General features: G+C 34.5%; 5 protein-coding genes across 5 annotated transcripts; 1 reads left to right on the top strand and 4 right to left on the bottom strand.

The window, feature by feature from the left end:
* Positions 1 to 36: 36 nt before the first annotated feature.
* Positions 37 to 14,520, bottom strand: LOC127790105 (BAHD acyltransferase DCR-like). The gene is made up of 2 exons (XM_052319393.1): positions 13,890 to 14,520; positions 37 to 558 (listed from the first exon to the last, which is right to left on the bottom strand). The coding sequence occupies exons 1-2, from the start codon at positions 14,481 to 14,483 to the stop codon at positions 37 to 39; spliced, it is 1,116 nt and encodes a 371-aa protein (XP_052175353.1). The 5' UTR covers positions 14,484 to 14,520.
* Positions 14,521 to 16,998: 2,478 nt separating this feature from the next.
* Positions 16,999 to 18,777, bottom strand: LOC127789731 (phenolic glucoside malonyltransferase 2-like). Its single transcript, XM_052318684.1, has 2 exons — positions 17,951 to 18,777; positions 16,999 to 17,833 (listed from the first exon to the last, which is right to left on the bottom strand). The coding sequence occupies exons 1-2, from the start codon at positions 18,731 to 18,733 to the stop codon at positions 17,237 to 17,239; spliced, it is 1,380 nt and encodes a 459-aa protein (XP_052174644.1). The 5' UTR covers positions 18,734 to 18,777; the 3' UTR covers positions 16,999 to 17,236.
* A 22,872-nt stretch (positions 18,778 to 41,649) lies between these two features.
* On the bottom strand, positions 41,650 to 43,213 carry LOC127790627 (phenolic glucoside malonyltransferase 2-like). The gene is made up of 2 exons (XM_052320207.1): positions 42,392 to 43,213; positions 41,650 to 42,260 (listed from the first exon to the last, which is right to left on the bottom strand). The coding sequence occupies exons 1-2, from the start codon at positions 43,160 to 43,162 to the stop codon at positions 41,664 to 41,666; spliced, it is 1,368 nt and encodes a 455-aa protein (XP_052176167.1). The 5' UTR covers positions 43,163 to 43,213; the 3' UTR covers positions 41,650 to 41,663.
* A 3,014-nt stretch (positions 43,214 to 46,227) lies between these two features.
* On the top strand, positions 46,228 to 52,153 carry LOC127789518 (probable pectate lyase 4). The gene is made up of 5 exons (XM_052318401.1): positions 46,228 to 46,606; positions 48,210 to 48,561; positions 48,637 to 48,847; positions 48,968 to 49,036; positions 51,706 to 52,153. The coding sequence occupies exons 1-5, from the start codon at positions 46,324 to 46,326 to the stop codon at positions 51,925 to 51,927; spliced, it is 1,137 nt and encodes a 378-aa protein (XP_052174361.1). The 5' UTR covers positions 46,228 to 46,323; the 3' UTR covers positions 51,928 to 52,153.
* A 1,331-nt stretch (positions 52,154 to 53,484) lies between these two features.
* On the bottom strand, positions 53,485 to 56,130 carry LOC127789712 (exocyst complex component EXO70H1-like). Its single transcript, XM_052318667.1, has one exon. It carries the CDS (start codon positions 55,968 to 55,970, stop codon positions 54,117 to 54,119), a length of 1,854 nt encoding a protein of 617 aa, XP_052174627.1. The 5' UTR covers positions 55,971 to 56,130; the 3' UTR covers positions 53,485 to 54,116.
* Between the last annotated feature and the right edge of the window lie 8,770 nt (positions 56,131 to 64,900).

Below are 64,900 nucleotides of genomic sequence, written 5' to 3'. Positions count from 1 at the left end.
TTGTCAATTGATTTACGCTCGGAACTACTAACTTCATTAGATAGTAATGCAACTTCTATGGCCTTGCAAAAGCTTCAAGGCCACTAGCAAACAAAGAAGCAAAATCTGCAACTTTGTCTTTTTTCGGAGCGAATCCAATCTCAACAATGGCTGTGCCATCCCCGGAATCTGAAAGAGAGAAACTCCAGTTCTGTCAATGGATATCACCTCCACTTTCCTCGGTCTCCCCCACCCAAAATCGACCTTGTAGAACTCAAACCGAGGTGACCCTGCAATGGTGAAAACGTTATCTAGTGATGTCGGAGTTGATGCTCTACCAAATATAAGATCTTGGGCTGCTTTCAGATCTGCATGTTTCAGATCATCTATGGCTTCACCGATTACTTTGGCTGCCATGGCCACTCCATCTTCTCCCAGCAGGCCATCCACATCTGCGGTTGCACAGCAACCCACAACGGAGTTCCCGAAATATGTTGAAGGCTCAGGAGGGTCTAATCGAGCCCTGCAATCCGCAGCGAACATAAGCTGAGCTTTCTCACCTCCTCGCATTCCATGGAGCTTGATTAAACAAACCCATATGAAGATCAGATCCAGTTATTTTGCTTCGTGGTCTCATTCGTGAGCTGGTCGGGTTCACCAAGGAGCTAGAGTCATCGTCAGGAGCTCGTTTGTTACCGTGATCAGAGCTCGCGCTTTAGTAATTATGTGACCTTGCAGAGACGGTTTCGCCCTTGAGCCCATTGGGCTTCAAGAGGTTGGCCCTTATCATCGAACCATTTCCAATTCGCAGCAGTTCGTACAATAGCCCAAAGCGGTTCGAAAAATGCCCGTAACATAATATAACCACTCAAAGATTTTTGTTATTTTTTATTTATTATATTATAAATATAAATTAAAATTTTAAAGTGTGAATAAGAATAAGTTTTTCAATAATATTAAAATTTTAAAAATATGAATTTTGATTTCTTCCATAGTCTTAAAAATGTGATATCTTAAATATTAATTGGCATTGAAAAACCCAAGCATTTGACAATCTTAAATATTTTTTTATGAATTTGTTAAGATATCACATTTTTAAGACTATAATATAATTATTAAAGTATTAAATAAAATTGATAATTAATTAATCACTACTTTTGATTTAATGCAAGTTTTTGAGAACAAAATTTTGTCGTTGATTGACACTGGACAAAATATTTTGCCCGACTATCCTATTTTAATATTATATATATTTAGAATAAAGATATAAAGATAAGATTTTAAATAAATTGACAATTTTTTATGACTTAATTAATAGTTCAAATTGTCTATTAATATTTCTCAAAAAACTAATGAAGATTTAATATAAATTTTAGAGACAAAAACAGTTTAACAGATTTTTGGAGGGAAAAAAAAATTACAAACTATTTTACTTTAGTATAATATATTATATACCAGTGATGAACCCGTGTGATACACGGTAGAGTTTAATTTAAAAAAAAAAAATAAACTTGTTACTTTAAATAATTTTAACATAATTGATGATTATAATTTTTTTTAATCTTTAATTATTCATCGAAATTTAAGTTTAATTAATTATTCGTTATTCAATATACTAATGAATGACACTTTTAATTCAATATACTACCATTCAATGTGTTCAAGAATAAATAACACATTAAGTAGGTTATTTGACAAAATATTTATAAAATATTTATTTATTATATTATATTTATTTATAAATATATTATAAAATCTATAATATATCCCCTTAAAGATGTTCGTTATTTTTTATTTATTATATTATAATTATAAATATAAATTAAAACTTTTAAATATGAATAAGAATCAGTTTTTTCAATAATAACAAAATTTTAAAAATATGAATTTTGATTTCTTCCATAGTCTTAAAAATGTGATACCTTAAATATTAATTAGCATTGAAAACCCTAGCATTTGACAACCTTAAATAATTTTTTCTGAATTTGTTAAGATATCACATTTTTAAGACTATAATATAATTATTAAAGTAATTAATTATTAATTAATCACTACATTTAATTTAATGCAAGTTTTTGAGGAAAAAATTCACCATTGATTGACACTTGGCAAAATACTTTTTTTGACTATTATATTTTAATATTATATAAATATATATAGAATAAAGATATAAAGATAATATTTTAAATAAATAGACAATTTTCTATAACTTAATTAATAGTTTAAGTTGTCTATTAATATTTCTCATAAAATTCATGCAAATTTAATACAAATTTTAGAGGCAAAAATAGTTTGACATATTTTTTGAGGGAACAAAAATTTGCAAACTATTCTACTTTAATATAATATATTATATATTATTGTATTATACAAAAATAAAATCTTATTTAATGGATAATTCTCTGTGACTTAGTTAATACTTTAAGTGTCTATTCATATTTCTCATAAATAGTATTTATTTTTGATTGATTGACGGATTAATTGATGAGAAGATCTAACATAAAATATTTTTTTGATTAATTAATAGCATTGAAAAATTCATGCAAGTTTAATACAAATTTTAGATGTAAAAAATAGTTTGCCAGATTTTTGGAGAAAAGAAATATTTACATACTATTCTACTATATATTATATATAATATACAATATTTATATTATATTATATAAAGATAGAATTTTATATAAATGAACAATTTTATGTAATTTAATTAATAGTTTAAGTGTTTATTCATATTACTCATAAATAGTATTTATTTTTGATTGATTGATGGATTAATTAAATATTTAATATTCACATAATAATGTATTGAAAAATCTATGATTAACATTGAAAAACTCGTGTATTTAAAATTTATTATTAATTTTACAATAGTTAGTACATATTATTTCAAAACAATTGAAAGTTTTAAATTATTAATGCAAATTATAAAATATAAATTGTTAATGAAATAAATACTAAATGCAAATCATTGATGCAAGTTTTTAGGGAAAAATTTATTACTACTTATTATTTAAAAGCAATTGAAAGATTTCAATTATTAATGTAAATTACAAAATACAAATTACTAATACAATAAGTATTAATTGCAAATCATTAATGTAAATTTTGGAGGAATTTTTTTTTTAAACTATCCTACTTTTATATATATATATAAAGATTATTATATTATATAAAGATCATATTTTATTTAATAAATAATTTTTTATAATTTAATTAATACTTTAAGTATCTATTTATATTTCTCATAAATAGTATGTATTTTTGATTAATTGATGGATTAATTAAATATTTAATATTTACTTAATAATGTATTGAAAAACCTATGATTAGCGTTGAAAATTTTATGTATTTAAAATTTATTATTAATTTTATAGTAATTAGTACTTATTATTTTAAAATAATTAAAATTTTAAATTATTAATGTAATGGCCCAAAATTATCATTTTTAAATTCATTGATCTTACTTTGATAATTTGACGTATTAGCATTAATACCTGAAAATTTATCATGTGTTAGTGAATTTTTATTTAAGTTTTATATGCATACTATTATTGTTAATATCTTAATTATTATTATCTATATTGAAATTGTTACTATTTATTATTATTATTATTAGTTGATAGGTTCCATCAGCTTTTGTTGCCGACTTCCATTTGCTTCTAGATTTCCAAGCCATTAAGTTGCTCAAGTGACGCGGTGGTGTGGCTGAGCTTAAGGAGGGTTAGCCACGTATTTAGCGGGGTGATAAGTGGAATGGGAGAGAACAGAGTGATTGGCCTAGTGAGAAAAGGAATAAACGAAGAAGAAGTAGAGAAGGAAAGAAGGAATTGCAGAACAAAGGGGGACGTGCGTTGCTGCAACTTTTGATTCCACAAATAGGCAAGCTCTTCTCCTTCCTGTTACCTTTGGTTTCTAAGCTTCTTTGTTCTTCCTCTTCACAGCCTGCCTTCTCCCTCTTATCGTTACACGTTTTACATAGCAGTGGGTTTCGGTGGTTAAATACGTATGCATATACGGTCCCTGTGGCCTTCGTGCAAGTGTATATATGTGTATATATAAGTTGCAGAGGTGTTAGAGTTGTGTGTTTAACTACTGGAGGTAAGAAGATGGAAGCATGAAGTATATATATTAATATGTATGTGCTGGAACAGCAACGCGATGGTGGTGCGAGCTCGCTGAGTGTAGGTGGCCGTGAGTGTGTATCTCGCTGTGTGTGCGTGCGCGATCCATGAGTGAGTTCGCTGTGAGCTAATTAAGTGAGCTTGTTGTGTGTGTTCGGTGTGTATATATATATATGCGGGTGTGCTGGTCCAGCCGAGAGTGTGCAGCTTCTTCACTTCTTTTTGGTTCCCTTTCCAGCGTCCCCCCTAGCTTGTAGATCACTCGGTAATGGCTTGGATGTTGGGTTGCCGTGATTTTAATCATTTGAAGCTGTTTATATACGCATATATATATATATAAATAATTACTATAGCACGCAGGGGCTGTTTTGCACCGAGTTTTATTCCATTTAATTGTGTTTTGGGTATACCTTGGATTGGAGGATGGTTCTCTGTGTGTGTGATTGAGGGTTATGATGCAGAAATTGGCCATTGGGCGTGTTTACTGGGTGTGCACATCACCATGCGTAAGTTTATATATATATATATGTTCAGGTGCTTAGTGAGTGTTTGAGTATGTGTGTGAGGAAGACTAAGTGGCCTTTGGCCGTGAGTGCAATGAAATTAGGATAAAAGAAAAGAAAAGGAATGCCCTAGCCGTGTATGCATATTGGTGGAGATATGTGCATGATGTTTGTATAGTAGGATACATTAAGTTATATTATATTATTATATTAATTATATAATTTGAGGATATTAATGGCATGATTTAATTTAAAATAAATATAAATTTATTGGATTTTTATTTACGGTGCGCCCACATGGGATTTTAGATGGTTAAATTATTTATATTACACGGTCAAATTTAATTAATGTGTGCCAAGGTTTTATTAATCACTATTAAATGTCTTATTTCACAGCGGGAGTGGAGTGCAAGAAAGGCAAGAAACGGTCGTGTAAAGGCAAGCTCCTAACTCTCGCCTCATGATCTTTAATTCCCATAAAAGACCCCGTGATTTCATGTATTTTATCACTTCCTTTATTTTAATTCGGCACTTAGCCTTATTTGTTGAATTATTATTTATTTGTTTTAATTTAAATTAAATCCGAGACTTCTAGAATTTTATTCGTTGTGAGCCTATGGGGGTTTGTACTGCCCCCACTCTTTTTGGGAATGATGTTGAACCAGCCTGAGAATTAGGTTCCTAGACGTGTGGGTTTATTTACAATTTTATCGGGTTTATTTACAGTTTTTCTCGGATTTATTTATGGTTCGGTTAGAGCTATCGAGCAGTAGGGCAGGGGTCAGTTGTTGGTGACGTTGGGGTAGACTATTGTACGGTCTTGAAGTGGACCGTCGGGTGGACACTCCTAGTCACTGATCGTTGACCGGTGCCGGGCGCTACTGACTAGCTCTATCAGTATGTCATTTACTACACGTTTAGATTCGTTTTATTACTGTTCATAATTTGATATGCACATGGGTACGGGTTGCATATTGGGATATTCATTTATTGAGTATGTTTGGACACGGACATTCTAGCTTGGTTAGGTTGCATCCAGCATGGGCATGTGCATCGCGTGTGATTTACTATGTGGGCGAAGCATGGCCTGATGCTTGGATGTATGGGCACTAGTGTATTACGTTGATGCTCATTACACCATTGTATTTTTATGTGCATTGCATGGTTACTAGTAGTTATTAGTTCTCGGACGGGAGGACCGTTCCGAGAGAGCCTATGGCTCGGGTGTCGGGAGTACCGATATGGACGGGTGATGGGAGTACTGACCCGGGACAGCGCGTACAGGTTTATTGGAGATACATATTGCCTTTCAGGGCAGCAGCAGGTTGGTATGAGACTTGGGTGTCGTGTGTCTTGTGTGGGCCCCAAGGACCGGTATATACTTTTATTATGCCATGCTATTGTGTTGTAGCATCTCATGGTTTGTGTGTACCTGGGGGTTTATTCTGGGGAGAGTTTATTTGATTTATACAGCCTTTAGCCTTTTTTCCTTATGCTTGCTGAGTCTCTCGACTCACTTTGCTTTCCATCATTCCAGGTAGTGGCAGCGTGGGACATGGTAAGGGAGTCAGCTTATAGCAGTAGAGTCGGTATGGTGTACAGGCAGTTCCGTCAATCCCTGTTAACTCTGATGTCTTAGGAGGATCTACTCTATTATTTTGTACTGTGCCAAGTCGTTTCTCGATTTTCATATATGTCGACACAGGAATCTGTGTTTATTTATTTATCATGTGACCGCTGTATTAGCGGAGTACTCGTAGTGTATGCATGTGTTTAGCCTCGCTTTCGCTGTTCTTATTTTTGTGTATGCATACCAGGGTGGATCTTATCTTGTGTCTCATTCTTTTTCCTTTTGCAGGCACTCTCGTTCAAGTAGTTCGAATAATTAGGGATATCCGAGCGGGAGTGTTTACAATTAATATAAATCACTAAATGTAAATTATTAATCCAAGTTTTTGGAGAAAAAAAAAATTCAGACTTTTTTTTTATTCTTAATTACGAGCTATCAGTTTGATTTTTTTTTTTTTTTTGGTCTCTTTAACTCAATGAATCAACTGAAGCAATGGTCAATTCGGTCCGTCCTTCAGCTGCGCGCCTGCATCTCAAGTACCTTAGTCTAAACTTCACATTATTTAACTAGACATGATAGCTAGCAACTTGACGTTGCCAACTCTTATATGATATTATTATCTTTATTACAGTCCTTTCACTTGGCCGATAAGAAAAGAGCTGTTTATTATAATAAATCTTTTCCTACAGAATTGTTTGGTCAAGCCTCCAAATTGTCAGAGAGATGGAGAAGGGCTCTGAGGACGGGGACGTTCGCGCCTCACAATTTCTCCTCAATTTGGCTTTTCCAAGTAGCCTGCAGCCCTACTCTGCTCCCCTAAGCCTGCAGTGCAGCCCTGCTCCTCTCTCAATTGTACTTTTAATTTAATTTTTCAATTTTACTTCTTGAAGAGTTATTTGAATTGTATTTTTAATTTTCAATTATATTCCTAATCTCGAGACAAAGATGAAGAGTTGAAGATAAAGATAGATACAAAAGATCGGAGAGACGAAGATAAAGGATTGACTAGTCGAGCAAAGGTTCGTAGTCGAAGGGCTGGCTCTTTGTTTTTGTCTCTAATTGACTTGACTCTTCATCCCCAATCCTGTCTCCCTTTGAGGCCGACGTCGACACCGACCCGACATCTCACTCCCTCCGATTTGCCCATCAGCGAGTTTGTTACTTCATGAATTTTAATTATTCAGTTTAATTTTTTTAATATTATTAATTAAAACATCAAATTAAATGGACAATTCAACCCTCTTTTATTAAGTTCAATTCATTTTTTTTTGATAAAATTTTAATTCAGTTATTATGATTCAAAATTTAATTAATTTAGATAATTCGATCAATTTGATTAGATTATATACTTAAATTAATTTAATTTAATTAGTAATTTTCAACCAATCTATTTCGATTATAATCGATTAGACATTCACTGCGAACTTCTACTGTAGAAGCAAACGATGAGATTTTTTTGTCTGAAATGGTCAATTGGTGCTGCGTTCCGTCACAGGTTCCAGTGTCCTATTTTTATAATTTTTAATTTAATAAATATATAATTCATTAAAATTGAGAATAGCAACTCTATATACAAATAACATTTCCGTAAATGTTATAAATGAGACGCTCTGTTATTATTGCATATTTTATATTCTGGAAGGAAAAAAAATAAAATAAAAAATAAAATATTCAATAACACTCATTATGATGATATTGTGTGATGATGATGTATGTGCCGATATATATACTTGTGTGCATGTGTATATAGGCGTTAGGTCAGTTTTTACTAGTGTGTCCTCAGAATCAGTGCATGCATCTCATACAAAAGTATAGGGGATTTAGGTGGTTAGGAACAATTTATGGGGGTTGTATTTAGCCACCTATTTTTCTTACACTATATTTTTCTTTGAAATCTCAAATTATTTAAACTTATAGTTCATATTTTTGTTGTTTATATCGTTATTATATTATTGTACTCATGATGATCATTCTAGCATTTTTATTGTTTACTCTCCTAGTGGGCACATGACATATCTTATACTTGCAAGTCCACAAGATTCATCCATTTTTATTAAAAATATTTTCAGGAACTTCTCCTTTTTGATTATTGGTCTAACAGATCTTCTGGTATGATATCAGACATCTTTCTGATTCCGGATGTAATATAGGATGCTCTGTGGAGACATTCACGTATTGTAGAGTCTGATCTTTTGTCTCTTATTTTTGTGGCACATATTTGTGCCAAGGGCCCGGGATACGAGATCAGATATGTATTTATGTCAGCAGTGTGATTTTTGTACAGCTGCTGTATATGGAATATTGAAATGTTATTTAGAAGGTGAATTTATATTTTACTCCATGTTCTATATCTTGTCAGTAATATTATTGTTTTATTCAAATCGAGCTAGAAAAAAGGCTTACTAGTCCATTGTGGGGCTGTTGGGCCTAGGGATTAGTGTCGGTCATGACTTATCAGATTTCGGGTCGTGACAAATCCATTATGTATGGTTTTGTTAGATTATTAGATTACGATTATATTTTCTCTTATGATATAGGATTGTTGTGCCTTAGTGTTATTTTGAAAATTTTATCCTATTATGAGTATCGAGGATTTTCGATATGATGTAAAAAAAAAAATCCTACCATGTTTGAATGCCCTGTGGTTTCGGGTCGTTACATACAAATTTTGTGGACCCACTACAAGTATCACATCTTATTGGCAATTTTGATGGTCTAGTGGCATGCTATGAGGATGTATCAATCTCTTTAGAGAACATTTTCATCTCCCACAAAATTGAAAAATGAACTTCTAGTTAGGGATGGCAATTGCAACCGAAATCGTAGGAAATTGAATCGGTCAATGCGGTTAAAAACTGTTTGATTCGGTAATGGTTTGATTTAAACAAAAATCGAATACTATTTCAATGGATATAGTTTGATTATGGTTTTCATTATATTTAAACCAAAACTCGAACCGAATATATGGGTAACCGAATCAAACTGATATATATATAATAGATATTTATTTATTTAATATATTATATATACACATAATATATATTGATAATGCATTTAATATATAAAACATTTAACATTTTTAAGTATTAACAAATAAAAATAAACATAATCTTAAATTATTTTATTTTTATCAATCAAATAATTATATCTAAAAAGTTTGAAGTTAATTTGTAACTTTATACAAGAAGAATGTAATTTTATTAGAGCAACTCCAACGTTGGACACCAAATCCAACACTAATTTAATGTCCAAGAGTGTTTTACACCAAAATTTTTAACACCAAATTAGTATTGTCTCCAATATGTAATATCAAATTGGTGTAAAAGATAATCTTTAAAGAATATTTTATAAATAAATATTTAATTAATATTAATTAATTTATTTAACTTAGAATAATATAAGAATAGAAAACAGTTTATTTTTAAGCCATGTTATTGTTTTTATTTTAAACTTTTTTCAGTTTTCATCATGTATTTTTAATTTAAGTTCATGGAAATGTTATTATTTTTTATTATATTATTGAGTTTTTGCATTATGAATATTTTCTTTCTATTAAGTAATTATTAAATTAAAAAACTTTCATATAAACAAACAAAAGTAGTTCATTTTATATTAACATGGTATTTATAAAGTACATTAAATATTTTAAAATATATTCAATATTATATTCATTTTATAGATTTTAATAAAATATTTACATCTGTATATATTTTTTAAAATAATTTAATTTAAAATTTTAATTATTAATCAAAATATATAAATATAATAAAAATGATAAAGGATATAAAGGAAATAAGTTGTTTTGAAATTATACAAGGAGAGGTAAAATTAGAAATAAAAAAAAAAAAGAAATTTAGTGTTATATTATTTACTCAACACCAAATTTGGTGATTGAAAATTGTGCCTAACACCTAAATGGTATATTGGTTGGAGAGCTCTTCAACGCCAAATTAAAGTCGATGTGGGAAATTGTGTATTTCTTAGAGTTATTCTTAGAGTTTGTCTTTATTTATTGTGAAGTTATCAAAAATTTTTACGAATACTATTTGCAAAAGTTTGTTTTTGTTTGTCCGTACGGATCAAATTAAAAAAATCATAGTTAAAACCGAAACTGAATAGTTTGGTTATGATTTTAATTTTTAAAACCAATGAGTAATGGTTTGATTTTGATTTTAGTAGTTTAAGTTTAGTTTGGTTATGGTTTTGACAAAAATCGAAACCAAACCGAACCATTGCAACCTCTACTTCCAGCGTCACAATTTTTGGAGCCTTTTTCCAGACTTACTCTACCATATTTTTCAAAGTCTTTAGAAGTTGGTTTGACTTTCAACACCTTGTATAACTTGCATTAGATCAAAATATCCTTGACTTGTATTTGGCATAAGCCAAAATTGATCTTCTCATCGAATGTTTCAAAATCAAAACTTCATCATGCTTGGCATATCCTTTGTGTACTATTGATTGATAATCAAATATTTGATACCACTTGTTGAAGAAAAAAAAATAAGATGAGAAACAAAATATCCAATCATACTCAAATACAAGAGATTTTTACATAAAAAATTTTAGAAAATAAAAAATCACGGCCAACGGGATAACCGAGAAAAAATATCATTATATAATAAAATTTATAATTACAAAACTCAATATTTTCTCTCTAAAGCCAAATCTCAATTACACCAAATTCCTAACTCTCACAAGTGATTTGTTTATCTTGAATAACAAGCCAAACATCTTATTTGTAGATTAGTTTCCTTATTTGTTAATGTTAAAATTTTCTAACCTAACAATGTTTAATAATTAACTATAAAATAAGATTACAAAATAAATAAAAAAAATTAATATTAAGGATAAGAAATAATCTCTAAAATTAATTAAAATTTCTCATTAAAAATTTAATATATATATTTTTATTAAATACTATTTTAACTTTAGATAGTAATGCAACTTCTATGGCCTTCCAAAAGCTTTAAGGCCACTAGCAAACAAAGAAGCAAAACCTACAACTTTGTCTTCGATTGGAGCTAATCCAATCTCAACAAGTTCTGTCAATGGATATCACCTCTATTTTTCTCGGTCTCGCCCACCCCAAAATCGACCTTGTAGAACTCAAATCGAGATGACCCTGCAATGGTGAAAACTTTATCTACTGATATCGGGATGATGGTCTACCAAATATAAGATCTTGGGTCCCAGTAAGGGACGCGAGATCGAATAGTAGGTACGCGTGCGAGGGGGAAGGAATTTTCCTATAACGACCCGATCGAGCGATAGGAAGGACCGGAACAACTTACCCTGATGGGCCTACGCGAACTTCTCAGGGGGTCACCCATCCCTGGATTACCCCAGGTTAAGCACGCTTAACTTGGGAGTTCTTTGCCAACATTCAGCTCAAAGGTATCCAGCTGGTGTTGTTTCCTTTCTTACACTATCCTCGATATATTCTACTTCTCTGGGCTCTCGGGGTATTACATTCTCCCCCCCTTAAGCACATGACGTCCTCGTCATGCGACCTTACAACCGGTCCCAGATCTCCCCGTGCATGGCCGATGTGGGATTCGCCTAAGGTGTCTACACGCACCCCCATAGGGGCCTCACACTCTCTCGGGACTCAGTCCTCGCTGAGGTTTGCCACCACCGCGCTCAGAGGCTCGGGGGTTGGCTCTGATACCACCTGTAACATCCGCGTCGAGCGATAGGAAGGACCGGAACAACTTACCTGATGGGCCTAACGAACTTCCAGGGGGGTCACCCATCCTTGGATTGCCCCAGGTCAAGCACGCTTAATTGGGAGTTCTTTGCCAACATTCAGCCCAAAAGGTATCCAGCTGGTATTGTTTCCTTTCTTACACTATCCTCGATATATACTAACTTCTCTGGGCTCTCGGGGTATTCATTCTCCCTCCCTTAAGCACATGACGTCCTCGTCATACGACCTTACAACTGGTCTCAGACCTTCTCCCCTTGGGGGCTGCCATCCTAGAAGCCTGCAGAAGCCGCTCCTTGTACAGGCCCTCGAGCCCCGGCGCCACTCCCCGCCCTCATCGGACCGCTTTCGCCAAGGGTCGGCTCTGATACCATTTGTAACATCCAGTTCGAGCGATAGGAAGGACCGGAACAACTTACCATGATGGGCCTACGCGAACTTCCCAGGGGGGTCACCCATCCTTGGATTACCCCATGTCAAGCACGCTTAACTTGGGAGTTCTTGCCAACATTCAGCCAAAAGGTATCCAGCTGGTGTTGTTTCCTTTCTTACACTATCCTCGATATATACTAACTTCTCTGGGCTCTCGGGGTATTGCATTCTCCCCCTTGAGCACATGACGTCCTCGTCATGCGACCTTACAACTAGTCCCAGACCTTCTCCTCTTGGGGGCTGTCGTCCTAGAAGCTGCCAGAGTCGCTCCTTGTACAGGCCCTCAACCCCGGCGCCACTCCCCGCCCTCATCGGACCGCCTTCGCCAAGGGTCGACTCTGATACCATTTGTAACGACCCGATCGAGCGATAGAAAGGACCGGAACAACTTACCCTGATGGGCCTACGCGAACTTCCCGGGGGGTCACCCATCCCTGGATTACCCCAGGTTAAGCACGCTTAAGTTGGGAGTTCTTTGCCAATATTCAGCTCAAAAAATATTCAGCTGGTGTTGTTTCCTTTCTTACACTATCCTTAATATATTCTAACTTCTCTAGGCTCTCGGAGTATTACAGAAGTTTGACAAATGACAAATGAGCATGAGCCTGCTGATTCCTCTGCAGTCAGGCTTGCATCTGTTACAATGAATAGAGGGCTCAGAACAGAAACCAAGGAGGCTCTGATCCTTGAATATAAGTATAAAACGTTGAAATAGACGTGTGATTTGATACAATGAATATTTTATTGCTCAATTAATCCAAGTGTACCCAGTTCTTGGGGGTCTCAATGTTGGCACGTGTGAGTTGGGATGTGACAAAGGTGGCATCGCCCGGAGACTTCAGCATGAGCATGAGACTTTGGTTGTTTGGCCGTATTAATAATATATAAGTTGTTTAAAAAAATAAATTAATTAACTAAATATATTTAATATTGATGAAATTAAATAACTTAAATACTACTCTAACAGCATTTGAAAAAAAGTTATATGGGACAAGCTTTTGCAAAAGCTGAGTTAATCAACTCATTTACCAATTTAATCTTATAGGCTCTTCCTATTTCTAATCTATACCCATCTTCATTCACACCATTTTTCCTTTGTCGGACGCCATTTGATAGCCACATTCATGTCGTTCGACGCATGCAATTGCCCTTGTCATCACCTAATTGACCTTGTCCATCACCTTAGATGTCGTTGTCGTCCCAATTCGTCGTCCATTGTCCATCACCTCCTCTTGTCTTCGCCATTGCCCCCATCCGTCAATCTTAGTGCCTTTGTCGTTTTCTCTGAAATATATATGTATACATGTTAATACATATATAAATATTAATGTTTGTTATATTAATATTTTTAATTTTTTAATATTAAAAATTAATATTTTTTAAATTTTATTTTGTAGTATATCTATTTTTTTTTTGTCAAATTATGATAAGTTATCAATTTTTATAATCTAATCACATAAATATTCATTGATAACTTAAAAATATATTTATTCAAATACGTTATTAGTTTAAATACTTCTCAACTTAAATGCTGTTTTAAAAATGAAAAAAAAAAAAAAAAACTTAGCCAAACTAACGCTTAGCATAGCTCTTTCTTGATCGTCAGAGAGAAAGGCCCGGCCGTAGAGTGGCTGATCCGCCATGGAATTAGAAGACGAACAAATCGAAGCCCATGCCGTCATGAACGCGGTTAGGGTCTTCCCGCCCACCACAGCGTGGTGCGCACTGTGACCAACGGAAAACACCGAGTTCGGGAACCGAGTGACTTGCAAAGCCAGAACTGGAACTCTCGCGTGAGAAGATGGAAGATCTGGTAGATGAGAACGGTACTCTGTCGCTTCACGGAAGCTGGATTTGTCGGAGAGATGGTGGAAATCGGCTCCGGACTCGGCTACGGTAAGCGAGAGAGCATCGCCCTCGGAGTATTGGATTAGCGGTTTGTCGGAACTCTGAGGCCAAGCCAAATTTCTGGCGAGAAGAGTCCAGGTCTGGGGGGTAAGAGAGAGGGATTGCCTCAATTTTGGAAGAACAGTCTGGGAGAAAGCGGCGGTCGTGCCCAGATGAGGGGGTAATTCGTAGAAGAACAAGCGTTGGCTTGGAGAAAATCTCAACCAGAAAAGATCGAAAACGGTGAGAGGAAGTGAGCTGGGCGCAGATGAGGCCGGCGGCATTGGACGGACTCTGCATACCTCAAAAATCTTCAATGGATTTGGCGGTGCTTCCATGAGAGAGAAGAAGAATTTGTGAAGGAAAGGTGGTAATTGGTTTTGCTGAGATACGTAACCCACCTTCTCTTTTGTGGGGATAAGATTACGGTAAAATTAATAAACATTGATTGAATTTTAAAATTGTAATTATTCATTCATTAAATTTTAAATTATAATCAGTTATTCACTGAATTTTACTCAACGTCAATCATCCATCACTTGTTATAACTCCGTCAATTATTATAAACAAAAAATATTAATGGAATTTGACGTGACAAAAATTAATTTAACATATACTCACTGAACTTTAAAAATATAACTATTTACTCATTGATATTTGTATCACCGTCTGAACTTGAATCATATTGAAAAATTTTTGTATGCATTTGAGATCACTTACTTTTCAAATCAGAAGCCAAAAACCAAACTAATAATTTAAATTAAAAAAGTTACTTATGCAAACTAAAAGTAAAAAAAAATATTTGCTTAATAATGTGCCCAAGAGCAAAACATTGATTATAAAAATCGTATTTATTCTATGCCAAAAATCAACATTCTTTAAATTTATAGGGTAAATGTACATTTATTGTATCTTATTTTAATTTCGAAAATATTGTTATTAGTCAATAAAAAATGTATCGTGTTTTATTAACTACTAAAATTACTTTGAGACTAAAAATATGATAGAATAAATATGTATTGTCTAAAACGACTTTTGTAATCAGTTTTTGTTTCTTGGTCTTATTAGTAAACTCATTTTTTTGTGAATTTAGTTGTTCGTAATAGAGGTAAAAAAATTTAAGCAAACTTTTGTTTTGACTTTTGGTTTGGATCAAATAAGTAGGTTTTTTAATTTGAATAATTAGTTTAATTTAATTTTTGACTTTTAGTTTGAAAAGTAAGTGAATGCATACAAAAATCTTTTAATATATTTTAAGATTAAACAATGATATAATGAGTGTTTTAAGATCAGACGGTGATATAACGGGTGATGGAAAGTTGACGTTGATCAAAGTTCAGTAAGTAAATGTTACATTTTTAAAATTCAATAAGTATATATTAAATTAATTTTTATCACGTCAAATTTTGTTAGCCATATCAAATTCCGTTAGTATTTTTCATTCGTAATAGTTGGTAGATTTATAATGAGTGATGAATAGTTGACATTGAATAAAATTTAATGAGTAACTGATTATAATTTAAAATTTAATAAGTAAATAATTACAACTTTAAGATTCGATTAGTGTTTATTAATTTTACCTGATAAGATTATGAAAAATTCTATGCTAATCCGGTCCATGATCCCACTCGTGGATTGGGTCAATGAGCAAACACCAAAAAAAAGTAAATTAAATTTGCTTTAGTCAATGCCCGGTCTACGGCCCTCTAAATTTTTTGTCTTTGACAAATTAAACTTTCAAATTAGAGACAAATTATTTTTGTCTCTAATGATCAAATTAACCTTTCAAGCAGCTAATGATGAGAAAAGAAGTATTCCTTAAACATCGCGTTCCTTAACACAGCATCTTTACATATTATAAAGAATGTTTAATCATTCTAAAGGACAAAAACCAAAGGTCTAGATCGACTAAGTAAAGCAAGCTTTTCATATTACTATAATAATTCTATGATATGTAACTAATAACGACAAAAAAATTAAAACCTTAATCCCATCAAAGTTTGTGATGCATAATTATTTCCTTGCAAAACTCTGGATCCCCAAAATCAAAGGGATAGAAAAAAGGACTTTCTTGTCGCTCTTACATTTACGACTTTGTTAAGGGTCGAAATATGTTTTCTACGTTCCTTAATTTATCTCCCTATTAAAATTATAGGGTCAAAAATGAGGGCATTCATGATAGTACGTTAACAAAAATAAAAAAAAGGATTTCGGCCTAATCATCACGTGATTATAATCGATCTAAGGTAAATTAAAAATTAATTAAATTACTTCTAACTTGAAGAGAATATATCAAATAAATTAGCATTGGTTTTGTACAATAAAACAATGGAATTATTAACTTACTAAACAGCAATATAGTTAATTATACAACATGCCTCCATGATTGGACTCTGATAAATTTATTAACTAATGGAGACTATTAGGACCAGTTTAATTACAGAAAATATAATTTATCATTTTCTTTGAAAAAAAAAATTAAACAATGTCTGTTTTTCACGATTAAGCAATCCTTTTAAGTTTTTCAAATTCAATTGTACCATTTTTAACCATAGAATACTATTAAGTTCTTAAGAATGAATTATATAAAATGAATTCCAACATTTACTATATATTTTCCAAAGCTTATAACCATATTTCAATGATACGAAGCCAAAAATCTATCAGATTCTAAAATTTTTGCACAGTAAAACCAAACATAGATCTAGGATATGGATGTTTTTTATTATATCTAAAAAAATAATATTTGTTAACTAAGATATGAATTGAAAAAAATAAGATATAAAACGCATTAGGAAATCTATAAGAGAGGTGAATTAGGAAATCTAGCAAATAGGTTCCGACCCTAACACAACCGCAAATGTGAGGGCGGCAAGTATTTTTCATTTTTAAGATCGCTCCTTACCTGTTGAACAATCTCCTAATCAGGGTTCGAACACCAAACCAAAGCATTTCAAGAGCAACAACCCAATACACTCTTCCTTGCCAGTTTATCTACGCTCGGGACTACTAACTTCATTAGATAGTAATGCAACTTCTATGGCCTTGCAAAAGCTTCAAGGCCACTAGCAAACAAAGAAGCAAAATCTGCAACTTTGTCTTTCTTCGGAGCTAATCCAATCTCAACAATGGCTGTGCCATCCCCGGAATCTGAAAGAGAGAGAGCTCCAGTTCTGTCAATGGAGATCACCTCCACTTTCCTCGGTCTCCCCCACCCAAAATCGACCTTGTAGAACTCAAACCGAGGTGACCCCGCAATGGTGAAAACTTTATCTAGTGATGTCGGAGTTGAAGCTCTACCAAATATAAGATCTTGGGCTGCTTTCAGATCTGCATGTTTCAGATCATCTATGGCTTCACCGATTACTTTGGCTGCCATGGCCACTCCATCTTCTCCCAGCAGGCCATCCACATCTGCGGTTGCACAGCAACCCACAACGCAGTTCCCGAAATATGTTGAAGGCACAGGAGGGTCTAATCGACCCCTGCAATCCGCAGCGAACATAAGCTGAGCTTTCTCACCTCCTCGCATTCCATGGAGCTTGATTAAACAAACCCAAACGAAAGCACTGATTGCTGTGAAGTTTGACAAATGAACATCAGTCTGCTGATTCCTATCCAGTCTGGCTCGTACCTGTTAGAATGAATATAGGACTCAAAACAGAAACCAAGGAGGCTCTGATAATGTTTGAATAGACATGTGATCATTTGAAACAACGAATATTTTATGGCTTAATTGATTCAAGGGTACCCAGTTCTTGAGGGTCTCTATGTTGGCACGTGTGAGTTGGAATGTGACAAAGGCGGCATCGCCCGGAGATTTCAGGTCCATGAGCATGACACTCTTGTTGTTTGGTCCGCCTTGATCCAGGACCCTATTTAGCATAGCTCTTTCTTGATCCTCGGAGAGAAAGGCCCGGCCATAGAATGGCTGATCCGCCATGGAATTAGAAGACGAACAAATCGAAGCCCATGAATTCATGAACATGCTTAGGGTCTTCCCGTCCACTACAACGTGGTGCGCACTGTAACCAACGGAAAACCCCGAGTTCGGGAAAAGAGTGACTTGCAAAGCCAGAACTGGAACTCTCGCGTGAGAAGATGGAAGATCTGGTAGATGAGAATGGTACTCTGTCGCTTCACGGAAGCTGGATTTGTCGGAGAGACGGTGGAAATCGGCTCCGTACTCGGCTACGGTGAGCGAGACAGCATCGCCGTCGGAGTATTGGATTAGCGGTTTGTCGGAACTCTGAGGCCAAGCCAAATTTCCGGCGAGAAGAGTCCAGGTCTGGAGGGTAAGAGAGAGGGATTGCTTCAATTTTGGAAGAACGGTCTCGGAGAAAGCGGCGGCCGTGCCCAGATGAGGGGGTAATTCGTAGAAGAACAAGCGTTGGATAACTAGGGATGAAGGAAATCTCAACCACAGAAGATCGAAAATGGTGAGAGGAAGTGAGCCGGGCGCAGATAAGGCCGGCGGCATTGGACCGACTCTGCATTCCTCAACAATCTTCACTGGATTTGGCAGTGCTTCCATGAGAGAGAATAAGAATTTGTGAAGGAACGATGGAGATTGGTTTTGCTGAGATAAGTAAGCCAACTTCTGTTTTATAGGAAATTTGATATGGATAAGGATAAGGGAAAGCGAAATTCTATTCGCAACTAGCTTTTTACTCTTCGCAGTTATAATTAAAATAAATTTAATAAATACTCTTTACACCTACTATTATTACTTGTTGCAGCCACCTATATTTCAAAATTACCCTCATATATCTCATACATCGTGTCGTTCTTTTCTCTACAGCCACTCGCCGTCGTCCCCTTCTCTATAGACACGTCTCTCTGTTCTGCACTTGTTGATAACACTGGTAATTTTTACATGTTTGAACTTGGAGGCTAGAAAGAGAGAGGTTCGATAGGCAAATGTGGTGGCCGCCTGGGTTTCGGATTGGTCACTGCCATCGAATCGGAGGTAGCATGGACTTCGAACTAGGTTTGGAGGTGACCTACGCCTTCGAAACCTGGATTTCGGAGGCTTGGGCCGCTTCCGAAACCTAGGTTTCAGAAACGGCCCGCTCCTCCGAACTCCAGGTTTCGGAAGCGCTGGCCACCTCCGAACTCTAGAGTTCGGAGGTAGCTCATGCCTCCGAACCCTGGAGTTCGGAGGCGTTGGCTACCTCCGAACTTTGGAGTTCGGAGGTGTTGGGAGCCTCCGAAATCTAGAGTTCGGAGGCTCTCAATTTTTATTTCATATATTATATAATATAATATATTATATATTTTAATTTCTATTTTATATATTATATAATAAAATATATTACAGATTTCAATTTGCACGTACCCTCAACTATTTTAATTTGCAGTTAAGTTAATATAATGATATAATATGTATATAATACATATATATATACTATGATAATAATAATACTAATAATATTATTATTATTAAAATTACTACCTCCGAACTCTAGAGTTCGGAGGCTCCTAAAATATATAATATATTATATTATATATTTTTTTACACTTAATTTTGTATTTAAGTATTGTAGTAGAATAATTTAATTTTTAATACAAACAAATATATATTTTTTACTTAATTTTTTTAATTTAATAACGGATTTTCCGAACTCTAGGGTTCGGGGAACATATTTTTTATTTTTTTATATTTTATATTTTATATAATTATATTAACATATTTTTTATATAACATATTTTATATTAACATATTTTTTTATACTTAATTTTTTATTTAAGTATTAGATTCGAATAATTTATTTTTTTTAAAAAATAAATATATAATTTTTTGTTTAATTTTTTTTTATCTAACTATGATTTCTCGAATATGTGGGTTCAGGAAAATCCATAATTCCCCAAACTCATGGGTTCAGGGAACACATCTTTTATTTTTTTATATTTTATATTTTATGAAATTATATTAACATATTTTTTTAATATAATATATTTTATATTAACATTATCTTAACATATTTTTGTATACTTAATTTTTTTATATAAATATTGGACTTGAATAATTTATTTTTTTTAAAATAAATACATATTTCTTCCTAAATTTTATTTAATATCATGTTGCTGAACTCCAAAGTTCGGGAAACACCATGTCTCCCGAACTCCAGGGTTCGGGGGATTTGGAATTCCCCGAACTCTGGGATTCGAGAAATCCCAACTTCCCCGAACTTCAGCATTCGGGAAAGGCTAGCGTTCCCGAATGCCAGGTAGCCATTCACAAACATTCATCTCTTTAATATCTTTAAATCTTAACAATTTCGATTCACAAAAACAAGCTTCACAATACACAAAAAATAGATGAAAATAAATAATCGCACACTATATATATATATATACAAAGACGCAAATACATATATATATACGCACACACAGACACACAAACATATATTTATATATACTTACACAAACATATAAAGATATATATATAGGAAGGAGGCGGCCATGGCTGCCGAGCTTCATCAATCACGCCTAGATTCTCATATATATATATATATATATAAACACACATATACATATATATACACGCACACACATACACACAAATATATATATATATATACACACATGATGAGGGAATATTTACAGGGGGGCAATTTTACTGTACTACCCCTGGGAGGTTACCATTAACTCGGAGCCATGTGTGCCAGTAAAGACCAATATGCGATCGCCACGTGTCAAGACTTAGGAGCTCCGCTTATCTTTATAATATTTATTATGATTTTGAACTGGAAAGAGATAAAGAAGAAGATTAAGTCAACCAATGATATCTTTAAATATCCCAAGAATTATCTCTATTAGGGAAGATTATCTTTTCTCCCCATAGAAAGGGGATCAACCTCTTCTTTTGAAATATATCTTATCTCCTAAGGGAAATGCCACAGGACATCTATAAATAGAGGGCAACCTCTACAGGTATGGGGATCTGACTCCTAAGGGACTCATATATTATTTTTCCATTACTATTATACTCCTCAAAAATCCTATGAACTGACTTGAGCGTCGGAGGGATCACAGGGAGCAAGTCCCCACCCTTTCTGCAGGTACTTGGTTCAAGACAGAAGGAGGTGATCGGCTCCGCATCATCAACACACATACATATAGATATATATATATAGAGAGAGAGAGAGGAAGGAAGCTCGGCGGCCGAGCTTCCCCGAACCCTGGAGTTCGGGGGGAATGATTGATGAAGCTCGGCGGCCATGGCCGCCGAGCTTCCTTTCTATTTATATATATATCTATATATATATGTTTGTGTGCTTCCTTCTGTGTGCGTGTATATATATATATATGTTTGTTGTGTTAATGTATATATGTATATATATATGTGTGTGTGTATTTTTTGTTGTATTGATATTTTTTTTGTTGTATTATATACATTAGATATGATAGTTTTTTGTTATATTGTCTTCGTTTTGGAAGAGATAGATGGCGGTTTTGAAAGGAATGAGTGGCGGGTAATTGATTGAGGAAGAAAGTGAATGTAAGGGTAAAAATGAGTTTTCAAAATAGGGTATTTTAGGTATATTAAAATATAACTACGAAGAGTAAAACCCTCGCTGTGAATAGAATTTCCCTAAGGGAAATTTGATCCGCAGTCACACATTTCGCTTTTTGAATTTTTTTTTTTAATATACCTAAAATAACTTAAAACAAAAATTCAATTTTTAAACTCTATAATTCATTTTATTTCATGTCCACTATCATTATTTTCACCTATGTTCAGGTCACTGATTCACTCACACCATTACATTAATAAATATATAAATTTAAATACTCTATTAAAATATATAAATTTAAAATATATATAAACATTAATAAATATATAAATTTAAATAAAATTAACAATAACTATTTACCATTTAATTCTAAAACAAACTTAATAATTTCAATTCAATGATTCGCAAAACAAATACAAACTAATTCAATTTATTAATATTTAAATTTCAGCCAATTCAATACAATTTTAACCTTCCCAATATTCAAATATCATAAATTCAATACAAATTCATAATTAAATATCAACATTCAAAATATAAACTAAAATAATTACATAATATAAGTATGTACGTACTTCTAGCAGCTACTACACAAAAATTGATTTTTTATGGCGGTGTTTTTAAAATTTTGTGGTATTTTTAAAAATTGTCGTTGAATTCAAAAAATAATTTAATAATTAAAAATTAAAATTAAATTTTACGATAATTTTTGAAAAATTATCGCTAAATTTAGAAAAAAATAATTAAAAACAAAAAAAATAATATTTGTGGTAGTTTTACGAAATCGCACCAAAATTTGATAAAAAATTTAATTTTCAGTTATTTTTTTAAAATCTCTGCTAAATTAAAAAAATAATTTAATAATTAAAAATTGAAATTAAATAAGATTTGTGACCGTTTTGAAAAACTGCAGCAAAATTCATTAAGAACTTTAATTTTACGATGATTTTTAAAAAATAGTCGTTAAATTTTTAAAAAAATTAATAATTAAAAAAAATTAAATAACATTTGGGGTGATTTCAAATTTTAATAATTTTAAAAAGAAATTTTTAAAAAATATTAAATCCTCTTTTTAGTTATTAATCAATTAATTTATTTAGTGTCGATGTTCAGAAATGGTCGACGGTGATTCGTTGGCCCGTACTGGTGTGGTGGATTTGAGAGGGAGAAAAATGAGATATCTGGTCTGATTTATTAACCCGCCGACCCTTCCCTACAAGGTACTCCGAAACTCAAGTTAGTGAGCGAGTAGGTAAGTGTGCAAGGTATTAGTAAGTGGGTAGAAGAAAAAGCATATCATGGCTCAAAAAAGAGCTAGCTGATATATAGGAGGAGATATTCCCCTGCATGTGTAATACGTCTGCAAGATATGGGACAAAATACTTGGCGCCGATGAGAACGTCTATGCAAAAGTAAGGTGCTGACAGAACTTTCACTAATGTGGATGAGATCCATCATTAATAAGGATGTGATCTAAGGTGAACGCGTGAAAACTAAGACGCGGTTGTAATGATGTTATTGCAAAAGGCTAAGATGGGACTGACATGGGCCCATCAGATGGGCCGAGAGACCGGGGCTAGATTGGGCCTACCCCTAGCCTACTACTATTATCTAGCGTATGACTTTCTCGTTATACAAGTTGATCAGCTAGGGCGGCGAGCTGTAAGAGTCACTAGCAGCTCGCTCGAAACGTGGTTGGGAGCTCGTTCAAGGCATAGTTAAGAGCTCGCTCAAATAGGTTGATGACTTAGAGGAATCACCGGGAGCTCGCTTGGCCCCGCTATATGAGCTTGGGCTCCAACAATGTGCGAGCTCGCTTCAGTGAGCTCAGCTCGAGGCCTACTGGACCTCGTGTGATTGGGTCGGCGTACTGAATTAAGCCCAGCCCATAAAGAGTAGAGCGGAGAATACTAGTAACATTTAGTTTAATTGAATTAATTAATTTATAATTTATTTAATCATTCTTTTAAAAAATAATCAATTAATTTATATGGGCGAAAATATAATAATGAGGTTTCGCCGCTAATAATGGTGAATATATAATAACTGAGTTTTTAATATTTTGTAACATTTTTCTAAATTGTCGCTAAATTAAAAATAATTTAATAATTAAAAATTAAAATTAAATTTTGCCACAATTTTTGAGAAATCATCACTAAATTTAAAAAAAATAAATAATTAAAAATAAAAATAATTAAACATTTGGGGCAGTTTTTCCAAATCGCCACAAATTTTGATAAAAAATTTACTTTTGTTATTATTTTTTGAAAATCGCCTCTATATTCAAAAAAAAAATAATAATTAAAAATTAAAATTAAATAAGATTTGCGAATGTTTTGAAAAACTTCCAAAAATTCATTAACAAGTTTAATTTTACGATATTTTTAATAAATTGTCGCTAAATTTAAAAAAATTAAATAATTAAAAAAAAAATTGGGGCAATTTTGAAAAACTGGCACAATATTCATTAAAAAAATTAATTGAATAAAATGAAGAAAATTTTAATATATAAAATTTAAATAATTTTAAAAAGAAATTTTAAAAAAATATATAAAATCTTCTTTATAACTTTTAATCAATTAATTTATTTAGTTTAATTGAATTAATTTATTTGTAATTTATTCCATTATTCTTTTAAAAAATAATCAATTAATTTATATGAACGAATATATAATAACGAGGTTTCGCAGCTAAAAACAGTGAATATATAATAACAGTGATTTTAATATTTTGCGGCGTTTTTAAAAAATTATCGTTAAATTCTAAAAATAATTTAATAATTAAAAATTAAAATTAAAATTAATTTTTGAGAAATCGTCGCTAAATATAAAAAAAATAATTAAAAATAAAAATAATTTAACATTTGTGGCAGTTTTTCGAATTCACGGCAAAATTTGATAAAAAATTTAATTTTGCAGTTATTTTTTTGAAAAACGTCGCTAATTTTAAAAAATAATTTAACAATTAAAAATTAAAATTAAATAAGATTTACGACCATTTTGAAAAATTGCCACAAAATTTATTAAGAAATTTAATTTTACGACGATTTTTAAAAAATCATTGCTAAATATAAAAAAAGATTAAATAATTAAAAAAGAAAATTAAATAACATTTGGGGCAGTTTTGAAACACCGCCACAATATTCATTAAAAATTTAATTTTAAAAAATTAAAAATAAATTTAACAAAATTTTAATATATAAAATTTTAATAATTTTAAAAATAAATTTTAAAAAAATATATAAAATCTTCTTTTTAGTTTTTAATCAATTAATTTATTTAGTTTAATTGAATAAATTTATTTGTTATTTATTCCATTATTCTTTTAAAAAATAATCAATTAATTTATATGGGCGAATATATAATAATGAGATTTTGCAGATCAGGTGGTTTCGCGCGAGCAGGGGAGGAAGGATGCTTGAAATATGTTTCCAGCATTGCCACGTGCTACGCGTATGCGTGCTCGAGCCCACGCTCGCAGGCATCTGGGCGCGTGGCCTGGTCGAGCACGGGCACGCGGGCTTCTAAAAATTCAAAATTTTTTGAATTTTGAAATTTCAAAATTTTTTGAATTTTTGCGGTGATTCTGAAACCACTGTTAAAATTTAATATTTTAGAATTTTTTGCGGTAGTTCCTAAACTACCGCTAAATATATTAAAAACCATTGCTAAATGACTTATTTTGCGGCGGTTCTTAAATCGTTGCAAAAAATACGACTTAGTGACGGTTACTCTAGTGGTTGTTGAAAATCGTCACTAAATGATCTGTGACAACTGATTTAGCGGTGGTTTTCAAAACCGCAGTTAAATGCAAAAAAAAACTTTGCTAAATGCCTTTTTTTTTGTAGTGTATCGCCGTTACCACTACTGGTTGAAGATTCCCAAGATCAGAGCCTACAATTAGAAACATTAAGTGAAGAAAGTTAACATACAAAAAAATGAGCTAGATTTAACGGTTGGATTTTAGTAAATTTGATTTTTAATTTTTAGCTAAACTTAAAAATGCACTGCCAACCACCATTGGCCATCATGGTTGGTAATTTCTGGCAATCAGAGGTAACCACCTAACACCCAATAGCCCATCGACCAACATATCCAAAACCAACAAGATCCAACGACGAAAAACAAACTAAGCTTAAAACTTCGGTCAAACATAAATAGAGCCAAAAACGAACTGCCAATTGCCATCAGCCACTGTGGCCGGTCTTTTCTAGCGATCATAGGCAACCACCCAACACCCCTATCCCCATCGACTAACATAGCCAAAAATCAACAAGATCCAACGATCGAAATTTCGTAGATCTAAGCTTAAAGTTTCGGCCAGACCCAATAATGCATATATACATATATATTTTGAATGGGTGCAAGACTTACCTCCTTGTAGATTAGAGGAATGGAGACATACGATGGACATGAGAGACATAGAGAGGGCTGGAGCGAGCCCAAGGAACACTGGAGATGAAGTCACACAAGCGGGAGATCGTGAGAGAGACAACCAAACTCTAGAGGATAATGTTTGTGTTGGACCGACCCAAGGGCTGCCAGAAGGGAGGGAGAGCGACGGCTAGAATGCGAGAGAGGGGGGGAAAGGTTGTTGAGAGAGAAAGTGAGAGAGAGAAAGAAGAGAGTGAGAGAGAAGAGGCAAATTTTGAAATAATTGGTTTTGGGCCATTCTTTATATCGCGATATTTTTGAGTCAATAAAACTCAATATATCGTGATATCTTGAGGGTAGCACTGAAAGTGGCCGAATATCATTACTCAAATCTAATAACTAAGGAGAGAGAAAGTGAGCAAGCACAATGGGCAAAGAAGAACGGGGTTTATTGGAGACCGCACCTCCACTAAAAATCTAATAATGAACAAAAATTTAATAATTAATGATAAACAATGATATATGTATCTATATGTATTTATGTTTAAATAATATATTTATAAAAATATATTTAATATATATTATTTAATTGAAAAATAATGTATATAATTATGAATAAATTTATTAATATAATTATAAGCGATTTTGTTTTGATGAGTTAATTGCGAATTGTTAATCGGCTTCTTCGCGAGCCTCTAATTGAGACAACTCGCGAGTTAACGAGCTGAGTTCTATTAAATTCAAGTTTTCCTAATTTATAAATTGATATTCAAAAATAGAGTTAGATTTAATTTTTTACCTTAACAAACAAAATCGAATGAACTTTTATCAAGCTGAATACCAAACCACTTACAAACAACTCGACTAATTTATGACTTTTTTTTTTAGATTACACCCTATCATTGGTGCCCCCCCCTCTAAGGCGCCACTTCGAGGGGGGAGGTAAATCAGGACTTGACAGCCATTTGGTTCGATCCCGGGATCAATGCTATTGTGAAGGCAACACCCTTGGGAATCACCAAGAACCACCGGGCTAAACCCTAGGGGCGACTAATTTATGACTCTAGATACATGAAATGAGCAAGCCAAGGTTGCTATGCACATTAATATACATACATATATATATGTGTGTGTGTGCATGCACGCGCGCGTCTAGTGGAAGGAAGGAAGCTGCCAAACGTACATTTATATATGAGTCTTGTCGTTTTCACAATCGACCCACCTCCTTTTGGGGTCGATCCTTCTTTTCTTTTTATTTTTAGTTTTTACTTTTCTCTTGTCCCTTTACACATGGCTCGTCAATAAGCTTACAAAATTGATGCAATTGGGTACAATCAACGAATACGTCGGTCGAGAGATTCGATCTTCTTCTTCCCCAAGGACCTTTGAATGAGACGGCTCTGTACACACTGCTACCCCATGGATCTTGACTCACTTGGCTCACCCTGTACTTTAGCTTTACCCTTACCTGGAATGATGCAAGCAAACATGAGCCACAAGACCCAGCAAGTATAACTGGAAGAAAACGAGTATAAGAGTCATGGGTATCAAGAAGCAAAAAAGACATGAATGCCATTTAGGGTACTTTCACATGATAAAATGATGATATGCAGTTCTTTTTAGAACTATAAACATGGGACTGAAGTCCGAAACCTTGAGACCGAAGTCCAACTTTGAGCTCAACACTTTCTCTGCGGATATATCCTGCGAACTCGTCTGCTGCACGCATCTTAAGGCCTTTACATATTTTTTTAAAAAAACATTTTCATATATATGCTTCATGCATTATCATAACATGTATATTCGCAATAACTTCTCATATATATAGCTAGCATGCAATTAACGAGGTAATAGAACAACATTCATGCAAGACAATATCAAACCCTCGCATGTCCACAATAAAACATCATTCCCAAGAAAAGATAGGGTGATACAAAACCCTATTTGAGACTTAATAAGTGTAAATGTAAATCGTGGGATAATTTACTAGTAAAGAGGGAATAATGTGTAAAATAGGAAATGACTTGCAATTTTAGAAAATTAAGAAGTAGGATCTTGTAATAACAAGAGATAGATATAGAACTTGCAATTTAAAACATAAACTTGAGGAAAGATGAATTTAACTTGTAAACTAGGAGAAGAACTTGCAAAATAGTAATAGGAACTTGCCTTGGATATTCTTCTTTAATCTCTACTGCGAATCAAGGTTGCTTATGTCACAACCCAAACTTACACGGTAATAATTTCCCTTAATTTCACCAAAATTTTCTCAAAACCTTCCCCTAAAATCTCCCTAATTTCTCACAAAATTCCCCCCATTTCTCTAAAGCATTAATAGCCTATTTATAGGCTAAGGAGAAGGGACAATGTAGGGGTTACGTGGGGGCAAAGGGCATAAAAAAAATCTAGTGGAAAAGCATGTTTGGACACTTGGCAAGGGGCTAGACAAGTGGCACAAAATTTTGGACAAGTGGCAGTGACTGGAAGCCACTTGGCAGCAGCCAGCTGGCATGCAACAGGGCCATGCAGGGGCCCTACGTGGCGCACATAGGCGCGCGCGCATATGCACGCCTGGCGCGCCTACTAGGCCTACTGATTCTATTTTCTTTTTCTTTTTTTTTTAAAAAGAACAACTTTAATTGCTTGGCCGCAAGTTTGATCTTGCTACCTCTCCCTCCTCCTTGACACTTCCAACCATCTCACCTACAGCCCTCATTGGATAAAAATCATTATCATTTATTTTTAAGGTGGCATCTAGTTTATGAAAATTATCGTTTAACCCCAATAACTTTCAAAAATTAATCCTAATTAATTTATTTATTCTTTCCAGAAATACTTTCAAACCCAAATAATTAATTATCTATTTCCTCAAAATAGCATAAACTATTATTTTTCCTTAAATCTCCAAATATTCCATAACGACCTCAATAATTTTGAATAATTACCAAACCCTCTTAATAAATTTTAATTTTTCTCTAATTAATTTCTCACACCCAAATTCACATTAATTCATAAATAAACGGGTCATTACAATCTTTTCTAATGAACATTGGAGGATTAGAGGGGATTGAGACATCACTTAGGGATTGGCTAAAATAAGAGGCCATTATAAGATCTTATCCTAAGATTTGAAATTTGAAACACAAATATTTTAAGACCTGCTCTGATACCAATTGTTGGTCGCTTAGGGTATGGCCACTCAAGAGAGGGGGTGAATTGAGTGATTAAAATTTTTCTCAATTTTAATAAATATTCTTGATTAATGATTTTATTGAAAAATATATATTTGATAAATATAATAAATTATGTTTGAGATTAATAATAAATGTAAGCCACAATATATAACAAAAATAAATACAATGAGACACAAGACAATTTATAGTGGTTCGGTGTCTTCACACACACCTAGTCCACTCTTCCAAGGTCTAACCACTCTTGAGGTTCCACTAAATGAAAATTACCAAGGTTTCCACACTAGCTCACCTTGAAAACTAAATACACACATAGATTACAATAGGTTCTAAGCAACCACTACACCAAGGTTTTTTCCCTAGGTCACATTGGAAACTAGATTCACCTAGATTTTAACGGATCTAGGAAACCTATACAATTCTCAATAATAATTTAAATGTTACAAATAATTTGTCCACACTTGGACACAAATAGGCAATTAAGAACAAATTATATAAGGCAATAATATTTAAATAAATAAATAAATTTATAACCTTAAATGGAGAAATTCGGATTTGTCGTAGAAAACTTGAAGAACTTTTCTTCTCTTGTTTTGTGGCTTTTTGGTGGATGAACAATGAATCTTTGAGAGTCTTAGAATGCTTGAAAATTAGCTTGAGAACTTTTAGGAGCTTTGGATGTGCAATATGTGTAGTGGATACCCAAACAATGAGTTTGAGGGGTATTTATAAGCATTTTAACCACTAAAGAAATGGTTAATATGAAATTTGAAATTTAAAAAATGTTTAGACTTTTTTCAACAATAAGAAAACATGTCTTACATTTAATTCAAAATAAATTTACTTTTTGTATGAAAAATCAAGATTTGAAAATTCAAATATAAGTTTTTGAGACATAAATGATTAAAACAAGAAAACATATCTAAAAGCAATCTCCTTTAATTCAAAATAAATTTACTTTTTGCATGAGTAAAGAAAATATGTCTAAAACTATTTTTTTTTAATTCAAAATAAATTTACATTTTGTATGAGAAAGAGAAAACATGTTTAAAAGTAATTCTTCTTTAATTCAAAATAAATATACTTTTTGCATAAGTAATAAAAGTATTTATCAATAAATGAAAATTCAAACATAAACTTTTGAAACATAAATGATCAAAAGAAGGAAACATGTTTAAAGACAATTCACCTTTAATTCAAAATAAATTTATTTTTTTATATGAGAAAGAAATAAATTTATATCATAAAAATATTTTTGTTAATCATCAAAACTTAATTAATATGAGTAAGTTGGCTCAACAGGGCTTAAGATTATTTGATAGCCCGCAATGCATAATTATTCACATATAAGCCCAACGTTGGATTAAGGATCCAATAATCTTCCACTTGGGCCATATGTTTAATCTCATAATTATGCTTTGCAAACATAACCAAATGAGTTCAACTTTGCTATCATTACCGAAATGTATCTATAACCAATCATGTTCATCAATCATACTAACATAGGATCAAAGCGAATTTTGTTACAGTTATCGTAACTCAACCCATCAATGATCACATATGCCAATACAATTGAATGACATGGATCATGATGTGGATGTGTAGCATGAAAATTTCATGTAATGTGATCTTAATATGCCTATTTCCAATTGGTCCATCCTTAAACCTTAGTGAAATTTCATTTCTGTAGAAAATAACCTCAACATATCCGTAAACTGAAATAATTGAAAATGTGTCTATATCATAAAAGCATTTGAAATTACAAACTCCCACTAAAACTAAATATCTTCAATTGACATGACACCCATACGAGCAGTGTGCTCATAAAACACTTTGGGTGGAAATCCTTTAGTAAGTGGATCTGTAACCATGGAGTTTGTTCTAATGTGGTCTATAGACAACTGTCCACTCTAAACTCTTTATTTAACAACTAGGAACTTGATGTCTATATGCTTTGACTTTGTCAAGCTCTTGTTGTTGTTGGAATACAGAATTGCTGACTTATTGTCACAAAATAATTTGAGTGGTCTTTCAACACCATCCACTATGTGCAACCTTACAACAAAATTCTAAAGCCATATTTCGTAATTAGACGTCTCATAACATGTTATAGATTCTACTACCATGGCGGAAGAGGCTATAATTGAATGTTTAGCACTCTTCTAGGAGATAGCACATCTAGCAAGTAGGTAGACATAGCCCGACGTAGATTCCACACTATCTTGGCATCCAGCAAAATCGGAGTCAGTATACCCAACGATCTCAAGCTAATCCAACATTCGATATGTGAGCGTGTAGTCTTTTGTTCTCTGTAAGTATTGCAAGACCCGTTTAGGTGCTTTCCAATGGTTTACTCTTGGATTGCTTACATATCTATCCAACATCCTAGTGACGTACACAATATCTGAACGTGTACAAACTTGAGCATACATTAGACTCCTTATTGCTAAGGCGTAGGGAATCTTCCGCATTTCATTTTCTTCAAAAACATTCTTAGGGCACTGATTGAGACTAAACTTGTCTTCCTTAGCCAAACAGGTATCACCTGCTTAGCAATTCTGCATGCCATACATTTTGAGAACCTTTTCGATATAGGCATTTTGTGATAATCCAAGAATACCCCAAGAGCGATCCCAGTGTATCTGAATGCTCAATACAAAAGAGGTGTCACAAAGATCTTTCATCTCAAAATTCTTAAATAGAAATCTCTTGATTTCGTGCAATAAACCTATATCGTTGCTTGCAAGCAAAATGTCATCGACATATAAAACTAAAAAAATATGTTTATTCCCACAGAACTTATGGTATATAGAATCATCAACCAAATTCATCTCAGAACCAAACGAGATGATCACTTGATGAAACTTGAATTACAATTATCAAAATGCCTGTTTGAGTCCATAGATGAATTTCTTAAGTTTGCAAACTATATTCTTTGGATCTCCCGACACAAAGTTTTCTGGCTGCACCATATAAATTGTTTCATCAATGTTACCATTGAGAAATGTTGTCTTCACATCTATCTGGTGTAACTCAAGATTAAAATGCACCACAAATGCCATTATAATCCTGAATGAGTATTTCAAAAATACTAGAGAAAAAGTCCTTTTATAGTCGATGCCTTCTTTCTTTGTAAAACCCTTTGCAACAAGACGATCCTTGTATTTTTCCACATTGCCTTTTGAATTCCTTTTAGTCTTAGATATCCATTTGCAACCAATGGGTTTCGCATCTTCTGGCAATGGGACAAGATCCCACACGTCATTGTCTTTCATGGATATCAATCCACTTTAGAGAGTTAGAACTTTTCATAGCTTGATGAAAGTTGATCGGATTATCTTCCATCACTCCAATGTCCACCTCATGTTCTTGAAGAAATACAATGTAGTCATCAAGAACTGCATTTCTCCTCTCTCTAGTGGATCTTCTTAACAGCATAGGTTCTTGAGGTGCTGGAGTTTGTTCTTCTGGAATAATTTCTTGAATTGAAGGTTCTCTGACATTGTCTTGATCTATTGTATCTTGAATAAGTTCAGGAATGAAATATTAATCAGTACCAATAACACCTGTGAGAATATCAACATATTCCTCTTCAAAAACAATGTCCCTACTTGCATCTCCCCCAGTAAACTCGACATCCTAAAAGAACCAGACATTTCTCGACTCGAAAATCGACTCAGTCGTGGGATCATAAAACCTGTACCCCCTAGATCTTTTAGAGTATCCAATAAAATAGCAACTCACCGTCCTTGAGTCCAATTTCTTTTCATTTAGCCTATAAGACCTAGCCTCAGCTGGACATCCCCAAATGTGCAAGTGCTTTAGACTAGGCTTCCTACCTATCCAAAGTTCATAAGAGATTTTAGCAGTCATTTTAGTTGGAACTCTGTTAAGGATATATGCTACAGTCTTAAGTGTTTCTTTCCAGAGTGATTCCGATAAGGTAGAATGACTAATCATACTTCTCACTATAACGCCCCACTTTTTCGGGCGCGTTATAAACTTGGGACAATTCCGGGACAATAATTTTTTCTTTCAAACTTAATTCTAAATCACATCATACCTCAAATTCGTCCCAGAATTTCCATACATTTTATCTCGAAAGATAATCACTATACATATCAAATGCGGAAGCAAAGATCGAAACCTGATATCTTAACTTTAATCATAAATAAATTCTTATATCTTCAACATTCCTCAAAATGTTCAGAATCTAAAGTAGCAGAACTTAAATACAGGGCTACGTAACATACATTTCATTCTTCATGCACTTTACTAAGTGCCACTTCATGCATCATTTATCATTGTATCTGCTATAATCTCCACCTGGAACGTTTGAATATTCCAGGGGCAAAACCCAAGTTAGATGATGAATCATCTAAGTAAGGGTACGTAATGCTATATCATATGTGTATGCAATGTCTTACCTCGTAAGTGTCAACTGCACCCCTCATGCTACCTACCATTTTTGCGGCCCCCTCTTTCGAAGCCGAGGTGTATGGGTACACCCTTGGTAAGGTAGCAGTGCCAGTTCGAACTCCCTACGGCCTCAAATGTGAGTGATCAATGATATCAACGTGTATTTATGCATTTCATAGTCATGTCATGTATGCAGTCTACGTGATGGATACATATCAGGGTATGTCAATACGATGAAAACATTTTCGAGGAACATAAATCACTAACAACCCAACCATTTTCCATAAAACTAACTTTAATTGGGGAGTACCACTTACCTTCTCAATCTTATCGGGCTAACTCGATATTCGTGCCTTACCTCGTACATCACCTCGATTTGCGTGCCGACCTTAAAATCCACACAAGTCACTTCAACTTTAGCCTCAAAGTATCTTAATCACCATATTTATTTAAATAAGTATTAAAACTTATTTTTTCATAATTTCTGGCATTTTCTATAATTTTCTCTCTATTTCTTCTTATTTTTTCCTCAATAAATCCAAACTAAATATTTCTAAAATATTTTCTAAAATATTTCACTACAACAATTCATAAAATAATATTCTTGAATTTTTAAAATTTCTCAAAAATTTTACTCACCTCAACTTAGCATCTCCGACTTCTCGGTATGTGTGCCCTAATCTCGAAAGGCATGCCCGAATTATTTTCTTGCCCAAAACCTCTGAAATATTAGTAAATATCCAAATCCTATTTTTCTAGGATTTTTTTTCCTATTTTTTCTTCTCTTCTTTTCTTTTTCTTTTCTTTTTCCTTTTTTCTTCTCCTCTTCTTCTTCTTCTCTCCCCTGCTTCCCGCGCGAACACTTGCAACGCTCAGCTTCAGCTCGCCACCGCTGCGAGCCATTGCCAGCGCCACCGCCGCAGCCGAAGCAGCCTCCTCCGCGAGCTGCAGCGCCCGCGCGCCGCCCCTACCGCTGCTGCTTGCAGCGGGCTGCCATGGCCGCTGCTGCCGTGCTGCTAACTTGGCCGCCTTTGGCCACTTTGACAGATGCTCTAGCCTCCAACGAACTCTCCCGACCTCGCCTGAGCTTGCTGGACCGCGCCCCACCTGCTGGCCGACCTCCACATGTGCTGCCATAGCCGCGGCTTGCGGCCATGGTGGCTGTCCGCTCGCTGCAGCTGCTTCCGGCTGCCCCCGCGGCTGACTCCGGCCGGCTTCCCTCTCTCGCGCAACTCTCTCTCTCTCTGCCATGCTCAGCCCAAGCTTCCCCTCTTACTCAACTCTCTCTTTCAATCTCCCTGCTGCTCTCATTTGCCAAGCTTCATGCCTATTTATAGGCGCTCGGCTGCTCTGTGGCCACACTCCATTCCGTCTGACACACTCAATTGGCTGCCATGGATTTGTAGAGGCGTGGGGTTTGCACAAATTGAGGGTGCAAAAAGCATGGCCAATTTTCAGGGCATGGGAGGATTGTAGGGCGTATGCTACGCACATGTATATATATAATTATATACAATTTTAATATATTTAAAAATTACATAATTAATTTAAAAATTATATATTAAACCCCAAATTTTATCCCTATTACACTAGTGCAATTCCCTAATTGCAACTACGGCCTTAAACCTCAAATTAATTTGCATTACAATACCGAAAATCTACAATTAATAACTCAAAACTTAATCAAAAAGGACGATTCGCCCCAGTGTCCTCATCGGGCTGTCGTTTCATCCCGAAACCATTGAAGGGTTGCTCATTGAGCAAAACCGGAGCCCCCCTAGGGTTCCATTGATTTTTCGGGAGTCTCCTACAACAATTCGATTCTATAGTTTAAATGGTAGCTGTATTTTAGCTGTACCGAAAACTGTTCCCGATTCAATTTCTTTCGATACCATATAATTTTCTTTAGACAATTTCACTCCAAGGCATTCCCTGCAGTCGATTCGGTACCTGAAATTGCTATAAAATCCATTTTTTGATATTCTAAACTTATCGAAATTATGTGGCAACTTTATATGAACGTGGGGTATTACACTCACCATGTCCTTAAGTGTCATATTTTGTCTTTCAGCAACATCATTCATGTGGGCGAACCCAGCATGGTGTACTGTGGGACGATACCGCATTCCTCTAGGAACCTAACAAATGGCCCTGGATGTTGTTCACCTGAATAATCATATATACCATATATGGCATGGTGTACTTTGGTTCTAAACTTCAGCCTTATAATTTTTAACACATCCAGTGACTATGACTTTTCATGAGTGAGAAAAATCGTTTATGAATGTTATAAAATATTGTTGACCATTCCAAGCAATCGTAGGGAATGACCCACAAATATTCGTATGTAAAAGTTCTAAGAGACCCATAGTCCTGTTGGCTTCAAATCTCCTTTTGTTAGTTTGTTTTCCCTTTATATAGTTAACACAAACATCAAAATTTGTGAAATCTAAGGAATCTAGAATTTCGTCTTACACGAGTCTCTCTATTCTCCGTCTGGAGATATGACCTAATCTCTTATGCCATAACGCAGCCGAATTCTTAGTGGTTGATTTTCTCTTTACACCTCATGCAATCATTTGCAGGGATTCAATATATGAAGCAATTATATCTATTTAAATAAAGATTATCGTAGCCTGACAAACAACCGGAACCAACCAATTTTGAATCATGAAACAAACTAAAATTTTCATTTCCAAATGAACAAGAATAACTAGATTTGTCCAAAGTAGAAATAGAAATCAAATTTCGTCTAAAAGATGGTACAATAAATGTTTCATCAAGATCCAAATAAAATCAAGTCTTTAATAATAATCTAAATTTTTCTATTGCCTCAACTTGAAGAGTCTTGCGATCACCCACATAGATGTATCTTTCAACATCATTTGGCTTTCAGTAACTTAGACAACCCTGCATAGACACACTGATGTGAGTTGTTGCACCAGAATCTATCCACCAAGTGTGTCTAGGTACCAAAATTAAATTAATCTCAGAACAAACCAAATTAAAAAGAATACATTTCTTAGCACGGCATGCTTGATAGTTGGTGCAATGCTTCTTCTGATGCTCTTTAGCTCTATAGAAGAAACAACCTTTACCAATTGAGTCAGTCGGTTTCTTTTGTTCTTTCTTGTGAGTGTTGTATTTGCGATTTTCGTATCCTTCTTCATTTTCCTTACTTTGTCCTTAAAGGTTGAGGGTAGGTAAGCACTTTATGTCTTATCTTGCTTCAATCTTTCCTCTTCTTGGATACAGTGTGAGATAAGCTCATTCAGAGATCAAGTCTCTTTCTGACAATTGTAGCTCACGTTAAACTATGTTCGAAGTAAAATCAAAACTAGATGCACCAGTAATTCCTCTGAGAGTTCAAGCTTAAGTGCTTTCAACTTAAAAGCAAGATGAGACATCTCTATGATGTACTCTATGATGTACTCTCTAATGTTGTCTTTGCACCTATATCTCATTAAAATTAGGTTTGCCAATAGTGTACCAATTTCAGCCTTTTCATTCTTGCCAAACCTCTTTTTAATGTCCGCAAGGAAATCCTTAGCCGTAGTGATCTTTTCAGATATTGTGCCCCTGAATGCTTCCGAAATGGCCTTTTTCATGATCATCATGCACATTCAATTCGATCTCTCCCACTTTTCCATCTCTCTCCTTTGATCAAAGGTACTTGTATCCATAAAAGGTGTTGGAGAATCAATCCTTATCACAAGGTTAAGATCCATGACTCCAAGAACTATCTTAAGGTTCTCTTACCATAACTTGAAGTTAGAGTCATTTAACATAGGAATAGAATTGATGGTGGCAGTGATATTAGCATGAGCAATTGTTGAATAGAAAACGACAAACAAACAAAACAAGCTTAGATAAGACTCAAAACAAAAATAAATTCAAATCATGCAAATTCCATCTCAAGATACCGGACACTCCATTAATAATTTCATCTTTGGACAAAATATTAACTTGTAAGTGATATCTTGGTATAGTAATCAAATACTGATAATACTAACATATCAAACAATAAATTTTTCTTTTGGGTTGATTTATTGATCGCATGTAAAATCGAATAATTATCACGCATTTATTACCACAAGTGCCACATGCAATTCTGTTAAATATTTACCTTCTTTTGGGTCGATAAATATTCACAAAAGTTACATACACACAACAGTTTATATTTCAAAACAAATTAATTTTCACAAAAGAGCTCACTTTGGTGACACGTTGTTTCAATTAATTTATTTCAAAATATATATGAAAAAACCATGTCAATGTCTAAATTTAAAATTGCACCAAAATAAACCCCATTTTTTGGGGGTCAAAGTCAACAATCAAACATTGACTAGGTTGAGTGTTGAATGGGTCAAGACTAGACCGGGTCGAGTCAACCCGTCCTTGATCCTACACCAACCCCGCCTAGTCCCTTATTTCCTTAAAACAACTTTTATTTTAAATAAAAACTATTTTTAAAGAAAAATGGTGAAAAACTAATTAAAAAACTATTTTAAACTAATTTATTGAATTTAATTAATTAATTAATCAATTAACTTATTTAGTGTAGGTTTAGCCCATAGCCCAAAAATCCTTAAGGGCCTCGTGAGCCCGTGTTTGGAAACCCTAAGGGTATCCTTCCTCACGAGACTCCGAACGCCATGACCACATGGCTGTGGCTTTCCTTAATGCCGTGCCCATTGGGTGCGGCTTTCTTTTCTTACTATCGTGGCCAGATGGGTGCGACTTTTTTCCCTTAATGCCGCAACTTTTCTTTACTGGTGCGACTAGAGGCCTACATCGTTACTCAATCCATAAAATTTTATTTTTAAAAATTGGTATATCCAAATAAATCATGGATCGAAAATAATATAATTCTCAATGATTCAACATGAGAAGGCGTTGATACCACTTGTTGGATACTTTAAACTTTTGTGAAAACTATCACCTAAATCTCAAGAATATTCATATCAAATCATCAAGAATAAATAAAATAATAAACAGAAATGTACTTGAATCTAGAGTTTGCAAATGGGTCAGGCGGCCAATGGGCACGCCCGACCCTATACTGTAGCAAACAGGCCATGCCAGGTCAGTGCTTTGTGGCCCGCGACCTGGCCCACCAAAAATGGAGATGGTGACAAAAATTGGGATGGCCCACCAAAATGGCCCGGCCCAGCCTGTCTTGGCCCATTTATTAATAGTCATAGGGCCTTGCTGGGCCCCCATTTCCCATTGCTCGACCCGGCCCGACCTGCGTCCCTCGCGGGCCAAGCGAAAGGCGAGCTGACCCACTTTCCAACTCTATCTAAATGCATAAAGTTTCTTTTCTATAAAGTCGTGCAATTAGCATTCCATATGAACACCATTTCTACAAGAACCCTTTAAGTTTCTTTTTGTAACTTATCTCTGATAATGGGATATAGAAATAAAAACCGATTCGTATGATTTAGGAACCATAATCGCTATATTTATAGAGGTAACTGTCTGTTATTCTATTGATAATTTTGATTCAGGCCATCAAGAAAACATAAATTATCTTTTAGCTCTCTACACATTAAAGATCCACACTTTATCAGATAAATTAGAGCCTAAATGGATCAAAACTTAACGTATTACATTTAATTAGATTTAAGATTATTTGACAATCCGCAAAGCATAATTATTCATATACAAGGCGGACGTTAAATTAAAAATCCAACATTTACTTTCACTTCATGCAATGACAGGAAGCTCGACTTTGGAAACGATGCGGGTGCAAGCCCACATACAGGGTCCTCCTCCGATGATGTTAATTGACGCTGGAAGTTCCCATAGCATCATGAACAAAGCTTGGGTGTCACCATGCGGCGTGAGGAGTGAGGAAAGCGAGTGCCTGAAGGTGATGGTATCGAATTACGAGGTTAATTACGATGCTGTATTGGGTACACAATGGTTGAAGTTACTACAGCCAACCAATTGTGTGGGATTTTGGACAGTTGACCATGACCCTTCCAATGGCGCGGAACACAAGGGCAATCGAATGGGGGTTCGACCAAGACGGACTGCAGCTGTAGAAGCTATAGGAAGATGATGAGGTTTTTCGTCTAAAATGGTCAATTGGTGCTGCTTTTTCTTTACGGGTTTAAGTGTCTTATTTTATTAATTCAATTTAATAAAAATATAGGGCTGACTCTAATTCTTTATTTTTTATTTATTATATCATAAATAATTAACTCTTTATTTTAATTTTAAATTAAAAATTGTGTTTGTTTCAACCAGGCTTTCTATTCTCCCATTTATTTAATTCACTATTTTATTTATTTAATAATAAATTTTAATTATATTTATTTTACTTTATCTATAATTTTTGCTACTATAAAGATATATTATTTAATTAATATTACAATATTAAATTTTAATAATCAAATACACACATAACAAAATTAATAATTAAATACACAAAATAAATAATCAAATACATAAAAACACAAAATTAATAATCAAATACACAAATCAATAATCATATACACTATCACTCATCCAATACACAAATAAATAAAAAATTTCTCAAAATCACAAACCCAAATTTGTTTGTGCAAAATGATAAATAACACGTCGCTCGTTCTACTTGTCGTGGCCAATTCCTTTTCTGGTCATCGCTGCTGCTGAATTTGGTGGTCGTCGCCACAATTTCGTCTTTTACCACATTTGCAATTTGTCTTCTCTAAATCTGCTGGTAATCATTTTTATTATAACTTATCTTCTCTGGCCAATTTTGTCTTTCGTCGCATCTGATCTGGCATTTTCCAGCATTGAGATGACAGTTGTGGAGGAGAGAGGGTTGCTTGGCCTAAATCGATCGCCAAATCTAACGAGTGTGTTGGCCTAAACCAATCGCTAAAGCTGTCTAGAATAACAGCTCTACATATAAATAGCATTTCTCTAAGGGTGCGTTTGATTGCACTTATTTTTTATGAAAAATTACTATTTTCCACTCAAGTTATAACTTTTGTAGTATTTGATTAGTTAATTTTTCTAGACAAATTCATTTCTAACTTTCGCTCACGTGAGGCAAATTTCTCACTTTTGCTAGAAATGGTTTTCCAAGGGAGGGCTAGTTTTAACTTTCTAGGGAATTCACTCACCGCATTTGCAGATCTGTCCACCCAAATTTCTCTAGGGTTTTCCTTCCTCATTCGCGCGAGATTTCTCCCCTTTCTCTTTGTCGCGGTCCACCATCGAAGTCGAGCTCCGACTTGGGCTTCGTCGCCATCTCTGACTTCTCGTGAGTCACCATCCATTGTCGAAGACGAGATCCATCTTGGGCTTCGTCACCATCTCCACAAAAGACCATCTCCGTTCTGTAGATTCGCCAGCAACTTCATGATGTTCCAGTGCCAAATGTTGCCCAGCGTTCAGAGCTCCGCTCGAAATCCATGGTTGTAGCTGTTGTTCCTTGTTAATAGAAAATGAAGAGATGAATGAAACACACCAAAACCCATAAAAAAATTTTACTGTAATTTCGATTCCATTAGGCATTTTCTGTGGCTGTGGCTATAGCAGATTTCTATGGGTATATGTATATTTTTTTTTATATATATTTAATTTATTTTTTAATATTTTATGTATGTATATTTAATTTATTTTTTGAATATGTATATATTTGACTATTTTACGTAGTTGATTATTGATTATTTATGTGTGTATATAATTATTTTTAAAAAAAATAATAATAATCAAACACGAAAAATATAAGAATTTCTAGATAAAAAATTAAGCTAATAAAATACTTTCAATTGACATTTTCTCTCATATTTAATTTTAGGCAATTCAATTGCTTAGAAAAATATTTTCTTTCCATATAAATTTCATATTTGCAATTAAAGGCGCACTAAGTGTTATATATGAGACATTGTGTTGTTATTGCATATTTTATATATTTTTATTAAATACTATTTTAACTTTATTAGATAGTAATGCAACTTCTATGGCCTTCCAAAAGCTTCAAGGCCACTAGCAAACAAAGAAGCAAAACCCGCAACTTTGTCTTTCTTCGGAGCTAATCCAATCTCAACAATGGCTGTGCCATCCCCAGAATCTGAAAGAGAGAAAGCTCCAGTTCTGTCAATGGATGTCACCTCCACTTTCCTCGGTCTCCCCCACCCAAAATCGACCTTGTAGAACTCAAACCGAGATGACCCTGCAATGGTGAAAACTTTATCTACTGATATCGGAGATGATGGTCTACCAAATATAAGATCTTGGGCTCCTTTCAGATCTGCATGTCTCAGACCGTCTACGGCTTCACCGATTACTTTGGCTGCCATGGCCACTCCATCTTCTCCCAGCAGGCCATCCACATCTGCAGTTGCACAGCAACCCACAACACAGTTCCCGAAATATGTTGAAGGCAAAGGAGGGTCTAATCGAGCCCTGCAATCTGCAGCGAACAGAAGCCGAACTTTCTCATCTCCTCGCATTCCATGGAGCTTGATTAAACAAACCCAAACGAAAGCACTGATTGCTGTGAAGTTTGACAAATGAACATCGGTCTGCTGATTCCTCTCCAGTCTAGCTCGTATCTGTTAAAATGAATAGAGGGCTCAAAACAGAAACCAAGGAGGCTCTGATACTTAAATATAAGTATATAATGTTGGAATAGACGTGTGATTGATACAATGAATATTTTATTGCTCAATTAATCCAAGTGTACCCAGTTCTTGAGGGTCTCTATGTTGGCACGTGTGAGTTGGGATGTGACAAAGGCGGCATCGCCCGGAGACTTCAGCATGAGCATGAGACTCTTGTTGTTTGGTCCGCCTTGATTCAGCAACTCATTTAGCATAGCTCTTTCTTGATCCTCAGAGAGAAAGGCCCGGCCATAGAATGGCTGGTCCGCCATGGAATTAGAAGACGAACAAATCGAAGCCCATGCATTCATGAACATGGTTAGGGTCTTCCCGTCCACCACAGCGTGGTGCGCACTGTAACCAACGGAAAACCCCGAGTTCGGGAACAGAGTTACTTGCAAAGCCAGAACTGGAACTCTCACGTGAGAAGATGGAAGATCTGGTAGATGAGAACGGTACTCTGTCGCTTCACGGAAGCTGGATTTGTCGGAGAGATGGTGGAAATCGGCTCTGGACTCGGCTACGGTGAGCGAGACAGCATCGCCGTCGGAGTATTGGATTAGCGGTTTGTCGGAACTCTGAGGCCAAGTCAAATTTCCGGCGAGAAGAATCCAGGTCTGGAGGGTAAGAGAGAGGGATTGCTTCAATCTTGGAAGAAGGGTCTCGGAGAAAGCGGCGGCGGTGCCCAGATGAGGGGGTAATTCGTAGAAGAACAAGCGTTGGGCTGGAGGAAATCTCAACCAGGGAAGATCGAAAACGGTGAGAGGAAGTGAACTAGGCGCAGATGAGGCCGGCGGCATTGGACCGACTCTGCAAACCTCAACAATCTTCACTGGATTTGGCGGTGCTTCCATGAGAGAGTAGAAGAATTTGTGAAGGAACGATGGTAATTGGTTTTGGTGAGATACGAAAGCCAACTTCTGTTTTGTGGGGGAGAAGGAGAAGATTATGGGAAAATTCTATGCTGAATCCGGTCCATGGTCCCACTCATGGATTGGGCCGATGAGAAGACGACGTACTAATGTGGCAGACTCCAAAAAAGTAAATTAAATTTGCTTTAGTCTCTGACTCATTAATACGTCGTCTTCTCATTGGCCCAGTCCACGTTAATTTGCCTTGTCGTGAACCGGATCCAGCATGCACGTCGTTATCCAGCACATCTCAGTAATCCCATCATTCCTTCACAATTGTCATCTTAAAAAACTAAAATTAGAGAAGGAATTTATTCCGTCTCTAACCTAAAATTTATTCTCTATATCTGTATTAAAATTGTTTTATAATTTCATTAGAGAAAAATTTCAGTCTTAGAGACGAAAAACATTCTTTTTCTAAGTTTAAAGATTCATACTTAAGAAATGGATTTTTTGTCTCTTAACAAATTAAACTCTCAAATTAGAGATGAAATTATTTTTGTACCAAAATAACCTTTAAAGCATCTAAAGATGGGAAAAAAAGTATTCCTTAAAGATCGTGTTCCTTAACATAGCATTTTACTTATTATAAAGAATGTTTAACCATTCTAAAAGACAAAAACAAAAGTTGTAGATCCACAAGGATGCAAAGTAAAGCAAAATATATGAAAACTCTTTGTATTATAATTGATCTAAGGAAAATTAAAAATCAATTAAACTATTCTAACATGAAGAGAATATCAAATAAACTAGCATTAGTTCTCTCAGTATTATTAAAGGCTTAAAATGCACTAAGATGCAAAAGAGCATTGGAATCTTAGACGCAAGGTGAGTCATGGGTCTATTGGAACTAAGTGCATGCTAACTAATTAAAAATAAAAAATATATATTTTAGTTAAAAAATAAGATATAAAATATGTCATAATTCTTAATAACATATACATTCACAAGCACGTTGTTAAGAAAATTAAAAAATTTTATATATATTAATAAAAAATATAATTTGAAAGCCTTTAAATTAATTTAAATTAAATATTAAACAATTTATAGTTCTTAAATCTTAATTAAAATTAACTAATTATGCATTTTAAATAATCTAAAAATTATCATCAACATCAAGATCAAACATTTACGGTTTAAATTCGATTGGAACATTTGAAGTAGTAGTTTTCTTACTCATTATTAAATTTATAGTTGAAACAATAAATATATATAAACCCTAAACAATAAAATAAAAAACTTAAAAAAGTAGTTAAAAAAGTATAGGCACACCTAAGCCCAAGACATTTTGGGACATTTGAAGTAGTAGTTTTCTTACTCATTATCAAATTTATAGTTGAAATAATAAATATAAACCCTAAACAATAAAATAAAAAACTTAAAAAAGTATAGGCACACCTAAGCCCAAGACATCTTGGGCCTAGATACGCTTTGCATGTGTGTGTCCGCCTGAAAACATTCCAAAAATACAAGGTGCGTATGGGTTTTCTTCCAACATAACAATAGAATCATTAACTTACTAAATAGCAATGTGGATAATTATACATGTCTCGATGATTGGACCTTGTCACCCTGATAAATTTATTAACTAATTGAGACTAGCTATTGGACTAATGTGCATATTTTTCACGAATTAAACAGTCCCTTAAGTTTTTTAGGTTCAATTGTATCATTTTTAATCATAAAAGACCATTAAATTCTTAAGAATGAACTATACTTGCGGATAAAATGAATTCGAACATTTACTATTTCCAAAAGCTTATAACCATATTTCAATAATATGAAGTTAAAAATTTACGAGAATCTAAAATTTTCACACAGTGAAACCAAACATGGATCCAAACAAGAATTTACAGTAGTATTGTCTCAAGGCACAAATTAAGTAATTGAATCACAATAAATTAAGATTTATACTAATAGATTGTGGATTTAATTCATTATCTAACACAGTAAGACAAAATCTCTATATACGATTTACCTTATTTGTCGAAATCGAGAACACGAGCAGTAAAGGACTGCACAAGAACAACAATCCCAAAAATTTACAATAGTATTGACTTTATCTAGGTGCCCAAATTCATCTCCATTTTCATCTCATCTAGGTGAATGGCAAGAAATTAATAATCTATTATCTCGAAAAAGAAGTTGCACGAGAGAGTGTCTGCTTGTAAATAAGAAATTAAGAGTCCTGTTTTCCTATAAGAATAGGAGAAAAGTGACTCAATGAATTGCAACTCATTGACATTCAACAATATAACTCAGAAATATCGTATTTGTTAATTAAGATATGAATTAAATAAATTAGATATGAAAAGTATTTTAAATAAATGACTCTATATCTCTTAATATATTTTAAAAAATTTAACAAAAAACTTGATAAAAATTTTAAAATATTTCTTAATTTTATTTTGATCATTTTATGTTCTAATATGATTTTATGTTCTAATATGATGTTATTTTATTCATTTTAAACGTGACAAGTGAAGTGAAAAGAAAAACCAAATGAGGGGGAAAACAACTGACATGAAACTAGGCACCCACAATGCCAGCAAGAAGCTGTCTGAAGTGCAAGTGCTCCATAGCATAGCCTGCCTGAGTCGTAACAAGGGACTCCTGCAATCTTAACCGTACTGAGTTCTCGAGACTTTTACGGTCGGCTTGAGTTATTTGGAACGAGGTTTCTCGGCCGGAGGTTTCATCAGGTCCATGAACAAGAGACTTCTGTTGTTCGGCCCACCTTGACTCAGCAAGCTGTTTAGAACTGCTCTTTCGGGATCGCCGGATACCAAGGCCCGGCCGTAGAACGGCTGACGGTGATCCGCCATGGAAGTAGAAGGCGAACAAATCGAAGCCCGTGAATGCACGAACGCTCGGGATATATAAAGACTTTTATAATTAACCTAACTTAATTTAGTTTAATCTGAGTTCAATTTTTAAAAATAAAAAAATTATATCTGCTAATAAATTTAATAAATAAATAATTATTATAAACTGAGGTCACGTTATGAATATATCCGTTTCTTTGTAAAATTTATTCGCCGGTTTCTGGTACGGTAGTGCGTGTGGGTTCAATGAAGTGTCGGTCGGTTTCAGCTTGAGATTCAATGGGAAACCACGGCAGTTTCTCCGCCGGGCGCCGCCGCCATAACCGCCACGGCACCGCCGGCTTTCCTCCACCACCAAAATCGGAGCCTCCAGCCTATAAGTATGGCATCGCAGCTCACGAGCTTCCTCACAGCTCGGCCTCGTCGTCCAATTCCGCTATGGCTTTGCCGTACGCTCACGTCGATTCCTCCTTGCGAGCCCTAGCAGGCCAAGCCGAGGGTTTCGGCCGCTGCGCCGTTGGTGGTCTCCACGGTCCCCTCTTCCATGTCACTACTTTGGCAGGTAATTAGGTGACGGCTGTTCTTGAAAATTTGGAAGAATCTGGGGTTTAAACGATTTGGATTTGCGTTGTTTTGTTGTAAATTGTTGTTCTCGGTGCTAATTTACTGAGTTTCATTTGAGCTCTTGATTGACCTTTTTTTTTTTTTTTTTTTTCCTTTTTAGTGTTCTGGAAAATGTTTGTTTCAGGACTGAAAATTCTGAAAAATTCTGAATTGATCTGTTTTTAGTTGGCTCACTTTTATGAATTGGGTACTTATATGTTTGGTGAGAGTAGTGAAACAACTCCAAATCTTACAAAATTAATGTTCCTTGTGAAAATTTGGAAGTAGAGGTTCATATGTTCTAGATTTGGAGCTATTATGGCTATGATAAAAATTGGGTAATTTTTATCTGTCTTTAAGTCTTTTGGTACTAGGATTTGTCAAAGGAAATGGAAATGGAAAAGAAAATGCATGTAAAATATGTCTTTACACAAATTATCTTATTTTCATTTTGTTCAAAAATACTAGTTTAAACGGAGGACTATTCTTTGCAGGTATACTCTTAGGGCCTGTTAGGTTGTTAAAATTGTGATTGACAAGTTCTGAATTAGCTCCTTCTTAGAAATACTCTTTATGTGTTTTGTTACAGAAATAAAACTGCTTTTAAATCTAGAAATTTCATTTTATTTGTGAAGATTTATATTGATTCATTTTTGTATGGAAATGCCTACCTCACCTAGCAGAATTAAGCATTGATATGTTGTTTATTTTTGTATGGAAACATATGCCCTATATACTGTTATGTGCCTTTGCAAATCTTGAACTGAAGTTATAAGTTGATAAACTATATGGGTTAATTCAAATTAATGATCTCTGTCATGCTATCAAGAGGACTCTAAAAGACTTTTCCCTTCAACTAGACATAAGGCTACTTGTCAGGACTGTTTGTGATTTTGTAGTGGTATATTGGTCATGCTGTGGACCGTGTTGTGGCTGCATTATTTTTGTTGAAGAGTATAGCATACCTTTAATTGATGAAAATAATATTGGAACACCATTACTTATGGTTTTTGTTATGCAATTGACAATCTTGTATTTTATGGAAGATTTGTAAAACGTAATCTTTTCATTTTGGGTTCAGCTTATTTATATTCTCTATTTTATTAAGATGTTTAAATTTCAGAAACTAGGTTCTGAATTTTTCTTAGATGAGGCTGAATGAAGAGTTTGGAAGAAGTTTTGCATATAGTATGGAGGTGCATCATACTAACTCTTTGGCAAACTAGGATGGTGGATGGCGGAGGTTGAATTAATAAATCATAGTATTAAGAATTGGTTTTGCATATAGTATTGGTTCAAATTGTTTCCTCAATTTGAACTTTATATTTTGCCATTTTCTTACTCAACCTTAATTTGGAAAACATTTTTTTTTTTCTTTTTCTTTTTCATTTCTGAATAGGTCTATCATCTTGAACTCATTTGATAAGAATTGGTTATATATTTGTTTGTTTAGTACTTCTTGAACTCATGGAACCTTCACCCACCCCCCTCACCCACCATGCAAACTCCTTTTTTTCTTCCTCGTTTTCAACCTAAGAATAATGCTTTTTCTTTAATTGCAGATGATGGGCCGGGATCACTTCGTGAAGCTTGCCGGAGGAAAGAGCCTCTATGGATTGTCTTTGAAGTTTCAGGAATTATTGATCTCAAATCATACTTGAATGTGTCATCTTATAAGACTATTGATGGACGGGGACAAAAGATAAAGCTAACAGGGAAGGGTTTAAGACTGAAGGAATGTGAGCACATAATTATATGCAACCTAGAGTTTGAAGGTGGTAGAGGGCCTGATGTTGATGGCATTCAAATAAAACCCAATTCAAAGCATATATGGATAGATCGTTGCAGCCTTCGTGATTTTGATGATGGATTGATAGATATCACTCGAGGGAGCACAGATATTACCATTTCTAGGTAGCTGAATCTACCAGATTAGGAAATTACACTTATTTTTAACCATATATTTGATCATTAAATCTCTGTATTCAGATGCCACTTCTCAAAGCATGACAAAACTATGCTTATTGGAGCTGATTCTTCTCACACTGGTGATAGATGCATTAGGGTGACAATTCACCATTGCTTTTTTAATGGTACACGACAACGGCATCCTCGTGTCAGGTTTGGGAAAGTACATCTATATAATAATTACACACGAGACTGGGGCATTTATGCTGTATGTGCCAGCGTAGAATCACAGGTAGAGATGCTTTCAGTAGCTTTTTTCATTCCTCCTTTACTGGTTAGAATTTTTTAGGCTTTAAGCATAATATATATAGTTAACATCTATTTATTTACACTAGAAGTTCTTTGGCATCAGATATATTCACAGTGCAATATATATGAAGCTGGAGCGAAAAAGGTGGCTTTCAAGTATCTAACAGAGAAGGTAATTTATTTCCTTTGGCATTATGTCAAATACATTTGTGAAACACCATAAAATGAAATTTAGTCACTTCACATTGTATTGCCATAACCAAGGCACAAAACTTTCTAGAGGCTGCAATTTCCAAATATTTGTGTTTTGCTCCTTATTCCAATTATTCACCTTGTATTGCCTAGGCTGCTCTTATACTGAAAGACTGCTCTTTTTTTTTTCCCGCAGAATTTGTCTTGTAGAAATAGCTCATTATTGTAGAGTATGCATGATCTTGCTTTACGGGTCTCATTTGAGAAACCCATAGAATTATGGTAGGGTTCACTTAAGTTACGCATGTACATCATGTTCCGTGGCATTTCTTGCTATTGATGTTCTGGCTAAATGGTCTCTTCAAATTTTGTGAAGGACTCGTGTTTTACACTTGACTCTTAGGTTTGGCTATGAGAGATATGTCCAGTATGTTTAGGTTGACATTTGCTCACAAGATATGATAAAGTAGAAAGGTCTATGTGGATATATAACAAAACTCTCATTCTATTCATAAAAAAGTGCTCTGATAGTTTGTAAATATTATTTTATCTCAAGTATCTGACTTAAGTATTTAAAAAAATATGAAATTTAGATTGCCCTCAAGTTCTTCGGCACCCAAATTAGGTAAAGCTGGCATTACATATATCAACATCCAGCATGCATGCTAAGTCCATGTGACATCATTGATGCTTGTAGAGCAACTTAAGGTAAAGGAGAGGAAGTAGTTGTGGAGGAAGTTTCTTAATTACTTCATTGAGATCAGGCATTGGGTCTCATGTCCTCTGGATTATTTATATTGAAGGATTTGATGGAAGAAAAAAAGCATGTACTGAGATTTTAGTTCTTTATATAAGAGTAGGAAATTTATGGTGGAATAGCCTTTAAATTTCTGGTTTAGAGTTACAAGAGGACCACTGTACCTTTTAAAGATGTTGATCAATTCTCTTACAAAGAGTTTAAGAGTATTTCTATGCAAATTGCCTTATTGTTTACGTGCTTAATCAGAAGCCCGCAGCAAAGCACTAGGTTACTTCTCCAATAGAACTGTATTCAGATTCTTGATCATTGTGTTATATCTATGTCAATGGAATAAGAATTCATGATGAAAAATCTGAGGATTTTTACACTGACTATCGGTTATCTAATGGAACCATTGTTGTTTATCCAGGATTGGGAGCAGTTGAAAATAGGAAGAGCGCCTTTAACATTAGAAGTACTCGATCCATAGGCAAAGATAAGATGATAAGATGGTTTTGGACATATGAAAAGAAAACCAAGAATCACCATGAGGCAAGTAGATGAAATGGAAAATGTTTGTAATGCTAGTAGAGGAAGACTAGAGAGAACTTTGTAGAAACCCCTTAAGCTTGATATGGAATTATAATGGTCTCATAAAAGATATGACCATGAATAGGAGTAGTGGAATTAAGGTTTGGGATGATGATGATGATGAAAAATCTAAAATGAGTAAATTTTCCTTTATTGGTTCTATTGAAGGCCCCACATATCAAGCTGATCCCACTTGTGGGATAAGGCTTGATGCATTGTTATTGTTTTTGTTGGGTCTATGAAGGCCCATTCCCCTAGGAATGGGATTTGTCACTGACAAAACTATAGGAGTGGGATCTGTCACTACAGACAAAGGTAAACTGGAAAGGTTCCCTGATATTGTGGGAATAGATTGTTAATAGACTTAACCCATTTAATTGTTTTTTATGCAAACTTGAACAAATTTCACTTTGTGCTTTTCTCTATATAATGGTATGTGATCAACATCTTTTTCACCTTGACGATGTCAGCTAACAAATAATTTGGCTGTTAACATGAGACGATCTTGGCATTTGCTGTTGTTGGTAGTTGGTACTGATTGAGTAAAGGCATCTCAAAAACCATAACTCCACCATTATGGAAGTAGGCAGATTACATATTTCAGAAACCCTCGCTTTCTTGGGATTCTTTTCAGCGACTAACAGGGTACTGCATGTTAGTTCAGAGAATAGTTCCATCAGAAAACTTTATGGTGTAATTCTCTAATTCATTAAATTACTCATGAGGTTTAGTGGTTTCTTGTAGAGTTTTGCTAAAATCAAATAATTAAAAGGCCCTCTTTGCCCAACAAAAAAAAAAAAAAATTTAAAGGCCCACATTAATTGTGTCTATAAAAGCCATTTGGTAGATGCAAAACCAGATAAACTCTAGTGAACTAGTTTTGGAAATTATATTTAGTAGACCTGTTGCAAAATATCACAGTTTAGACAACAAAACAAAATATCTTCACAAGTTTCAAAAATGGTTCTCATATGAAGCAAAAATAATAAAAAGAATAATTTGTTTGGTGAACCTAATTTAGTTTTCATTCACAAGATAATCTGTATAGTGAAACTCAATCTATTCTCATTTTTTTTTTTTTTGGTTTGAGTTGTAATGGCTGATAAACTTGACGCTTCTCAGTTTCTTTAAGGTCTGCTCAGATGCATAGAAGCCTTTTACCTCTAGACATCACCTGTGTTTCTCTTCTGAATGTAGAATTACCCCTCCCAGTATGCTAAGTTGCTAACAATTGACACAAGTTGTCCACCTTTTTTAAATGAATGCTAAGTTACTTTTTTAAATGAATGCTAAAAAACTGTTGCTCTTCTGTTTGGTAGGCTGCTGATAGAGAAGAAGCAAGTAGCGGCTGGATAAAGTCGGAGGGCGACCTTTTCTTAAATGGAACTCAGCCTGGTTTGTTGCCCATTGCAAGTGCAGATTGCATATTTCGCCCTATCGAACTCTACCCCTCATGGACCGTGGAACCCCCAACAAACGATCTGAAGAAAGTTCTCCAACATTATACCGGATGCCAGTGCATCACACGGCCTACAGAATAACACAAAGTTCAACCGGGAACAGTATGTATATTGAACATCCATATCACATGAGAGCATGTACTTCTGCAGGAACTTGTCTTACAGATTTGTTTTATGCCTACGGCTAGAGTGAGTCTGACTTGTTTATCATACCACACCCTATATGTGATCTAGTATTTTCCAGCATGTCAACCAACTCATCCATCTTTCTACACTGTCAATATAAATAAACTTAGCCATTTCTAACTGTTTTAGCTCTTTATTTTCATATGGGTCAATTGAGCTTAGCCTTCGACTTTTGATGCCCAGATTTGGGCTCCTCCCAAGTCAAAGTAGAAAACGTATTAGGAAAGATTACTTGCTGTTTTGTGGCATATTTGGCATGAAAGCAACCTGCTGAGTAAGTTTCAAAATGTTGTTAAGAGCCTCACGTTTGGCCTTCGGAGAACCGTTTGTGTGGTGTTGGAGGACTCCTCTTACTCTTGACTCTCTTGTCATGATCAAATGTTGAACGACCCATTGCCATTCCTATCAAAGTCGTGCATCCACAAAGCTTTCTGGTCCTTGAAGCCACTAGTTTGTGCTTCCAAATAGTTCGGCGGTTGTGCTGAACCGCTGCTCGATGGTTTGTTTTGTCCGATTAGAGTCAAATTTGGGGCCATCTTTGTTAACATTGTAGTCTCTGAAGTTTTAGGAATAGAGTTTTGAATTGTCATGTACGTGAAAGAGAGAGCTTTGTGGATTCCACATCTTCGAGGTCTTTTCATGGAAGGTTCTAGTTAAAGAAACTCGCTAGTTAAAGTCATTTGGGGTCGAAGATATTTTATACGATAAAATTAAATAAAGATCATGTAACCATGTAAAGGTCTTTATTAAACTTTCACATTCTAAATTGTGTAAAAAAATCGAATTGAACTGAATAAATAAATTAAAAAAATCAAAAATTAAAAAAACTGAACAAATATGAAAAAGCTGAACTGACTGTAAATTTGAAAAAATAAAAAAAAATCCAAAAAATTAATAATAATAATTTTTTTTTGACTAATTTGGTTATTTTGATTTTTTCAATACAAAAATCGAATTGAGTTTAAATAATTGAAATTGTCAAATTTAATAACTAAATCAAACTGACCCTTAATTGAGATCGAATCAAACCGAATCAATAATTTCAGTCAATTCGATTCGATTGTTTTGATTAGACTAAATTTTTGCACAACTTTAATTAAAAGAAAGTATGGCATCCAGAGATTATGAGAGAACGACAATAATAGAGAATGAGAAAAAAGAGAATAATAATTCTTGATTGGTAAAATTAATTGCATCAATTTTATTTTAACTACATCTTAATCTTGATATGGTCATATGAATATTTCATTTGTTTCATAATTTAAAATTTAAAATTCATTATTTAGTTATATAATTGTTAAAAGTATTTCAATTTAAGTCTAGATCTAATTAAATTTAGACCCAATAAACAAAAATATTTAAAATGATTATGATTTCACGACAAAATTTGAAACTTATTTTTTTTTTCTTTAAGGCGAAAAACTCAAACCTTTGGCCCAAATCATTCAACCATCTCTAAAACTCACAATTTACCTTAACATGATCTAAGTGTACAAATAGATTCACTGTAATCCAAAATCTAAAGTCTGACATTTAGAATAGATATAGACAATTACACAATTCTACATAAAGGTAGAATCGAACCCATGATTTTAAAATATCTCAAACTCTTGAATGCATACGATAAATTGTTTATACTACCTTTAAATGTTCTTAAATACTTTAAAAAATAAAATTTAACACACTATTAAAAGTCTCGTTAATCAACATAACATTTCATAATGACTTCAAATTCATATTTTTCTAGTATAAGAGCATTATTTGTCAAACATACAAAGTATAGGAAAACACTCATTATAGAGTTATTTTTTGCCTATCTATGATAAAGAACAAAATAAACTATTGATATTCTCAAATAAAATTATGTAGGATAAAATCATACACCCCTCGAGATTTGATTAAATTTAATAAATACTTATTATGTTTTATAAATTACACTGACTATCAGTCTTCTTCTTTTTAAGTTTGTCAAAGTAACCTTTGACATAAAAGGTCAGTGTAATTTATAAAACATGAGAAGTATAAACTGTAATTTAATAAAATCTTCAGTGTAGAGTGTAATTTATTAATTATTTTTTGAAAATCTAATTTTGAACGGAAGAAACTCCGCCGAGAAAAAGATGTGAAAGGTAATTTCCCACATCTTCAGCGGTAAATCGGACCAAAAGCGCCGAATTTCTGTCCACTTCCATCTCGATCCCCTGCCTGTTGTACAAGTCCCTGCACCCAGCGACGAGCTTTCCGGCGATCGACGCTGTCACCTCTTCACGGAGCTCCTTATCTGGTACGAGGCACGCCGATTGCTTCCGATACGCCTCGTCGAACAACGTGTTGAATCGCCGGAACACGGCTTTCTCTTCCCCCGGTGAGGTGGAATCCTTGATGGACTTGATGACGTCGTCCCATCCCAGCCTCTCGTAGTTCGCCGTGAACTGCTTGACTTTGACTTCATGCTTGGCTAGCCAATCGTCGCCGAGGAGGTTCTTGAGGCTCGACGAACGGACTATCTTGACCACGTGATGGAGGTTGTTGGCCAGGAAGAGATACGAGAACGATAAGTCCTTGTAGTGCTTTGCTTTGCCGTCGAGTTTGCAGAGGAGGACGAGTATGAGCCATGCGAACCACAGTGAAGTTGATGATGCCGGAGCTTCGTCGGAGTCCGGTGAGTTGAAGTAAGGTTCCGGCAGGTATCTCTTCGCTGGCGGTGGATGATCGGGTAGTATGTCAGCGAGAATAGTTCTGTAATCGGCTAGGAGACAGAGGTAATTCATGACGTCTATCGTCAGAGAATGGACTCCAGCGCCGGCTACCGGGGATTTGGAGTCATTCTTGCTGATCGAGGCTTCGAGGTCAGCTAGCAAAGTCCGTATGGATTCGGCAAGCTTGTCTAGCGAATTGATGGCTTGCAATCGGACATTGGAGGCTGATTTGAAACTGAAGATAGATTGGATCTCCGGCCAGATCTCCGATATGGCCGTGTACATGTCGAGTGTGCGGAACATCTTTTCCGGTGATTTCTTGATACTTTTTGCCACAAATTCTGGGAATCCAAACAGAATCTGCGCTCCGTCTTTCGTGATTTCCGTGAAGCACGACTCTCGGATGGACTCCGATGCCGCGAACACGTAATCGCAGAGAATTCTCTCTCCATTGAACAGTGTTTTCACTCCAATCTTCACAGCGTCCAACCAGTTCTTCATTCTGAACTCCAACACCTCCGAGTCCATCTTGTGAGTTCTCGAATGGCTTATTCTGTCAACTCCTAGCCGATATATGCCTTCATCGACAATCGACTTTCTTATAATCTTATATATCGTCACGCATTCTTTTCCGTAACCAGAGGATATCATACACTCGGCGATCAATCTGAGATCAGCCATCGTAACCGTCAGCATATTCTCTACCTCAGAGATTGAATCTCCCGCAATTCGAATCTCGTCTTCAGCTCCGTCACCGTCATCATAATCAAAGTCCGACGAGCTCGATCGAGTCGAGGTAAGTGACCATGACCGAGCCGAGACCGATTCGGGATCCAAATGAGCCCTATTCATCGACAGAATCTGATAGAACTCCTTCTGCAGCCGTTTCATCGCAATCTCCATTAGATTCTGAGCACGCACTAGCTTCTCGGAGGCCGAGTCTTCAGTGGCCAAGAAGTCCATCGCTTTCTGCAAGTCGTAAACGCAGTCGACAAATTCCCTTGCCTTTTTGCGGTTCTCGTGGAAGAGTGAGGTGACTTTGCCGAAGATCGAAGTATCTGGATTCCATTTGGCAATCACCGAACCAGAGGTTCTGAGACTCCGCTCCATGACTGCGTCCGAGAAGCTGCGTCGTGGGGTCAACATACGAGTTCTTGCAGGCGATTCACAGAACTGTGAGACCGAAGAGGATGACACCTTGGGGGAAAAGCAAGGGCTCCCCATTCCGTTTCTTGGCATAGCGAGCTACCAAGTAAGTACTTTTGTTAAATCAATGAATTTGTGTATCTTGTTCTGTGTAAATAACTCAAGAATTTATCTGAACATAAAGTAATTGCGTTGAAGGGGAAAGAGGGGTTTGTGGGTGTATTTATAGGTGGATTAATTAAGAGGTGGTGTTGGAACTTCCAAGGGAGACCCAACTTTGGACCTTTTTGAGTCCCAGATTTCTCCTCCCATATTAGAAGTCAAGCTTCCTTGTAGATTGATTCCGTCACGGACCCAGGGCCATGATGATAATACTCTAAACTTCCGAGAAAGTGACTAATTTCTTGGAAAAGTTATCCACTAATTTGTTGTTTCTCTAGGACGTGGACACATAGAAGCTACAACAAAGTGGTAGAAATGAAAAATGCAAATTACACTGCACTCTTATTTTTAATTAAATTATAGTGTATGCCTTCTCCATAGATGGGACACTTTTTTTTTTTTTTTTTCTTGGGGGGGAGGGTGTTGGAGGGGGGTTTGAGCATTTCATTCAGGAAAAATGACTTCATGATTTTTTTTTAAATGACTTCATGATTTTTTGTTGATTCTCAATGAACTGTCTTCCGTAGGGTTTTTAATCAAAATCGTTCACAAAAAGCTCGACAAAAATAGAAGTTCATAAAAGTCTAATTTAAACTGTTATAATTTATAAAACAGTTTATTGTCTACCCACATATATATAATCATCTCTTTCATTTTATATATTTTGAATCTAGGGCCAAGCTAGCTTTAATTACAACTGTAACATAAAGAAAAAGGAAAAGAAAAGAAAAAATTGGAATGCAGTGAGAAAATGAAAATGATATCTCTTGCCAGCAAAGGCCTGATTACCATCTCAATCAATTCAAGTAATGCAAAATGACTTTTGGGACTTCATGAGCACTCTTGATTTTCTGAATTGCATATCGATATATTTATAGGTAAGGATCCATAATGACTTTTAGAATAATTTGTTGTCTCCCTTTATACATAAGAATAGAGCTTGCATTATTATGATTTGCATACTGCGAACTCTTTATGAATCAGATCGGTGAATGCTAGTGATTTCATTAAGAACCCATAATGACTTTTAGGACTTAGCAGCACTCTTGATTTTCTGCGCCTTTGATCATGCAAGCTTAAAAGAATAATAATAATACCAACCAAACTCAAGTCTAGATATAGAAAAAATTAGTTTTAGTCGAGTGATCTTTTAGTCCCAAATGACAAACGAAGATGTTAAACATGTTTATTCAACCATATATGTTTACGCGTCACCTCTCTTGTGTGGATAATGCGTTATCAATTTAAAGGATTACTCTTTAGTGTCACCCTAGCACTGCATCCCAATCTTAAAATAAACCTATATATAGAAATAGATTTCTTGGTCTGCTATATAGAAAATAGATTTGCATCACTAGAGAAAGTTTACCCATTAATATGTGATACTATTTGCCTGGTCCCAGAACAATCTTCCCAACAAACATGCACAAGAGAAAGATATATACGACTTAAATGTGTGACCCATTAAGAGGCTGTTTGGCTTAGCGGTTGGACCGTGTATAAGTTGCATAAGCAGCTTTAAAGCTATACAACTTTCTGTGATGAAACGTTTGGCAAGCATTAATAGTTTCAACACTGTATAGCTTATCAACTGTTTTAACAGCGTTGGCCAGAAGCTAGTGCCCCCAACTTCGGGAAAAAAAGCTAGAAAGTTGATCGAGAAAAATACCATTTTGCCCTCTGTTACCGTTGCATCTTCTTCCCCTCTTCCCCAAAGCTCTGTCTCCCATCATCTTCTCCCATCTTCTCCAGAAGGTCTGCCATTAACGCGCTGCCGCCATCGCCACTCCGCCATTAACGCGCTGCCGTCGTCGCCGTCATCCAGCCTGAGCCGCCGCAAGCAGCCTCGTGTTGGTGGGTCGCACCATCGCAGCATTTGGTTCCAGATCAGCCGCCTAGCGCCGTCGACCAACCCTCCTCCATTATCGTCGTCTCGGTAGCCCATCTCAACCTCCTTCTCCAGATCCGCCGTCACCGTCGCCTTGTGGGTCGCCTCCTCGCTCCGTCGCTGTTCTTCTGCGTGCAGCGTGTATATATATATGTATATATATAACACAAATAATATATATTATTATTATTGTATATAATATATATAGAAATATTATATTATTATATTTTTAATAATTATGTATAATTTGTTCACATTTAATAATAAAATTTTATATCATTCAACATTATATCTATTTTGGTCTTTTTGTCAAGTTTTAATAGCTTATTCGCTCTTTCAAACCAAACACATAAATATTAATTGATAGTTTAAATGTATATTTATCCAAATATATTATCAGCTTAAACACTATCTAATTTTTAACTTGAAAGTTAAATAACTTAAAAACTATAAAAAAAATCAGTGAGCCAAACAGCCTCTAAATGGTCTGTCCTAATTTTGAAAATATCTAACTTGCCAAATAACATAACTTCATCCCAAAAAGATACTCCCAAGTTTTTATTTTGTTTGTCCTAAGATAGTGTCCAACTTAATATTTAATTGTTCACTTTTTCGATCTACCCTTAATTAATGCTTAATTTGGCAAAGCAGTTTGACCGTTTATAAGCTATAACTTATAAGTTATTAAAAAAAATTAGTAAAGTGTTTGGATGCATTTAACAGCTTTTATGCTGGGTAGCTTAAATGTTACTCCAACAGCGTTTGAAGAAAGCTACATGGGTCAGCTTTTGTAAAAGCTCTATACTTTAAAAAGCTAAGTTGATCGATTCATTTATGGATTTACCCTCATAGATTCTTCCTATTTTCAACCCATACCCCATTTTCTTCATCCTCTGCAACCCCATTACCCTCGTCGCCAGACCTTCTCCGACAGCCACAGTCACGTCATCTGCTACAATCGCCCTTGCCGTCACCCCAGTTGTCCTCGTCGCTCGTCGTCCGTCATCCAGCACCTTAGCTCGTCGTCCGTCGTTCATTGCCCCGGCCTGTCGTCTTTCACCTCTGTGGCCTCCATTGTCGCCTCCTCTCACGGTCGTCATCGCCCCCATCTGTCAATTTCGTTGTCTCCATTATTCGTTCACTGTATGTATATATATATATATATATAACATATATTATATGTAGTTAAACATATATGTATATATGTTAAGATATATATTATAAATATTAATGTTTGTTATATTAATATATTTAATTTTTTATATTAAAATTTAATATATTTTTAATTTTATTCTTATTATTAAATAATATGCCTATTTTAGTCTTTTTGTCAAATTTTAATAACTTATTACATTTTACAAATCAAACACATAAATATTCACTGACAGCTTAAAAATATATTTAACAAAATACATTATAAGGTTAAACGCTACTCAATTTAAATGCTATCAACTGCTTAAATGCTAACCAACTTAAATGCTGCTAAAAAAAAGTTTACCCAAACTAGCCCTAAGTACTTGCACATTTAAATCATCTAAACTCATTAATAATCTTTTTAGGTATGTGGACTTTAAAGCAATTACATTTGCCAAGGATAAATGTGTTCTCAATTTATGTATTTTTGTCAAACTATAATATCTTTTATAAACGCAAGGGAGTACCATACTGTCTATCCGCAAGTAGTGTTTTTAACTTTCAATTCTCAAATAAATATGTAGAAAATATGCCAACATTACATTATCGTCCATTTCCGACCACAGTTAATGTGGGCGCTGCCATTGACTGACTTGCTAGTTGCCTTCCCTTCACTTCCATCTCTTCATGCCAAGGAAAGGCAACCAGCAAGTCAGTCAATGGCTAGTTGCCTTCCCTTCACTTCCATCTCTTCATGCCCCCATTTTTATGTACTTCTGGTTTCTTGACTTTATTCAGTATTTTTGTATCATTGCATATATATGTATGTATGACTTCTGTTTCCTGCAGACCTGCCAAGTCATGGGCATAGTTTCAAAATTTAAAACATGTTCAAGCTGAAGAAATTATTTTTGATCAAGAAATTAAAACAAAGATTAATGCTGTAACCTGCAGACCTGCCAACTCATGGGCATAGTTTCAGTCAATAATTGCCTGATTTCGTGCCTCAGAGGGGTGTGATTTTGTTCGCCCTTTTAACGGGGTGACCATCACCCTCAATAATTTTGAGGATAAAATAATAATGGAACAATTTTTGTTCACCCCCTTTAACGGGTGACCATCACCCTCAATGATTTTGAGGATAAAACAATAACGAAACGACTGTTTTACTAGATCATTGAGGGTGATGGTCACCCCATTAAAGGGGTGAACAAAATCACACTCGCCTTAAAGTGTATCCGTTTCCCTTCTTGCAAACCCTTATAGTTCTCTCTTAACAAAAAAAAAAAAAAAAAAGAATGGTTCTTGTCTCACATAACTTGCATAAAAGAAGCTAATGCAAATAAATAAGTGACAAGTTTTTCTTTCAATCAATAATTATTTGTAATACGTAATAGTTTTGTGAGTCCTGCATTTTTTGCTATTTGAATTCATGCCTCGAGTGAAGGTGTTTTTATTCAAGCAAAATGGTAAGCCAACAAATCCTCAATCTAATACTTAAAATTCTTTTGGTTATTGATAGCTGATATTTACATTCAGAATCTTAAATAGAATGTCAACTTCTTAAGATAACTCGATAACTCCTTAAAGACATACATATCAAACATAATAATTGTCGAGTTGACTCTGGTTCGTCGACCTGCAGTGAAAGAATAAGCACCACTGCAAAGAGAAGGAATAAATAAAATAAACAACAAGTTGTACACAAGAAAATTTTGCGTGGTTCAGCCAAAATGATGTTTAATCCACAACTGTTCTTCAATTATTCCGGCAGAATAACAGTATATCATCCATCCCCCTTTACCATGATTTTATGACCCCTATTTATAGTGTGGGGTGCTTATAATTTTCATAAAATTCAAAATGAAATAATAATATTATGGAGACAATATGTTCTTATCAGCTCCATAAAATTGAGAATAAATTCCGCATTATTAGGGATCTGGTTTGCCTCAGGTAAGACAGGTGGACATCACCTCTGATTATTCTGTAGTCTTTTTATTATGCGAACTGAACAATTTATCTAGCAAGCTAAAAGCATCGCTAAGCTTGATTTTCAGCAATGTGTGACCTTACTCTGACGACCTCAACTTTGGGCCTATTGGACTTCGAGAGGTTAGGCCGGCCGGTTGGGTCGAGTACAACCCGTAAAAAATGGTTTAAAAAATATCTATAATAATAATCAATTTGCTTATAAGTCAAAAAAATGGCAGGTGCTGATTAGGTAAGCAGTGAGACATCATTTTCACAAAAATACTATTAATTGATCTCAATAACAAAATTTTGCGATAGGGACTTTTTTTGCCTAAATAAACAAAAATATTAAGAAGATAATCAATATGATAGCGATGCTAGAATATTGTGAACATAACGACGTACAACCTACTAAGATCCAGATTTTTGTATCATGCGCACATTTAATAAGCCTGCCCAAAATCAAATGTTACAGGGAATAGTCTATCTGATGACACGTGGGATATGGAATTAACCTCACAACACCTTTGAAGATTACATGTGGCTTATAACCCATAATAGGATTAGGGTATTTGTGACCAGAAAAAAAAAAAAAAGACGTCCAATGCCCTTTCAAAGTATCCCAAAAGAGTTGAGTTGAATTTGCACCAATCAATGCAACAGAAACCAACCACACGGGCAAAATATTCCACAGCCCATAGATACGTGTCCACAATGGGAAGCACCATGGTTTTCGTTGATCGCACCGTTTTCAAATATGAGAATTATTGCACTGATCTAGTGAAGTAAACGACAACAATTAGACAAATCAGCCAAGTGAGCCTTTCAAGCTTGGTACGTAGCATAACATAATGATGAATGATGCTAAATAATCAGAAGATGAAATTTGTGGTGTGCCCGTCAACTTTTAAAGTTGATTTGAAATTAACACCCTTTTAACAAGAAGAACTTGTAGTTCATGAATAAGGAACATGTGAACGTTTGTAGGTATGAATGCATACTTGCACATGGTTTTGAACATTATATATGTTCATTCACGTAGTGTACAAATTACAGTCATAATTTAGGACAAGAGCAAGTTCAGTTACGAAATTATGAAAGCCCATGAAAGAAAATATGAGCTTGCTATTGTGTGTTAATTAGAATCCAATTCAGAGAAAAGAAGGCATATAGAAATTAAAGCAACTGCCACAAGCAGCTAGATCATGACAAGTGGCAAAACTATACCTCATCCTTATCGTTATTTCAGATAATTGGTCATGTATACTATAAGAATTCTATTTATCTGGTTATGGAACATACTTAGGATACATAACTAAAATAATTTGGCTACTTCATCTCATAAATTATTAATGTGATTAATCAACAATTGAATTAAGGGAAACCATTTGTGGGTAATACATTTCCTATACCTAAACTTTATCCCTTATTAACCATCTTGGGATAATTGTCCTTACGCGGTTTTCGATGTTCACGCCCTCGATTATGTCAGAAGAGATAAATCACAGATCGAATCTTTATTCCCTATGCAAGGCGAGGATCAAACTCGCAACTCACTAATTAACACTAACATATTACTCATCCGACCGCTCGACTTATATCTTGAGGATCCTATTAACCATCATGTGCTTTATATGAGAGATTCCATTTCACTTGTGAGTTTAAGAAGTTGTGAGATGTAGTTTGGTTTAAAATTGAGATTGTATAGAAAAATTCTTAAATCAATTATGTTAACCACACATCCGACTAATTAATCTTTCTCATTAAGAGATTTTGAACCATCTAGGTTGTTTCCGTGAAACTCAGAATGCACGAATTGTTGGACTGTTTTGAATGTTCACGCACAAAATTGTCAAATTAAACACTTCAACATCTTGAAATAATTCATCAAATAGCTGACTGACTCGCAGCAGCCTTAGTTTTACTTACATTTATTTTCAGTGGCAAACCCACACATATGAACACATAATTTTTTATTTTCAGTGGCAAACCCACACATATGAACACATAATTTTTCTTTCTTATGGTACACTGACTGACCCGCAGCAGGCTTAGTTTTACTTACATTTATTTTCAGTAGCTAACCCACACATATGAACACACAATTTTTCTTTCTTATGGTATATATATGATCTCTTAGTTATTTCTTGACTTTAATGGAGTATTTCATGAGCATTTGATTCTTAGCACCATAGTTTCAAACTTCCAGTCTAGGTTGACGGCTTTTATTGGATGGGCATGCTATTAGGAGTGCTCATGTGTTGATATTGCGTTCATACATCCATGTGTGTCTGTTTTAGGAAGTTCTTTGCTGATATTGTGTTCTTTGCTGTAAATATTGTATTTTAGGAAGGTGGGACTATTGGTGATATGTAATCTAGGTATATTAGGAAGATTAGGAGATTTGAGATCTTCTGGTAACTGTGTATATAATGTGTATGGCTGTGCAATGAGAAGATCAGAAGAACAGATTCCCACATAACAATTTCTTCAACTTTATTATGTCATTAAGGTTGAAGTTCATTTTTGTCTGGGCAATAACTGGTTAAGGTTTCACCTCGGTGCAGAGATGTTGTAGTCTGAATGGGTTTAGGTTTAGCCTGTAAACTAAGAGTCCATTATATGGCCCCATTAAGTGGGATAGTGGAGTAGTGAATTACGGCAGTTATCTTGATGGGAGGAATTGTCTGCAACTTCTACATTAAGCGATTATTGATTCTTTCTATTCCTCCTATAAATAGACAAAAAACACAAAAGAAATAACTCATTCTACCAATTTCTGTAACTAAGGCTAAGAGAAAAAAAACTAATTGAATTGGAATCGACACTACAAAAAAATTGACATTTAATGGCTATTTTTTTTGCATTTAGCGGCAATTTTCAAAACCGTTAAATCAGCCGTCGTGGAACATTTAGCGGCGATTTTCAGCAACCGCTGGAATAACTGCTGCTAATTTAATTTTTTGTGACGATTTTAAAAATCGTCGCTAAAATTAAACATTTAATTTTTTTATTAACTGTGCAGGTCCGAGCCCTTGCACACCTTCCCCTCCCCAAGTTTCGAATCCAAAACCCCTAGTGCGTGCACGAACCGCTTGATCTGTTGAAAACCCTTTGACATATACACACATATATATATTATATACTAATCGAACAATTAATTTTCATAATTATATTTTATATTTTTTAATATATATTAAAAATATTTATTAATTGGTTATTTTTTAAAAGAATAATAGAATAAATTAAAAATAAATTAATTGAGTTAAATTAAATAAATTAATTGATTAAAATAAAAAGGATGATTTTATATATTTTTTAAAAATTATTAAAATTTTATATATTAAAATTTTGTTAAATTTATTTTTATTTTTTTAAATTAGATTTTTAATGAATTTTTCTATTAATTTAAATGCAATTTTAAATTTATTTTTAAGATTTTATATTTATTTTAATTTTTAATTATTTTCTTAAGCAAAATTTAATTTTTTTAATGAAAAAAATAATGAATTTTAATATTTAAGATTTTTATTTAATTTTAATTTTAATTTTTTTTTTAAATTTAGCAACGATTTTTGAAAAATGTGGCTAAATTTAATTTTTTAATGAATTTTGTGATTGTTTTTGAAAATCGTGGCAAATATTATTTTATTTTTAATTTTAAATTATTTAATTTTTTGAATTTAGCGACGATTTTTCAAAAATCATCCCTAAATTTAATTTTTTTTTAATTTTGCAGCGATTTTTGAAAATTATCACAAATGTTAATTTAATTTTTTTTTGAATTTTGCGATAGTTTATGAAAACTGTCGCAAATATTATTTTATTTTGAATTTTGAATTTAGCAACGATTTCTCAAAAATCG

Source organism: Diospyros lotus, chromosome 14 (genome assembly GCF_014633365.1).
Source record: "Diospyros lotus cultivar Yz01 chromosome 14, ASM1463336v1, whole genome shotgun sequence".
Classification (NCBI taxonomy): Eukaryota; Viridiplantae; Streptophyta; class Magnoliopsida; order Ericales; family Ebenaceae; genus Diospyros; species Diospyros lotus.
Note: the sequence above shows the minus strand (reverse complement) of the source record. Positions and strands in the feature narration are given on the sequence as shown.

Coding starts and splice junctions, on each gene's coding strand:
- LOC127790627 (XM_052320207.1), bottom strand. CDS start 43,162: ATGGAAGCACCGCCAAATCCAGTGAAGATTGTTGAGGTTTGCAGAGTC. Junction 42,261..42,391: donor TAGAGACCCTCAAGAACTGG/GTACACTTGGAT, acceptor TCATTTTAACAG/ATACGAGCTAGACTGGAGAG.
- LOC127789712 (XM_052318667.1), bottom strand. CDS start 55,970: ATGCCAAGAAACGGAATGGGGAGCCCTTGCTTTTCCCCCAAGGTGTCA.
- LOC127790105 (XM_052319393.1), bottom strand. CDS start 14,483: ATGCCGCCGGCCTCATCTGCGCCCAGCTCACTTCCTCTCACCGTTTTC. Junction 559..13,889: donor AAGAAAGAGCTATGCTAAGC/GTTAGTTTGGCT, acceptor TGTTTAATCAAG/CTCCATGGAATGCGAGGAGG.
- LOC127789518 (XM_052318401.1), top strand. CDS start 46,324: ATGGGAAACCACGGCAGTTTCTCCGCCGGGCGCCGCCGCCATAACCGC. Junction 48,562..48,636: donor ACAGATATTACCATTTCTAG/GTAGCTGAATCT, acceptor CTCTGTATTCAG/ATGCCACTTCTCAAAGCATG. Junction 49,037..51,705: donor TCAAGTATCTAACAGAGAAG/GTAATTTATTTC, acceptor TCTGTTTGGTAG/GCTGCTGATAGAGAAGAAGC.
- LOC127789731 (XM_052318684.1), bottom strand. CDS start 18,733: ATGGAAGCACTGCCAAATCCAGTGAAGATTGTTGAGGAATGCAGAGTC. Junction 17,834..17,950: donor TAGAGACCCTCAAGAACTGG/GTACCCTTGAAT, acceptor TCATTCTAACAG/GTACGAGCCAGACTGGATAG.